Raw genomic sequence first — 72,089 nt, 5'->3', positions numbered from 1 at the left:
ACTTTGACGAGCAGGCCAGGCCTACGTGTGCAGGCTGCTGAAAGATGACATTTCTGAATGTGCCTCACACAAAACCTTCCGTTTCTTCTTCAAGGCAATTAAAATATTTGTAATACACGTGAAGAATCATTGACAGCAAAGAAAAGCAACAGTGACATTTGTCCCCTTATTTTTTTCTTAACATCTTTATTGGAGTATAATTGCCTTACAATGGTGTGTTAGTTTCTGCTTTATAACAAAGTGAATCAGCTATACGTATACATATATCCCCATATCTCCTCCCTCTTGCGTCTCCCTCCCACCCTTCCTATCCCACCCCTCTAGGTGGTCACAAAGCACTGAGCTGATCTCCCTGTGCTATGCGGCTGCTTCCCGCTAGCTGTCTATTTTACATTTGGTAGTGTATATATGACCATGCCACTCTCTCACTTCGTCCCAGCTTACCCTTCCCCCTCCCCGTGTCCTCAAGTCCATTCTCTACGTCTGTTTCCTTATTCCTGTCCTGCCTTAGGTTCATTTTTTTTTTTTTTTTAGATTCCATATATATGTGTCAGCATACGGTATTTGTTTTTCTCTTTTCTGACTTACTTCACTCTGTATGACAGACTCTAGGTCCATCCACTGCACTACAAATAACTCAATTTCGTTTCTTTTTATGGCTGAGTAATATTCCATTGTATATATGTGCCACATCTTCTTTATCCATTCATCTGTTGATGGACACTTAGGTTGCTTCCATGTCCTGGCTATCGTAAATAGAGCTGCAATGAACATTGTGGGTACATGACTCTTTTTGAATTATGGTTTTCTCAGGGTATATGTCCAGGAGTGGGATTGCTGGGTCGTATGGTAGTTCTATTTGTAGTTTTTTAAGGAACCTCCATACTGTTCTCCATAGTGGCTGTAGCAATTTACATTCCCATCAACAATGCAAGAGGGTTCCCTTTTCTCCACACCCTCTCCAGCATTTATTGTTTGTAGATTTTTTGATATCCCCTTATTTTAATTTTTCCTTGTATTTTGAGGCCTTTGTGGGTAAGAAAATGAAGCCAGGTTTAGGGATCACATAGCTGTAAGTGGAGTTTGTATGACTTTGGACAAGATGCCTATATTTCAGTGGACTTCAGTTTCACTATCTTGAAATATTTCACATTATAGGGTGCAGCAGGCTGAATAATGCCCCCGCGCCCACCGAGATATCCGCGGCCTAATCCCTGGAATCTGTGAATGTTACTTTATGTGGCAAAAAAGGGCTCTGCAGGTGTGACTGAATTAAGGATTTTTGAGATGGGGAGATTATTCTGAATTATCTTATGGGACCCTAAATGCCATCACATGTATCCTTAGAAGTAGAAGGGAGGGGGAGAGTACACCATGGAAGATGGCACTGCAGTGTGAAGACAGAGGCAGAGATAGGAGTGATGCAGCCGCAAGCCAAGGAATAGCAGCAGCTGCCAGACGCTGCAAGAGGCAAGGAGCAGATTATCCCTAGAGCCTCTGGAGGGACAGTGGCCTGGCTGACACCTTCAGATCAGTGATGCTGGCTTCAGACATTGAGCCTCCAGAACTGGAAGAGAATACATTTCTGTTTTAAGCCACCAGGTTTGCAGTAATTTGTTATAGCAGCCACAAGAAATTAATACATATATGTTATATACAAAGTATATGACATATACATATAAAGAGTGTACACAATGTACCTAGCAGGGTCTGGCACACAGGACTTTAATTGTTGGCATGCATGTAATCTCTTCATATTTATCTGAGCTGCAGCAGTTTGCCTGCCTGGTTGACATCTCCCTATGATATTAAAAAAAAAAAAACTTTTTAAACTTTAAAAAAAAATAAATTTATTTATTTTATTTTATTTATTTATTTTTGGCTGCGTTGGGTCTCCGTTGCTGCGCGCGGGCTTTCTCTGGTGGCGGCGAGCGGGGGCTACTCTTCGTTGCGGTGCACGGGCGTCTCATTGCGGTGGCTTCTCTTGTTGTGCAGCACAGGCTCTAGGTACGCGGGCTTCAGTAGTTGTGGCGCACGGGCTCAGTTGTTGTGGCTCACGGGCCTTAGAGCGCAGGCTCAGTAGTTGTGGCGCACGGGCTTAGTTGCTCTGCGGCATGTGGGATCTTCCCGGACCAGTGCTTGAACCTGTGTCCCCTGCATTGGCAAGCGGATTCTAAACCACTGTGCCACCAGGGAAGCCCTAAACTTTTTTTAAAATTAATTTTTATTGGAGTCTAGTTGATTTACAATGTTGTGTTAGTTTCTGCTGTACAGCAAAGTGAATCAGTTGTACATATATCCACTCTTTATTGGATTCTTTTCCCATATAGGTCATTACAGAGTATTGAGTAGAGTTCCCTATGAAAAATAGCCCTTTTCAAAAAACAGTGTTGATTCTTAGGGTTTTCTAAGAAGAAAACAAACCCTAGGCATAATACCATCCCTTTTCTTTATTTACAAAAAAAAGGAAATCACTATGTGACTGTTTTCTGTTTATTAAAGTAAAATTTCCCCCAAGTTCCTTAACCATCTTTAATATTCAGAATTAGTCAAACATGATCACGTTTCAAGAATTTATTTCCTGCTACATTGCAATATATACTATATTATACTTACATCAATAAAGCAATATCCTTTCTCCCTCAGATAGTCACATACACACACAAGGAGGCTGGTAGAGAGGAAGGTGTCTGGGGAGGACAGAGCTGATGTCCTGGGAGTGACGGAGCTAAACAGGCTCTAAGGGGAGGGGTCACCGTTGGTGAGCGAAGCCTGAATCCACGATGCCAGAGCTGTAGCGGGGGGCAACCACGTCCTTGGACGCCTCACTGGCCTGAGGATGACAGGGTCACAGAGGAGGTTGCGGGGTTTTGGGTCAGCCCTCCACGTGGACGTCAAAGTCACCTACAACTCCTGCAGAACTTAAAAAGCAGGTGGACTCTAAGCCAAAGCCTGCAGTGAGTCCAGGACAGGGAGTAGGAGGTCCCCAGGTCCTAAATTATTCTCAGGCGCTGAACCAGTTTCTACGTTCAGTTTTCAGGTTGTAGGTTTGTATTTTCTGCACAGGTTTTGTAAGTTTGGACTTTGCACCTGTATGTGGGGCAGGGCAGCCAGCTTCTTACAGGAGAATTTTTAGTTTTTCCATCCAAGGCATCCCACTGAAGGCCAGCCTTCTCCCCACCTCCCTGGGCCAGCGAGCCCCTCCTAGACCATAGGGTGCTCCCAGAGACACGGGTCTCTAGGGTCCTAGTTCTGCCTCTTTTGTCTCCTCTGTGTGAGAAGGTGTGCCCCCTTTTTCCACCTGGGCATTAAATTCCTGGTCTGCATGTGGACCTGGGGTTTCCGGTTACTCTTACCACTTGGATTTTAATTTTTTCCTTTTTCTTTTTTTTTTCCTTTCTTATCACTTCTTCTATGTATTAAAAATATCTTTTTCTATTTTATGAAGCATTCCTATTGCTTATATTAAAGGAAGGGGCTTCATATACGTTTGGACCACTAAGCCACCAGAAGTACCACTGTTCCCCAGACATGGTATCAACCCCCCATTTCTTTTTTTTTTTTTTAATTTATTTATTTTTGCTGTGTTGGGTCTTCGTTTCTGTGTGAGGGCTTTCTCTAGTTGTGGCAAGCGGGGGCCACTCTTCATCGCGGTGCGCAGGCCTCTCACTGTCGCGGCCTCTCTTGTTGCGGAGCACAGGCTCCAGATGCGCAGGCTCCGTAGTTGTGGCTCACGGGCTGAGTTGCTCCGCGGCATGTGAGATCTTCCCGGACCAGGGCCTGAACCCGTGTCCCTTGCATTAGCAGGCAGATTCTCAACCACTGCGCCACCAGGGAAGCCCCAACCCCCCATTTCTAATACTTCACTCCTCACAGGTGATTGTGAGTCGGTCTCCCTTCACAAGCTTCTCTAGGGTTGATTGATGGCTTAGCTTATTTCTCTTTGCATCCTGCTGCCCAGTACAACGCAAGGAAGATGCTTATGAAATCACGGAATGAGAGAGAGGGAGAGAGAAAGATAACTTAATAAGGTGTTAACCTCAAAGTAGGGAACTTTTTTTGGAGCCACACAAAAATGTGTTACTCTGTTCAGTATGCGGTCAAGTCAGAGCGGTTGAAGTCGGTTTCGAGGTACGTACAACTCCGATCCGACCCTATTACTTATTAAATGCAGCATCTTACTTAAAAGAACTGCAAAAAGCCAAACCATAAATCTTCTAAGGGCTCCGTCGTTTTAAATTTATGTTTGCAGCTGAAGTCAGCCACACCTCCTGGGGCTGGTCTTAAAATAATTCGTTTCTCAAAAAGTCACAGTATCCTGGCGCTGAACAATAACACGAAAGAGCCCCAGCCTGGAGGAGCTATTTGTTTTTGTAGGACCAGAATCAACCCTCTTTTAATGAACACAGAGCTCGCCATAGGTTCAGGGGTTTTATTCAGCTGTTTTCTCAATCCCTCAAAGCTCAGCTTTCTGAAATTCCAGCGAGACCCCATCCACCGCCCTCCTCAGCCTGGACACCCCTTAGCCTTGCTGCTCACCAACCCCGACCTCAGACAGACAGGCAGGGACAGACAGAGGGGCCCGTACTGGCCAGGAGTCTTGCTGCCTCTTGTACTGCAGCAACGGAGGTGTCCTGGACCAGCGCCCACGCCCTGGAAACAGCACACCAGTCTCAAAGGCACAGGCCCTGCCTGATAGGACTTGAATGCGGAGGCGATAACAGCAGCTGAGACAGAGCAGGGCCGGGAGCCCCCCACCCCCTGTCTGTGGAGGCGTAGCAGACACTGAAACACCCCCTCCAGTGCCGCCGGAAGGAGGGGGTGAGGCGGGGAGACTGACGGCCAGGCGGCCGCGCTTCGCCCCGGCTGAGCAGCCACTGCACCTGCACGCCACGTTGGCGCCAGACCACCGGCTCTACGCTCCTTCCTCTCGGGTGACCCCGAAATGCTACCTTCCCAGCCGAGAAGCCTGGCAGGCCAGCCAGGCAGCCGGGAAACGGATGCCAGGGCTGTCACTGGCGGAGGGCTTGAAAAGGCGCAGCCAAGACCTTCCGACTCCCACCTGTACCAGACACACCTGTGTGCATCTGTCTGCCTGCTGCACCAGAGATTATAGTGCACAACAGGGCGAGGAGGGCGGGCTCCTCTCTGGCAGGTTTCAGTACAGGAGATGGATGATGAAAATCGCCCCCGCCACCCCCGCGCCCTGTGTGTCTGTGCTCTAGGCCCAAAGCCAAAGCAGCTTAAGAGGCGAGGCTCTTCCTGCATAACCTCCAGACCTCTCTGAATATTGGGGTCGTCTGGTACCTACGGGATCTCATGCTTCCCGAGCGTTACAAAGGGAGGGGACAGTTTTCTGCCAACATGCTAGCTACTCTCCCTGGGACCAGCTAAATCTGAGGGTTCGCGATGACGTTTCCTCCGGCCGCGGGCTGCGTGGACCAGGCGGCCGTGTGGATTCCGCGGCTTGTATCCCTGCAGCCTGGCATGGGATGCGCCAGCCAGTGTGGGCTCAACAAGACGCCTGCAACGCCGTTCCTCAGAACTGAGTCACCCACTCAAGCGGGGGCTTCCTAGAAGGCGAGGGGGTGGGGGCCCTAAGCCCACCTCAGGCCCCTCCATCCTGAAGCAGTTCGTCCTAGAGCCCTGGGATAAGGGTCTCCCCGCTGCCGGAGGCCAACCGGGAATGCTGGAGGGCAAAGCCCTGTTGCAGGAACCAGGCCCCAGCTCAGCGGGAAGCATTTCTTTGTTCGCTCCGGAGGTGGGGGCTGTGGAGCGGGTGTGGCTTAGGGGCGCGCTGCCCGTGGCACCCTTGAGCATCTCGTCAGACCGCGTGCCTGCAGAGTTGGACGGAGACCAAATGCGTCTGCAGGTAAAAGCACGGCTGTCCGTGGGGTTCGCAACACGGCCGTCGGGGCGAAGGGCTCTTCCAGCAGAAGCAGGAAGGTGTGCTGCCCGTCTCCGGGGGCCCAGGGCAGCGCAGAGCTCCCTCTGACATGCATCCACATCTGAGTGCTCCGAGGGCCCCTGGGGTTACCCCACGAATTCACAGAGGGCCATTATCCAGAGGTGACGCCTGACACCACTCCAGAAGCAAAGCAAGAGTTCACCTGCTCCAAGCTCACTGAAATATTCAGACACACACAAACGCAAAAGCAAATTGAGCCCCCAAATGCAGCAGTTTCTTAGGGCAATCAGGCTAAAAGCAAGAGATTAGGTTCGCATTTAGACTCTGCTGATTAGATATGAGAATCCAGCAAGTTGCCAGATGAAATACAGGACGCCCGGTTAAACTTGAATTTCGCGTAAATTTGAATAACTGTCTAAGTGTGTCTCACGCAGTGTTTGTCCCCCGTGGTATTTTTAGTTGCTAAATTTGGCAACCTTGGTGCTGCAGAAGTTGAGGTTATCAGTTAAGAGGTAGATAACATGGGGTGATCTTTGTAAAACGGCGATGTGACATTGAATGAAACTTTGGCCAGGTCTTTCCTACGTGTTTGCTGCTCCTGGAAGCAGGGACTGTGTCTTACCAAATTGTTACCCACAGTCCCCAGTGCCCGGCGTGTGGGCAACGGCACGTGAACAGTATGTTGAATTGGGTATAATGATTAAATGACATTTAGGTGGCACTTTTAGTGGAGCAGCTGATGGAGATGGTGGCTGAAAACCACGTTGCAAAGAATATGCGGTAGGGCTTCCCTGGTGGCGCAGTGCTTGAGAGTCCGCCTGCCGATGCAGGGGACGCGGGTTCGTGCCCCGGTCCGGGAAGATCCCACGTGCCGCGGAGCGGCTGGGCCCGTGGGCCATGGCTGCTGGGCCTGCGCGTCCGGAGCCTGTGCTCCGCAACGGGAGAGGCCACAACGGTGAGAGGCCCGCGTACCACAAAAAAAAAAAAAAAAAAAAAAGAATATGCGGTAACTGCACCCTGAAGGAGCTGCCCCTGGCTGTTCTCAGAGAGGCCTCCCGGGTTGGAAAGGAATCAGTCATGGCGGCAAAATGGAATCTGCAAGTTGTCAGAGCAGAGGTGTGCGGGGAAGTTCCTGATAGAGAACTAGTGATTAAGTGACAGTGTGGCAATATTCCTGATGTGGCATTTTCCCCAGATTATAAAAATCATTTATGTACATTGGAAAATAGAAGAAAAAAAAATACAAATACAAAAAAATAAAAATACAGCAAAATATTGATTAAATTCGTTCATAACCTCACAACCCAGAGATAAACACAATTTAGCATTTAATTCTATACTCATAGTATTTCTGAACATATATGTATATATACTTAGAAATTAAAATTCATGTAATTTTTTATCTAGCTTTTTTAAAGTATTGCGAGCATTGCTTCATGTCCTTAAATATTCTTTTTTTTTTTTTTTAAGAAGATGTTGGGGGTAGGAGTTTATTAGTTAATTTATTTATTTTTGCCGTGTTTTGTCTTCGTTTCTGTGCGAGGGCTTTCTGTAGTTGTGGCGAGCGGGGGCCACTCCTCATCGCGGTGCGCGGGCCTCTCACTGTCGCGGCCTCTCTTGTTGCGGAGCACAGGCTCCAGACGCGCAGGCTCCAGACGCGCAGGCTCAGTAGTTGTGGCTCACGGGCTGAGTTGCTCCGCGGCATGTGGGATCTTCCCGGACCGGGGCTCGAACCCGTGTCCCCTGCATCGGCAGGCGGACTCTCAACCACTGCGCCACCAGGGAAGCCCCCTTAAATATTCTTTGAGTATATAATTCTGATGTCTGCCTCTTATCAGCTTTTGGATGGGTCGTTACACCAATCCCTAAACACTCAAAATCGAAGTCGTTTTTAGTTCCTTGGCATTATAAGTAAAGCTGTTATAATCATTCAGTCATGCAAACCAATATACACATCTCTGATTATTTTCTTAGGGCATTGGAGTGAAATTATGGGATCAATGATTATACACATAAAAAGGTATCTTTTAAAGTATTTATATTTATTCAGCACTGACTGTATACCCTGCACTGTTCTAAGTACTTAAGATGTGCTAAATCGTTTTATCCCTGTGGTGCTAAAGGTGGCGATGGCTGTTTTCCTCATGTTTCAGAAGCAGAAATTACACCACAGGAAAACTCATAACATGCCAAGTTTTCACACCTAGAAAGTGAAAGAGGAGGGGTTGTCACAATCCGTATGGTCTCCAGTCCAGCTGTCTGATGGCTCTGAGCTGCTGTTTTACCAGTTTTCCATTGGTAGCTTTTGAATTCTCATCTCACGCATTGGGAGACAGAGAGAAATATTATATCTTTATCTTTGGTACTGTGATAACCTATAGGTTGTTTCATTTGTACTTCTGATAACTATGTAGGTTGAATTTTTTCACATTTATTAACATTTTTCATAATAGAATTTTTAAATATTTATTAAAAAGTTGCTTTTTTCCTCCTTAGTGAACTGGCAATGTTTATGTTAGGGTGATTATCTTTTACTCTTTGACATATGTAAGTGTGTATAAATACATATATGTGTGTGTGTGTGTATATATATATATATATATTTCTCTCTCTCCCCCTCCCTCCATAGAGGTATATACATGTATATATACATACATATATATATACACACACATAATATATACATATATATGTATATGGAGAGAGAGGGAGAGGGGATGTACTTGTTGAGGATATTAACCCTTTGCTTATCATAAATATTCTGTTATTCCCTGTGGAGTGCCATGTAATTTTATAAAGGTTTGGATGTCTTTAATTTCTATATACCTAAACTATTTATTGTTCCTTTAAATATTTTTAGTTAAGAATTGCTTCTGTCTTAAACATTCATATTTTCTTTTAACTCTGTTATGATTTTATGTTTTATTCAAATATCTGATCTATTTGGAAAAATTTTTATTAGTGTTATTTTGCTATTAGGGATATAACTGATCTTTAAAACTAATAACCAAGTTTTCTAGTAACATTTACTAATTAATGCATCATTTCTCCAATTACTTGGACGTGTACTTCTATCATACTTTTTTGGGCTTTCTGTTCTGTTCCATGGCTCTCTTGATCCTATGATATTACCACATTGTTCTGATGATTGTAATTTTATAAACAGTTTAGCAATGTCCCTGCATTGCTCCTCTTTTAAATAAAATTGCCTATCCTTGTTCCTTTATGTTTTTGAATAACCTTCAGAATCACTTTTTCAACTTACAAAATAACATCATGGTGAAGTTTATTGGAAATACCTTAAACTTACCTATTATTTGGGGAAAGACTTACATTTATAAAATAATATCTTCTAGGAATCAAATTTATTTTACTTTTGTTTCTTTAATATATCTTGATAAAGTTTTGTAGCATTTTTTCACATAGACCCTGAATGTTTCTTTTTTAATTTATTCCTTGCTATTTTGTGTATTTTTTATTCATTTGAATAAGTCTCTTTTTAAAAAGAAAACATGCTACTTCGCTTTTTGAAATGTTTAAAAGAGTCATTGAGGCTTTGTGGTAGTGGTAGTTGGTGCTTCTTTATTTTGTTTTAGCCAGTGTTCTGTGTAATTTATTAGTTTCAGCAGATTTTTAGTAGATGCTCTTGATTTCCCAAGGAGAACAATCATTCGTCATCTGGAAATGACAAGTTGGTCTTGTTGCCACTGATGATGTCTCTTTTTTCAGTCGTTTGTTTTATTGTTTTGGATAGAACTTCCAAAAAATACTGTGTAGTTGTGGTGATGGTGGGGAGGGAGAGAGATGGACTGGGAGTTTGGGGTTGGTAGATACAAACTACTATATATAGCATGGATAAACAACAAGGTCCTACTGTGTAGCACAGGGAACTATATTCAATATCCTGTGATAAACGATAATGGAAAAGAATGTCTAGATGTGTATAACTGAGTCACTTTGCTGTACGGCAATTGGCATGACATTGTAAATCAGCTACACTTCAATTTAAAAAAAGAGATAATTGTGGTGATGGCAGATGTGTACCTGATTCCAATGAAAACTCCTGTGGTGTTTCATCATTGCATGTAATCTTCACTGGGTTAAAATATATCCTTTTTCCTTATGTCAAAAATTACGTTTTTTGATTTGCTAATATTGGTATTTGATTTTATCTAATACATTTTTTCTTATGATGCTTAGAAGATTTTCCCCTCCTCTGGCCTGTTTATGTAATATATTTTAATAGTAGCTTTCCTAAAATTAACACATCCTTTCATTCTTTAGGAAAAAAGTGCAACTTGGCTGCAGAACATTATTTTTTGAGGTCAGATTCACATTCCTAATATTTTCTCTCTGACTGTACAATGGGTGCATAGTTTGTAGTTTTCTTCTCTTGTGCTGTGGTTGTCAAGTTTTAGAACCAGGGTTAAGATAGCTTTATGAAACTAATTAGGAAGCTTTGGATCTTCTTCTGTCCTTTTGGTTTACAGAGTCCGAGAATTATCTGTTCTTAAAAGTTGGAAAAAATTGTTCATAAAAACATGTGAGTCAAGCGCCTTTTTTGGAGGTGAGCCTTTGACAACACTTCCAATTTCTTTCCTGGTTATTCTTTTTTTAAAAAAAGATTTATTTACTTATTATTATTATTATTATTGGCTGCGTTGGATCTTTGTTGCTGCATGCAGGCTTTCTCTAGTTGCGGTGCACAGGCTTCTCATTGGGTGACTTCTCTTGATGCGGAGCATGGGCTCTAGGCGTGCGGGCTTCAGTAGTTGTGGCATGCGGGCTCAGTAGTTGTGGCGCGTGGGCTTAGTTGCTCCGCGGCATGTGGGATCTTCCGGGACCAGGGCTTGAACCCATGTCTCCGGCATTGCAGGCGGTTTCTTAACCACTGCACCACCAGGGAAGTCCTTCCCTGGTTATTCTTTCCTATTCAGGTGTCTGCTTCAGTCCATTTCTGTCATCTCTATTTTCCTAGAAAATCGTCCATTTCATTGAGATTTTCAAACTGACGAGCATAAAGCAGTAAATAGTATTCTCTTACGACGCTTTTAAACTCTCTCCTGTCCACGGCATCATTGCCTTGTAACTAATTTTGTACATTTACATTGTCTCTCTCCTTTTTAAAATTAGATGTGTAGTTTGTCTACATGATTGGCTCAGTCACAATACTAACAAGGTCCAAATATCAGACCTTTAAGATAAATTTTAATTTTTTCCCTATTTCCTAATGAATTTTTGCTTCTTTCCTCATTACTTTCTCCTTTCCTAAAGCTTATTTTGCTATTCTTTTTGCATATCTTAGTTGAATGCTTAATTATTTTGTATTCATCTTTTCTTGAATAGCAATGAACGTATTTAAGACCGTGCAAATGCCCCTGCATGTCACTCTGGCGGCATTCCATGGTCCTTTATAGGCAGCCTTCCTATCAACATTTTCAAAGTAAAATTGACCCTTGAACAACACAGGTTTGAACTGCATGGGTCCACTTATACATGGATTTTTTCCGACAGATACTATAGTTCTACCTGATTCACGGTTGGTTGAATCCGAAGATGCAGAACCATAGATATGGATACAGAGGGCTGACTAGGAGACTTCAGCATCCATGGATTTTGGTATCCACAGAGGGTCCTGGATCCAATCCCCCATGGATACTGAGGGATGATTGTAGTTCAGAGTTATAGTTTTTCCCCTCAAAAGTACAAAAGCTATTTACATAGTATTTTATCTTAATTTAATGAGATTGGATTTGTTTTATTTAAACTGGCATTAGTCATTTATAGAGTAGGTTTCTTCTGTTTTTTTTGATTTTACCATAGTATGTTTAGGTGATGCTATCGTAAGATTTCTGCCCTGAGGGATAAGACGTACTAAGGTTTTGTAAGGGTTTTGATTTTGTAAATAAATATGTGAATCAGTTTGTATTAATATGTCATGAGCATTTTAAAATAAAGTGGATTCCATTATTTAGGGCTCAAATTTGGTATTATCTATTATATTATTAGTTTTCATATTAAAGTCATTATAATATGAATTATTTGTGACTTCCTGCAGCTATGAATGACCAAGAATGATACATTAAGGCATGTTATTGTGTTTCTATTTCTTTCTCATTGTAGTTTTAATTGATATTCTTTGTATGCTTTGATGTGATGTTTTCAGTTGTGTGTATGAACTGTATTTTCATGGTGGAGTATACTTTTTGAAATATAATAGGACATAATACGATTCCTATTTTTCTGTGTAAAGTATTGCATCTTTCATTTTTCTTCAGTTATAAATATTTGCACTCATCTTTGTCAGTTTGGGTAAATCTTTATCGGTTTTACTCTTAGCTGTTCTGAGTAATTTTAGTTAAGATGTGTTGCCTTTAAAGAAACAGGCTGGGCTTCCCTGGTGGCGCAGTGGTTGAGAGTCCGCCTGCCGATGCAGGGGACGCGGGTTCGTGCCCCGGTCCGGGAAGATCCCACGTGCCGCGGAGCGGCTGGGCCCGTGAGCCACAGCTGCTGAGCCTGCGCATCCGAAGCCTGTGCTCCGCAACGGGAGAGGCCACAGCAGTGAGAGGCCCGCGTACCACAAAAAAAAAAAAAAAAGCAGGCTAGTAATACCTACTTCTTATAGCTGTTTTAAGGATTCAATTAAAATGATGAGTGTAGTGTTTGGCACATAGAAAATGCTCATGGGACTTACCTGGTGGCTCAGTGATCAAGAATCCACCTGCCAATGCAGGGGTCACAGGTTCGAGCTGTGGCCCGGGAAGATCCCACATGCCATGGAGCACCTGAGCCCGTGCGCCACAATTACTGAGCCTGCACTCTAGACCCCTCAAGCCACAACGACTGAAGCTCACGTGCCACAACTCCTGAAGCCCGTGCATCTAGACCCCATTCTCTGCAGCAAGAGAAGCCACTGAATGAGAAGCCCGCACACAGCAGCGAAGACCCAACGCAGCCAAAAATAAATAAATTTATTTTTAAAAAATGCTCATGAAATACCAACTAATAATAGCATTAAACAGCATGCACTGAATTTTTAAAACAAAATGATGATTTAAGAGTTGCAATTAAAGAGGATGGCCTATTTGCTTTTATGGTCACATGTTTTATTCAGGCATTATTCTTGACACCTTGTTTCATACTTTCTATTTTTTTCTATGCCCTCTGCTCTTTCCTTGTTTGTTCACCTTACTTTCTCTCGAACAATTGTATCAGGCACTGTGATAAGCTCTATGGATGTTATTGTGAGCAAAATGTACTTGCCCTGACCTCAAGCAGCTTATATCCCAGCAGGCAGACACAGATCAAATCATCCTTCAAACAATATGTGAAATTCCAACCACAGTCAGTGCTTTGATGTCTGTTATGAAAGTAAAATCACAAGTGCCACCTTGGACTCACATAAACATTAGTGAAGCACTTTTCATACATTATGTCACATGAGGAGAACGATGGTGGTATAAGAGGCGTATCTAGGGTGTGATTGAAACGGCAGATGGTTAGTTCCTTCATAATAAACATCTCTTGGGTAAAATGTCACAGTCAGCTCAATGGAATCTCTCATAGTGGGAATATGGAGAAATGTTGCCTTCTGGTGGAATTCAACATCTTCAGGGAGAAAAATCACCAGAACATCTCATTTCTTAGGTAAAATATCCAAGACCCCAGGCTGCAGTTCTACCACATTAGAGGGGTGGGGGGGGGAAACCTTACAAAGTCATTAGCTATTCAATGACATGTGTTGTGTGTCTTCTATGTGCTAAGTGGTATTGGTTACAAGAAAAGTGAGACATGGTCCCTGCCTCAAGGAACTACCAGGCATTTGAGAAGCGTCATGAGGATGAACATGAAAAGCAGAGGCCTCAGGTGGGCAATATCAGGTTGGGGGCAATTACAGCCCTCTTCAAATATTGAAATGCCGAGAAACCACAGTATCTTTCTTCTAGTCTGAACTGTTGAAAGATGGAGAGAGTTTCCTCATGAAAAAAAGTACGTTTTCCTCTCACCAGTCGGTCCTTCAACTTTTTTTCAGCTCACCTGTTACATCAAAGTCAAGATACCCTGTATGCATGACTTACAGAATTGTTAACTATAGTAATTTTCAAAGATTCAGAAAGGTACTGAAAAGAATTTAACAATTCACCATGTACCCAATCCCTAATTTATTCAGTGTGAACATTTTTGCAAATCTGCTTTAGATTTCATTAATGAAGAGGTACATTTTTATTTATTTTTTAATGGCATAGAGTTGACTTACAGTGTGTTAATTGCTGCTGTATAGCAAAGTGATTCAGTTATGCATATATATAATACATTCTTTTTCATACTCTTTCCCATTATGGTTTATTGAGTATAGCTCCCTGTGCTCTACAGTAGGACCTTATTGTTTATCCGTCCTGTATATAAGAGTTTGCATCTGCTGACTCCAAACTCCCAATCCCTCCCTCCCCTCCCCCTCCTCCCCCCCTGGCAACCACAAGTCTGTTCTTTACATCTGTGTGTCCTGTTCTGTTTCATAGATAAGTTCATTTGTGTCATATTTTTATATTCCACATATAAGCAATATCATATGGTATTTGCCTTTCTGTTTCTGACCTCATTTATTATGATAATCTCTAGGTGCATCCATCTTGCTGCAAATGGGATTATTTTATTCTTTTTTATGGCTGAGTAGTATTCCATTGTATATACACCACATCTTTATCCATTCATCTGTCGATGGACATTTAGGTTGTTTCCGTGTCTTGGGTATTGTGAATAGTGCTGCTATGAACATAGGGGTACATGTATCTTTTTGAATTAGAGTTTTCTCTGGATATATATATGACCAGGAGTGGGATTGCAGGATCATATGGCAAGTCTACTTTTAGTTTTTTGAGGCACCTCCATGCTCTTTTCCATCGTGGCTGTATGAAGAGGTAAAATTTTAAAGATACAGTTGAAGCTACCTTTGTCCCCGCCACCAATCCTATTCCCTTTTTTCCAGCTTCAGAGCTGGTACTGCAAACATCGACTGAAGTCGATGTCAGTCTTTCCCATCCATGTTTTTCTATATTTACTGAAAAGACACATCTGGGTTTTTCCTAAAACTTTTACCCTAAGTCACTTCCTTGCTCAGAACCCTTCATTGCTTCCCACCACCTTTCCCAGTGGTTCTCAAATCACAAGTTTCTGAATGCCCTTGGGAGTTTCAAAATTATATGAAGAGATTCCAGGGTTGTCCTTGAGGACTTTGCAATTTTCCAAGGTGTCTTGACCTTGGAACTGTTAACACTTGGGGCTGCACAGCTCCTAGTAGTGAGGACTGTCCTGTGCATCGTGGAGCGTTTAGCGGCACTGCTGGCCTCCCCTCGGTAGGTGCCAGTAGCAGCCACCCTCTCCCCAGGTGTAAAAAGCAAAACTGTTTCCAGACATTGCTGTATTAACCATATCTTTTACTTTCTGTCGTTCTGATGCTTTGTCATCTGGGGTCTTGCTTAACTCTAGCAGGATTGCTCCTTGCAGGGGTAGCCAATTCTTAGAGACGATAAACAACGCACCCACAAGTGTGCTTTTCAATGACAGCTCCACCAAACCAGAGCCCGTGCTCCGACTACCTCTTTTATGGAATTCCCACACTTCAGGCCACTATCCACCTGCTCTAAGCATTCCAGAACCAGGTACTAGACAACTAGGGACACCCCTTGCCCCAGAGCCCGCTGAAATGATTCACGCTAGCCAATTCTAAACCGGCCTCACCTGTTCCTTCCCATGGAAACCCCAATAAAGTCTCGTGTCCATGCTTCCCCCTTCCCCTTTTGGCTCATGGTTGACCCTGGTGCTTCCCTGAGTGGCCCTCCCAGCATGGCATGCCCCCTCCTCTGTGAGCAATAAACTATCGTTTCTTTTTTTAAAAAAATAATTTATTTTATTTATTTATCTTTGGCTGCGTTGGGTCTTCATTGCTGCTCACGGGCTTTCTCTAGTTGTGGCGAGCGGGGGCTACTCTTCATTGTGGTACGTGGGCTTCTCATCGCGGTGGCTTCTCTTGTTGCGGAGCATGGGCTCTAGGTGTGCGGGCTCAGTAGTTGTAGCACACTAGCTCAGTAGTTGTGGTGCGCAGGCTCAGTTGTTGTGGTGCACGGGCTTAGGTGCTCCGCGGCATGCGGGATCTTCCCAGACCAGGGCTCGAACCCGTGTCCCCTGCCTTAGCAGGTGGATTCTTAATCACTGCGCCACCAGGGAAGCCCCTAAACTATCTTTTCTATGGACGTTGTTTCCTGATCTGTCGGCCCTCTTGTACCTCAAATTTGCTATGAATATACTCAATTTTAAGCAATTCCCAAGTGTCTTCTGGTGCAAAATCACCCCAGTGTGAGAATGACTGGGTTAACTTGAAACCTGGGCATCTGTATTTTTAAAAAATTTTCCGGGTGATGTGAGAGTGACAGGTTTGGGGAACCCCCAACCTTTAGAGTGTGTGCACAAAGCTTTGAGTCTGGCACTCAAGGCTCCACACAGTCGGACCCCATCGAGCGTGAGTTCTTTCTCCTCTCCTGCATAACACTTCACAGCTCTAGTCCTCTTGTTCTGCGACCTGATCCTTTGCTGTGTGCTGACCCCTCTCACTTCCAGACCTTTGTTCCAAATGCAGAGACCCCAGCTTTTCAAATGAGCCATCAGACTTCTAATCTCATGTGTATTATTTTTAATAATAAATGGGTTTTTTTTAATCAAAGGACTTAACTCACCGTATCTTAATCTGGACACATCTGAAACTGCTAAAACACTACCCTCAGGCCATAATGCTTTACAAACCCTCATACAAATATGACGCAGTCATTGCAAATTTGTACTCTCGTAACACATGGCAAGGCACTTCTCACAGTTTAATTTCATATCCGTGTCTGTGGTATTTGATTCCTGTCTCTGGCGTTAGACTGAAGCCTTCACGAGGTCAAAGATCAAGTCTATTTTTGCATTACTTACCACCGTGTCTGGCAGTCAACATTCAGTAAATATAAACAAAAGAATTGATTAATTAACCAATTAATTAATCACTGCTTTGTTTTCTCAACGTGATTTCAGGCTCCTGCCGATTATTTCTTTGTTTCCATATTTCCTTCCAACCTTACGAATATAGTTATGTTTAAACAGCACATGTTGAAACAATAAATGTTAACTATTATCTAAACTACATTAGTGTTATCAGCCGTGCTTTACAGAGACTGAACTACAGATGCCAGCACTCATTTGTTTTATTTTGTAAATGGGCAGACTCCCATCGAACAACAGTGACAAAAACTCCCAACAGTTGCATTTGAAAAGAAATACGATGTTATTTATGGCAATTGTGTCGTTGCTTATCTAGAAAGGACAGGTTTAATTAAAATTGAGCATTGGTTCCTAAACCCAAAAACTATCCTCGCGTTTGACAAATGTCTGTGTTGCCAAGGCACTTCCAGAAATTGAAAGGAATTAGTAGAAAGTGTTCTCTGCTGTATTTATTTCTGTTTCCTACACGGAGATGCCCTGCAGCCTGAGGGGGAAAACGCAACATGTCTCCCCAGCTCCCTGTTTTTCCACCTCAGCACCTGCATTTCTTATTTAGAGGGGGGGGAAAAAAAACCCTCTGAAATGCTAGGCTTTCTTTCGTTCTGAGTGATGAATCTGCGCATGCTTAGAAAATACCGACTTGCCAGTTCACTGTGAGAATTCTCCCCCGCAGCTCCCACCCCGCCTGTGGGAACAGGTGGCACCGCTGTGCTCCTTGTAGACCTGGCACTGCTCAGAGGGGCTTCTGAGGACCCCGGGCAGGTGCCGTCAACAGGTTGATTCCCCAAAAGCCTTCCTACTGTTCCGTCCACCTCCATTGCTGTAACGCAGTTAAGACGTACTTGTTTCCCAAATTCTGAATATAATTTCTATCTAAAGGGCCTAAACACCTAAAATGAAATGCTGACTTATGAAGGTAGCCTACAGGCATTATAGGATGAGTCAGACCTCCTCTGGCGGAGAGTAAACGTGAGGTACCCTCACAGCCCTTGAGACTCAAGGGAATTTTTTGACCATAGTTTGTATAATAACTGCCAGCACCAAGGCCCCCCCCCAAAAAAAACCAAAACAAAACAAAATAAAACCTCTTTGATCTTTCTTAGATGGGCAAACCTTCGAACTTCCTTGAGAAAATAAATCTGCACTTGAAAACTGATATCCCAAGGTTGGAAAACAAAACCACTCTCGCTGGTTTCTCAAAACAGAAAAGCCTTGTGGGAAATGGCTCCAGGGGTGATGGCTATTACTAGAGCCATGATGAAAGCTGACGGCTTCTTCACCAGATGATCAGGGTCAGCTCAGGCCCGCCCAGGGGTCCCTGCTCTTTGTTTCTCTCCTGCTTTCTCTCCACAGACCCTTCCATCTCCACCTCTACCCCCAGCATCTCTTCCTCTTCTCACCCCCTGACACCATCCCATTTCAATCTCTTTGCCTTGTTTCTCGCTCCCTCTGCCTCCCCTCTGCCTCCCCCCTCCTCTTTTCTGAGCCCGGTGATGATCTTTTCCCCTCTTTTCCTCCTTCTTACCTCAGAGCTGTTTGCATCCCCGTTTAAGGTTTCAGTCTGCCTTAGATCCCTACAAAATGAGATGCACTAAAAACAGAGGCACAGGGGCACCTCAGAGCCAACGTAGAGGAATCCAGGGATTCATTCTCGGTCGTGATTTCAAGCCTTCTTCACCGCTAATCACGGCGTCTTAGACACCCGGGCATGAACGCACCACACACCACGTCGTGGGACCTGACCTGATATCTGAGCGTGGGACTTCCCAGGCTCCAGGAACCAAGGTGCGAGCACCCCGTCAGCCCACTAGTCTCCGAGGAGCCCCTCAGGCGCTGCAGTGGGAGTGGGCTTCTCCCATAGGGGGCACAGGGCTCACCCACGAAGAGACGAGTGACTAGCCAGGCAGAAATGGTAGCCCAGGCCCCCAGGTTTGGTTGAAGAACCAATGAGTTAAATGGGAAAAGAGCAGAAAGGGCAAGAAGGAAGGGTTCAAGCCCAGGCCAGTCCAACCCAGAGGAAGCGGGTCACGCATGCAGACCCTGCACCGATGAATGGAGTCCCTGCTCATCCAAGGCTCTCGCATCCCCACGGCAGCCCCTGCACGGCCCCCAGGACCCTGCATCGGTGACCTGGCCTGGTCTCCTCTGCTGCACGATGGTGAGCTGGGCGGGCAGGTGGCTGTGGTACCGCATTTTGTCTTCATCTCCTTGGGACATGGACCAGGTCCTTGAAGCCCATGGATGTTTTGAAGAGGATGAGGTCTCAGCATCTTCAGCAGCCTTTATCAGTATCTCCCCCGTCTGGCCACCCACTGGAGAGATGGGGCCTCTCTGTCTGGTTAAAGCAGTTGATGCCTCTGACACAGGGACATGTTGAGAATTTTAAGAAGCCTTCCAGATGGTGAGTTCTGTAGATTTCAGATGTCACGGCTCCAGGTCATATGTAGAATTTATAGAGGATGGGCTCCATCTTCCCTTTGCCTGCCCCTGTCTTCCTTTGTGTGTTTCCGTTCCCAAATGTATGGGTCAGGGGCAAGACATATGTGCTGGAATGTCTGCATGTGGGAGAATGTTTGGACACTGGGAGCATCCCCAAGTCCCATTCCATGATAGGGAGTTGGCGGGGGGGGGGGTGCTGGGGCGAAAACGTATGCTACATAGACACGTCATCTCTATGGAAAGCCAGTGGTCGGTATGGCAGGTACAGAGGTACCGATCACTGTCTACCGAAATGAAATGCACACCAATCTCCACCCAAAGTAAAAACACACACACGAAATTTGTAGTCCTTCTCGGTGAGAGGGAGAAAATGAGCTCTTAACAGAGACCCACTCCAGAGGTGAAGGGAAATTGCCTCATGTCCTGTTTAATGTCCTCCTCATTCACTTTTTAAGCAAATGCTTGACCCAGAAAGAAAAAAAAAAAAAAAAAAACCTGCTCCCATGTAGAGATAAGTCATAATCAGAAAAGAGCCAAGGCATGGATAATTAACTAGAGAGAAGGAAGAAAGAAACGTGCCAAGCAAAAGCCAGACGGAGAGAATATACATCAGAAGAATTACTTAGCAAACAACAGTACAAACAAACATTTATCCACAGGGTCAAAGAATTTTTAATGGCATCTGTGAAACTCAGAGCTCAAAGAAGAGATGTAAGGATCAAGGAAGACATGATAAAGCAACAGGAAGAAATAATGTGAGTTGAAAGAGCGCCAGGGAAAATGTGGAAGAGAAGAAAAATCATTTCAAAACCTTTTTGAAAAATCGGTTCAAAAACCCAGAATCTTCAGAAATCAAAATAAATATTGCTGAGAGAGATGTGAAGGACAATCTTAGAAAAAAAAAGAAACGAACAAAATATGTGAAAAGAAGTGAAGAGTGACAGAGAAAATGAGGCACAGTGGATAAAGACGCATGTGATTGGTGAACCGTCAAAAGGAAATTAAACAAATGAAGTAGATCTAAAATATTCAAATATACAAGAGAGGGACATTCTATAAAACAAAGGTAATTATGTGTCTTATGATTGAAAGTGTACACTGTGTCCCAAGAAGAACTAGTGCGGAATGAACAGCTGAGACGTATCTGTTAAATTTTGTTGTGCGTTGTTAATTACAGCGAGTTTCCCACAACATCCAGCTCCGCCTCTGTATGGCTCTCCAGCCCTCCCCAAAACTAAATAAGCAAAGAAAACGCACATATTTAAAAAAGCTACCTCTAGGGGTGAAAGAAATCCACCTGGGTTCAAAATTCTCTACAGCAACATATGTCTACAATTCCTCAGATATAAGAAATGAGACCAATTGTTTTCTTCCAAGACAGACATGTTCAAATACTCAAGAATGAAATAAACAGACTCCATAAATCCTTCCAGAAAAAAAGTGTTAACTGAATTGAGATTTCTAAGAGATTTCATTAAATCAACTTAAAAACTTTGAAAATTACTGCCACAGGAAAAAATACATATAAATTTTTATTAATGCTGAAAAAACAAAGCATAATAAGATGGTCTACTTGGAGAGCAATCTTTTTCTGAAAATCTTATTGTAAGGTGAGTTCACCTGTTGCTGTTATTGTTATTATTATTATTATCTGCCTCTTCTAACTAGAAGATAGTTCCATGAAGGCAGGAACTCTGTTTTGTTCACTGCTATATCCCTAGCACCTGAAATTATACTTGGTACATAGTAAGTGCTCAATAAATAGTCAGCCCTCCTATCCATGGGTTCTGCATCTGTCTGTTCAACCAAATGTAAATCAAAAATATTCAGAAGGGCTTCCCTGGTGGCACAGCGGTTAAGAATCCGCCTGCCAATGCAGGGGACACAGGTTTGATCCCTGGTCCGGGAAGATCCCACATGCTGCAGAGCAACTAAGCCCATGCGCCGCAACTACTGAAGCCTGCGTGCCTAGAGCCCGTGATCCACAACAAGAGAAGCCACCGCAATGAGAAGCCCACGCACCGCAACAAAGAGTAGCCCCTGCTCGCCGCAACTAGAGAAAGCCCACGTGCAGCGACGAAGACCCAATGCAGCCAAAAATAAATTAAATGAATTAATTTTTTTAAAAAATTTCACAGATGTAGGGAATGGACTTGCGGACACGGGGAGGAGGAAGGGGAAGCTGGGACGAAGTGAGAGAGTGGCACGGACATATATACACTACCAAACGTAAAACAGACAGCTAGTGGGAAGCAGCCGCATAGCACAGGGAGATCAGCTCGGTGCTCTGTGACCACCTAGAGGGGTGGGATAGGGAGGGTGGGAGGGAGGGAGACACAAGAGGGAAGAGATATGGGGATATATGTATATGTATAGCTGATTCACTTTGTTGTACAGTAGAAACTAACACACCATTGTAAAGCAATTATACTCCAATAAAGATGTTAAAAAAAATTTTTTTTTCAAAAAAAATTCTTCTGAAAGTTCCAGAGAGCGAACTTGAATTTGCTGTGCCAGACAACTACTTACATAGCATTTACATTGTATTTACAACTATTTACGTACCATTTACATTAGGTATTAGAACTCATCTAGAGATGATTGAAAATACGTGGGAGGATGTGCATAGGTTATATACAAATCCTACACCATTTTATATAAGGGACTTGAGCATCCACGGATTTTGGTATCCATGGGCATCAATCCCCTGCAGATACCAAGAGACGATTGTATTTTTTTAAAGAAACATACAAGTGAAAACAGAATACAAAGTGAAATTACAGAAATGAAGCCAAACACTGATAACATATCAACAAAAGTGGGTGAAATAAATTCATTTATTAAAGGGAAAAAATCTCAGATTGAGCCAAATGCACAAACCAAGAAAATCTAGCGGTTAAAAAAATACAGGCTCTGAAGTAAAAATGCAACTTTGATTTCCAAAACAAGATCTATCCATTGTTCACCATTCATAAATGATCCTCATCTTACAAGATGCATTTTCCCCTCTTCTCCTAGGACTGTTTTGAGTCTGTAAGCATATAATCCATGTAAACCATGACTCTGAAGAGTGCCTAGTGTACGGTGCCCAGTCTGTAACTGTCAGCCCCCAGAAGTAAAAATGGAAGTGGCCTTGGCTGTGACAGGGTGAGAGTAGTAATAACCCAAGACCAATGACTCAGAAGGACCATGACAAGAAGGACTTGTGTCATGACAGCATGAAAGACGGGGCATGATGTGGTCTGCAGAGTGAGAAAATAATTTGTTTTTGTTTTTTGGCGGTACGCGGGCCTCACACCGCTGTGGCCTCTCCCGTTGCGGAGCACAGGCTCCGGACGCGCAGGCGCAGCGGCCACGGCTCACGGGCCCAGCCGCTCCGCGGCACGTGGGATCCTCCCGGACCGGGGCACGAACCCACGTCCCCTGCATCGGCAGGCAGACTCTCAACCACTGCGCCACCAGGGCAGCCCGAGAAAAATATTCTTGAAGGAAGTGACACTTAAGATGAGACCTGAAGGGTAAATAGGAACTAGTCAGGTAAAGAGCAAGGCAGTGAGTGGAGAAGATAGAAGAAAAGTTTTGTGTCTGGTGGGGCACGTGGCAGGGGCACTAGCACACGTGAGCAGAACTTAAAATAGAGAAATGCCAAATAACGCAACCTTGGAAAAAAGTATCATTGGCCTAACACACTTTAGTTAACAGACGCTGTAACAAAGGGAATTTTTGTGATTCATGCATTCAATTTACTTAGCAAATACTTACTTAAGTTCTCATGTGCAAGTTCTATGTCAGAGGCAATAAATAGTGCCAAGAGATGCAGAGCCCTTGGCCTCTGGAAGCTGACAGTAGTGGGGGAAGTTTTGAAAAATTAAGTACCCTAGGTTTTACCATGAAAAATGGCAGAGTGCTATAGGAGCCGTCATTTAACTAGGGTCCAAAAAATCTTCGTAGAGGGAGTATCTTTCAGGAGACAACTTAAAAGAAAATTAATAACTCTTAGGTGTGTGAAGTGGGATGGTCAGGGCAGTTGTGAAGATATTGAAGCAAAGCACGTTGCATGCAAGGCTCCAAAATAAGTCTAGTACGTGTGAAACAGAAGCAGAAAGAAAGCAACAGAGAGCAAGAGTGAGAGAGAGTAAGAAAGTAAGAAGAGAAAAAAGCTGAGAGGCCGACAGGGCGTGGTCATCCTTCGTAAGGATGCTGTGATTTCCTGAGTCTGTAGAAAACCATTGAAAGGGCAGTGATGAATACATTTTGTGTATTTTAAAAGATCCCTATGCTTACTGTGTGGGAAATTGTTGGGAGCAACCAGAAACGAAAGTTGAGATCAAGTGTATTTGTCAGGATAGGCTTAGTTGCCTAACAGTAACAAACAGCCCCGGATCTCAGTGGCTTAAAAAATAAAAATGCTTTTCTCACTCAGGCCACACATCTTTCAAGGATTGCCTGGGGATTCTGTTGCACATCATCCCCACTCAGGGATGCAGACCGAGAGAGTTTCCACCAGGGAGGGTGGTTACTTGCCATGGTGGGGAGAAGGAAGCAGGGCAGATCACTCACCAGCTCTTCACACGGCAGAGGGTACCACGTCATTTCTGCTGACATTTAACAGCCCAAAGGACATGCCTGAGTCCAAGGGTCTGAGAGGTACAATCCCACCATTTTCCAGGGTGAAGTAGAACCAGACAGTCGTAAACATCTTACAGACCACCACACCAATTCAGATGCAACAGTATTCTAGGTAACAGGTGACGGAGGAGCAGTGAAGTTTTTTTTCTTTTAATTGTTATTGGAGTACAGTTGATTTACAGTATTGTGTTCGTTTCAGGTGTACAGCAAAGTGATTCAGTTATACCTATACATATATTCATTCTTTTTCAGATTCTTATATAGGTTATCACAGAATATGGAGTAGAGTTCCCTGTGCTATACAGTAGGTCCTTGTTGGTTATCTATTTTATATATAGTAGTGTGTGTATGTTCATCCCAAGCTCCTGATTTATCCCAACCCTCCACGTTTCCCCTTTGGTAACCATAAGTTTGTTTTTGATATCTGTAAGTCTGTTCTGCTTTGTAAATAAGTTCATTTGTATCATTTTAAAATTAGGTTCCACATATCAGTGATATCATGTGATATTTGTCTTTCTCTGTCTGACTTACTTCACTTAGTATTGTAATCTCTAAGTCCATCCATGTTGCTACAAATGGCATCATTTTGTTCTTTTTTATGGCTGAGTAATATTCCATTGTATATATACCACATCTTCTTTATCCATTCATCTGCCAATGAACATTTATAATTAGAATTATTAAAATTTATCAGTTAGTTGGAAGTGGGTGTTGAGAGAGGTGGAAATGTCAGGGGTCAGTCCAATCCCCTGTGATGGAAAGGGCAACTGGGTAGATGGTGGTGACAGATCCCATGTTTGGGACATAGAAGATCTAGATGGGAGTGGGGCGACACATCCAGAGGTGCCTTTGACATCTAGATGGTACCCAAAGCCAATGGAACAGACGAGATCCACAGAGTAGAGGAGCAGTTCATCCTACTTTAAGGCAATTCATCCTACTTTGGGATTTTATGTTTTAGCACTAGAAGCCCCATGTCATGGAAACCTCCTCAGGCCTGGACAAACTGTGACAGTTGTTCACCCTATGAGAGAGAGTGTGTGAATAAAAGGAACACTAAGATTCTTGAGGAGGACAGTGTGAGCTGGACAGATGGAGGAAGAAGGGCTGTCAAACGATCCTGAGAAAATTAGCCATGAAGACAGAAGCCAAGTCAGGGGAGTGTGAGTCCAGAAACCAAGGGAAGGGAGTGTTTCAGGAAGGAGCAAGTGAGCGGTCAGCGGTGGGAGATGTGCCAGGACGTCTAGTGGGACACAGTTGGAAAGCACCCACTGCTGCAAGATTGGAAAAGAGCTGATGTTGGGGTCTGCGGTGTTCATGCCTCCAAGCAGAGAAGCCTACAGGAGGGGAGGTCTGACACATCAGCAAGTGGCCTGGGCTTGTCCCTGCCATGCTGACCAGATGGGCCGGATAACAGCTTCTCACACAGCCGACAAGAAATGGGGCTGATCAAGTTTCTTGACCTACGGTTCCCTCCACACCTCCTCTGGCTCCTGAACTGCAGAATTCAAAAAGAATCCGTTGAACCCACAAGAAGAATTAAAAAAAAATAAATCCTCCCTAATGATACAGCTTTAAGATACAGATGAAACTCATTCAAAGACAGAAAGAAAATAGCCAATTTGGAGTCTCTGAAGGATTCCTTAACATAAAGATAAACTATAAAAATCATAAAGAAAAATTTTAAAAATTTTAATAAACATCTGATATTTTCTCAGTAACTTTCAAGAAAATTCTGATAATGTAAAAAAAGGTGAAGAATAAAGATGCTAGAATTTCAACAAGTTTAAAATTTTATTATAAGCTCTATTAATTGGTGTAGGCTAGCTACTGAAACATGCAAGAAAAAAAAAAAGCCTCCAAAATTTAAGTGATTTAACCTGATAGAATTTTGTTGTTTGATCCTGAAACTGTATAATGCAGATATTTGTTAGATGGTCTTCCACGCAGTGACTCAAGGACCCAGGCCTTTTCAATCTAGTGGCTATCAGAATAGGAATTTTTCACTCTCCCCCCCCAAATAATTGAAATATAATACCAGTGAAATCTGACATCATTCTGGGAACTTGACAAGGCAATTCTGATGTTCATTTCAAAGAAATACAGTTTTGAAAATATTTGAAAAATAACGTTAATGATTGAGGACTTTACCTCCAGAAATCAAAATCAAACTGCAATGATTTTTTTTTTCACTTTTATTTTTTTCACTTTTTATTTACATTAATTTGCAAAGATAGTACAGCGAGGTGCTGTGGACCTTATACCCAATTTTTCCCAATGCTAAAACCAGGAATTGGACATTGTACAATGTGAGTGTATGTAGTTCTGTGTCATCTTATCACATGTGTAGATTTGTGTAACCACCACAAAACAATCAAGACCCAGAACTTTTTCATCATCACAAAGATCTTTCCTGTGCTCCCCTCACCTTCCCTCTCCCCCATATCTAATTCCTGGCAACCACTAATCTGTTTCTGAGAATGTTATAGAAGTTGAATCATACATTATGTGACCTTTTGAGATTGGCTTTTTTCACTCTGAATAGTGCCCTTGAAATCCATCCAAGTTGTTGCCTGTTACAAGAGTTCATAGTTTTTTTATTGCTGAGTAGTATTCCAGGATATGGATGTGTCAGAGTTTGTTTAACCATTTACCTATGGAAGGAAATTTGGTTGTTTCCAGTTTTGTTTCCATTGGATTCTCCTTTATATCAGATATTTCTTCGCTGAAGTATTCTGTTGTTTGTTGGAAATTTCTGTGTTCTTAGTATGATGAGTGATGTTTTAATTGAAACCAGGACATTTTGGGTATCATGCTGGAATACTGGATCTTATTTAAATTCTTCTCTGATACCACTCTGGTGAGTGATGGGGGCGGCACCTCACTTTTGCCAGGTGGGTGAGCTTGGAAGATCTGGCTTCTGTACTCAGCCTCCATTGACACCTGGGGGCCATGGGAGGGACTCCTGGTTACTGCTGGGTGGGGATGGGAGGTAAGGTTCTTATTAGGCCTTCCCTGACACTATCCCAGCAAAAAGAGGTAGAGCACCTCATTACTGCTCCCCATATGTGCTCCACTGACATCTCATCATGGTTTTGATTTGCATTTCTGTTTGGGTTTTTGTTTTTTTGTTTGTTTGCACTTTTTGGTGTTTCTTGGTTATTGGTTTTTTTTTTTCACTTCCAAGTCTGGGGTATATAAGAAAAAAAGAAAAACCCAGAGGACTCAACACCATGTCTTTCCTTGGATCTTGAGGTCCCGAGCCAGTCTACCTTCTCTCCACCTTTGAGAGTCTTCTTATGATTCTCTTGTATAAAATTTCCAGGACTTATAGTTGTACTTAGGAGGAATGGGAAAATATATGTCTATTCCATCTTCCTGGAAGTGGATGTCCAGGCTTTAATAGTTTACAAATGAAAAATGTGAAAGTGTTAAATGTTGCAGCAGAAATAGACAGAACAGTCAAATAGAGAAAAACCGCTTTCAGAAATCAGTAAGAATTTGAAGAATTACCTAGCTAACTGAAAAAAGCAGAATTAGATCTCTGCACATATAATACTCCAAAATGAATTCCAGATAGATTAATTGTACAATTAATTAATTAATTGTAAAAGCAAAACCATATATAGGAGAGAATATAAGCACATTATATAATCAGGATAGGAAAAAGTTTGTAACATTTACACACAAATGATGGCTATCTTTAAAATATAAATAATTCTTATAATCATTAAGAGAAATACGAGTACTATAAGTAAATAATTGGAGAAAGGCCCAAAGAGATTATTTGCATAAAGGATATAAGTAGCTAACCAATATGAAAAAATGCTTCCCTTCTCAAGCAATGGGGAAATAAAAATTAAACAAATTAATTATTCTGGGTTTTGGCTTGAATTGGTTCCTTTTTGGCCTGTTAAGTAGACTTTTTTTTAAAAAAATTATTTTTTTAATTGATTTTCTTATTGGTAACTTTCCCTGAATCAAAGAAGGACTTGGAATTAAAGAAAACTCTTCAAACCCCTAAATACATTTCAAAAATATTTTTTAAATTGAAGTGTAGTTGACCCCCAATGTTGTGTTAGTTTCGGGTGTACAGCCTAGTGATTCAGCATTTTTGCAGATTATACTCCATTATAGGCTGTTATAAGATAATGGGTATAATTCCCTGTGTGATACAGTATTTCCTTGTTGCTTATCTATTTTATAATATAGTAGTTTGTATCTGTTAATCCCATGACCCTAATTTGTCCCTCCCCCTAATTCCCTCTCCCCTTTGGTAACCAAAAGTTTATTTTCTATATGTGTGAGTCTGCTTCTGTTTTGCATATACATTCACTTGTATTATTTTTTAGAGTCCATATGTAAGTGATATCATACAGTATTAGTCTTTCTCTAACTTATTTTACTAAGTCTAATATTCTCTAGGTCCATCCATATTGCTGCAAATGGCAGTATTTCATTACTTTTTACTGCCGAGTAATATAATATTCCATAGCATATATGTATATATAGGACATCTTTTTAATCCAATTGTCTGTCGTTAGGCAGATGGTTTGCTTTCATGTCTTGGCTATTGTAAATAGTGCTGCTGTGAACATTGGGGTACATGTATCCTTTCGAATTCATGTTTTCATTTTTTCTGGCTATATACACAGGAGTGGAATTGCTAGAACGTACAGTAGTTCTGTTTTTAGTTTTTTAAGTAACCACCATCCTTTTCCGTAGTTTTTCCATAGTTTTCCTTAGTGTCTGTCTCAATTTGTATTCCCACCAGATATCCCATGCTCTTGGGTTGGAATAATATTAAAATGACTATACTACCCAAAGCAATCTACAAATGTAATGCAATCCCTATCAAAATACCAATGACATTTTCACAGAACTAGAACAAATAATCTTAAAATTTATATGGAACTACAAAAGACCCCAAATTGCCAAAAGAATCCTGAGACAAGAGAACAAAACTGGAAGTATACCCTCCCAGACTTCAGACTGTACTACAAAGCTACAATAATCAAAACAGCATGGTGTGAGCACAAAAAGAGACACATAGATCAATGAAACAGAATAGAGAGCCCAGAAATAAACCCACACACCTATGGTCAGTTGATCTATGACAAAAGAGGCAAGAATATACAATGGAGAAAAGACAATCTCTTCAATGAGTGGTGCTGGGAAAACTGGACAGCTACATGGAAAACAATGAGATTAGAACATTCCATCACACCATATACAAAAATAAAGTGCATTAGAGACCTAAATGTAAGATCTGAAATCATAAAACTCCTAAAAGATAACACAGGCAGAACACTCTTTGACATAAATCATAGCAATATTTTCTTGGATCAGTTGCCTAAGCCAAAAGAAATAAAAGCAGAAATAAACAAATGGGACCTAATTGAACTTAAAAGGTTTTGCACAGCAAAAAGAAACCATCAACAAAGTGAAAAGACAACCTACTGAATGGGAGAAAATGTTTGCCAGTGATATGACCAACAAGAGGTTAATAGCCAAAATATACAAACAGCTCATACAACTCAATAGCAAAAAACAACCCAATCAAAAAATGGGCAGAAGACCTGAATAGACACTTTTCCAAAGAAGACATACGGATGGCCAAGAGGCATATGAAAAGACGCTCCACATCACTAATTATTAGAGAAATGCAAATCAAAACAACCATGAGGTATCACCTCACACTGGTCAGAATGGCCATCGTCAAAAAGTCTACAAATAACAGATGTTAGAGAGGATGTGGAGAAAAGGGAGACCTCGTAATTAGCCCTTTAAATAAAATGAAAGTGACAAAACTTTAGAGGAGTGCTCTGAGCTGTGTACCAACTTATAAACACAGTCATGGCAGGAACCACCTTAATATACTTTTTGGCAGAAATATTGCCAATAAGTATCAAAAGTAATAAAGATTATCATTCCTTTTTACCAAATGATTCCACTTTGGGGAACTGACCCTAAGGAAAAGGAGATTAACATAAAGATTAATGGACAAGGTTGCTTATAATGTAAGTATTAATAATGGTAAAAAGTAGCAAATAACTAAATATTCCAACGATGAAGAATTGGTTAAAGAAATATTGGCATATTCATAGAATAGAATACAACAGGGCTATTATAAACCATGTTATATAAGAGTATTTAATGCCATGGGAAAGTGCTCATAATTCATCATGAAATAAAAAACAAAAAGCCAATCACAAAGCAGTTTAGACACTAATGCTATTTTAATAGGTTAAAAATGTTCAGAGAAATGGCATATTGAGAAAACATTTATTAAAATATCAGCACTTGAAAATTAGGTACTGCAACTATGATTAAGTTTTATTCACCAGCTCTCTCAATATTTTCCTATTTTCAAAATATATTTTTTAAAAGCATATTTTCATATTTAAAATAAAACAATCAATATATGTTAAGGATCTCTAGTTCTTAGAGATGCTTAGTGATGTCATCTGAGACACAGGCCCTTCTTAGCTTTTCATTCTGCCTTCCTTAGCTTTTTGGTTTTTATTTTTATGTTTGTTGCTTCATTGCTACAAGATGGCTGTTGCACCTCTGGGCATCACATCAACACTCCCAGTAGGAAGAAAGAGGAAGAGAGCCCACCTTCTGCGTCTATACCTCCTTCTCATCAGGACCGTTTCCCAGAAAACCCCTCAACAGGCTTGGTTAATCTCACATGGCCAACAAAGGATGCTGAGGAAAAAGTATTCAATTTTTCAGACTGCAGAGTAAATCATGGCAAGAAAAGAAGGGGCTGGGAAGGGATGCCAAGTGAGCCAACTGCAGTTTTCACATAGTATTTTTGTGTAGAAAATTAAAAGCACATTTTGCAGAGTGCACTGATCAAACGCAGTGACAACCAGAAATGCAAGAACTGTGTTTTGCAGGCACTGGGAGAAGCATTTGTGACATCGGACCATTAAAAGGAGTAAGGGGATGTACTTACAAATTATCCAGGCTCTGATCCCTCCGTGGCGGGAGTGCGACACCGTATATTGCATGTCCTTTTACTAAGAAAAGAAGAGAAGGTTGCAGTCAAGCACATACGTCTCCACCATAAACTCTTCCACGGACACTTTGTTGTAAGCGACAGGGAAGAGCGCTTTCAAGCTGTGTTTGGTTACATGAAACCTGAGTCAGCCATCCAGCGACTGCAAAAAAAAAAAAAAAAGAAAGAAATCACCAAAAAGCAGGATTGGTCGTACCGCTGAAGGCAGCAGCAAGCTGTTGGACAAAGAGGAAAGTCGGGGTCGGGGGGTCTGAGGGATCTGTCACACTCTGCTGCTAAACAGCTGTGGACCCTCGGACCCATCATTTACTCTGACCAACTTCAGCCTCCTAATCTGTAAGATCAGGGGGTGAATGGAGGAGACCCTTTAAGTACTTTGAGCGTGAGATGACTAGATACTATTCTAATACCTATCTTCTGAAAATGAATAACTGCAAAGGTAATGAATCTCTCAAAACTTCTTACGGTGAGCAGACAGGAGGGAACACAGAGAGGTCTGGAGAAACAGAAATGTGAGGAGTCATTGGCTCTGGGTCACCTGCCGTCACTCACGGTACATGGTATAATCCACAGGGCAAACAGAGCAGATATAAAGCCTCAGAACCCAGTAAAACTCTATGGACATTATTTTGTACCATCGGAGAAATGGCTTAGCAATGCAATGTATGGAGCCCGCACTCCAACTCAAGACTTGGAGTCCTTGCGGATTTCATTTCACAACCTAGAAAAAAAGCACACCTCAAGAGTGAAGCAAATCACGGTGATCAGGAAGTGGTCACTGGTAGTTAGTAAAATCTTTCAGTCCACAAGTCAGAAACTGTACAAGAAACCCTATACTGTTACCATGGGAACGTATCAACCTCCAGTTTTGGATGAAGGTGATGGCCGTCAGCATAGGCTGTGATGGAGTTGGAATTCTTCCTCCACCACTTAGAGCTGTGTGACATTCAGAAGATTACTTAACCTCTCTGTGCCTCCATTTCTCACCTGTAAAATGGGGGCCAATAATGGCATCCACTCCTTAGAAATGGGTGAAATTTAAAAATTTTAGTCTAACGCCTGGTCTCTAGGTAGTGATTGTCAGGTAAATTTTAACTCTTCAAATAAATCAATGAATTTGCAGCTAAGCTTAGAAGCTGTTATGTACTTAGTGACTTGTGGTGGGTTTTTCGATTGGGGGGATAGAGTTTTTTCTCTATGCAGAAATGTACAGAAATGGCAGAAGTAGGAAGTTTACCATAAAGCTTGGGGAAGCTTCTAATAAAATGCATCCTAGAGCACGTGTGCAGTTCTGCAAACAGTCGTCGCCTAAGGTCCTGAGCTGCTCCCCCCAAGGCAGTGACCTCTGCTTCTGGGAGGAAGGAACAGAATAAGAGAGATATAAAGTTTGGACAAAGCAGGAATAGAAATGTATCTTTGGATTTGGCTCGGACCGTATCTTTTGGCAAACACTGACAATTTAACTGGAAACAAAATTAGAAAGGTTTCCAACTATTGTTTGTTCCTGTTTCCCTTGTTGGAAAACCTCTCCTGGGTCCTTAACAGGTGGTCTACTTCCAGGCCCCAAATATGAGGTGTTAAAATAGGCTTTCAGATCAGTGAGGAAAAGCTGGGTTGTTCATTAAATGGTATTGAGACAGCTGGCTAACCATTTGGTAAAACAAAGTTAGAACCCAATCTCAAACCAAAATAAACCCCAACTGGGTTAAATATTTAAAGAAATAGAGACATGAAAATACAGGTGAATAACAATGGCATGATATTATGGGAAAAGGCCTTATGACTATAATACTCAGCAGAAATTATCATGGGAAACATGATTGTTGACTGAATAAAAAAAATGGACATGTCCCTTTCTCAAATTTATCGGCAAAATAAGGAGAACAGTAACTGAAGAAAAAGAATTTCAAGGTATCAGGTTAAGAGGTTATGAGCCTCAATACGGAGTAAACGTTTATAAATGAATTTTAAAAGAGATGACCTGTCCCCTTCTCCTCCCCCTACCGTAATGTGATCATGGCCATAAAAAGAGGAACGACATATGGCTAATAGACGTGAAGAAAATTCAGCCACACGTGTCATCAGCCACTTTTCTTCTATCAGGTTGTCAGAGCTGAAGGGGACAGCAGCTCTCCATGTCAGGGAAAGCATTGCCGGGTGATATGCAGCACATGTATGCATGGACTCTGGCAGTGCAAATAATACACAAAACCTTTCTGGAGACCTAACGGGCCGCTTAGATCATTTTTTTAGAGAAAAGTCTTTGGCAAATTTTCATATTTATCCTTAGAAAATGATCAGGGGGCTTCCCTGGTGGCGCAGTGGTTGAGAATCCGCCTGCCGATGCGGGGGACGCGGGTTCGAGCCCCGGTCCGGGAGGATCCCACGTGCCGCGGAGCGGCTGGGCCCGTGAGCCGTGGCCGCTGAGCCTGCGCGTCCGGAGCCTGTGCTCCGCAACGGGAGAGGCCACAGCAGCGAGAGGCCCGCGTACCGCAAAAAAAAAAAAAAGAAAAAAGAAAATGATCAAGGACATGTCTGGAAATAAGGATCAAGGATGGTCATTGCAGCAGAGTTGGGAATCTCAATATAGAAAGTTAAGGAGACATCTGTCATCTGAGGCTGGTTAAGAACAAAGATTTAGTTTCCACAGTGGAACGCTATGAAACTGTTTTGTTTTGTTTTTTTAAGCGATGATACCGGATGACATCACAATTTTAAAAATTGTAAAACAGGAGTATAGTATAAGTCATATTTGTATCAAAATTCTGTGTCTTGCTCTGTGTAGCGCATTAACACACATGCGTGGAAGAATATTGAGGAATATGGCTTAAAATGGCTGTCCCTCCAGGCCTGTGCTCCTCAGTTCTGTCACGATCGCGAAAAACAAGGAGTGACAGAGAAACTGTCACAGACCAGGGGGTGCCTGGGAGACATGACAGCTACGTACAGTGCGGTGCCCTGGACTGGATCCTGGAACAGAAAGAGGACATCGGTGGAAAACTGATGAAATTCAAATGAAGTTTGGAATTTATCTAAGCGTAATATACCAACATCAGTTTCTTGATTTTGACAAAAGTACCACAGTCGTATATGGTGTGAACAATACGAAAACTGGGTGAGGGGCGTGTGGGAACTCTCTGTACTATCTTGGCAGTTTTTACGAAAATCCAAAATTTTTCCAAAGTAAAAAGTTTATTGGAAACATCAATACATTTTCAAAAAGGGAATATATATACCTAAGGAGTTGGACTGGGGTGAGAGACCTAAAGAATTTCAGATTCTGTGTGTATGCATTTTACAGTGACTATGCATATTATATAATGAAGGATAAACAGATTTAACAATAAAATGATATTACAGAAGTATATTTGTGAACATGGAATAATAAGAAAAAAACAAATTATAATACAGCATAATCCTATTGAAATGGTTTTTAAGTTGGTGGTTTGTTTTTGCCTACTTTTATTTTCTAATTTTGAAAATATGTATTACTTATAGGATACAGAATAACTAAAGTTTCAAACACCCCTGAAGGCGATCATGGGGCAGGTGCAGTTCTCAAATCTCTGGTCTCATGAGTCGGAATCAGGGGTGTCCTTGGAACTTTGGGACCACAGAAAATTTGTCTCTTCCTTCTGGTGCTAGATTTAAATAAATATTCCTTTAATTATGATCCAGCATATCTTGTCTTTGCTTAACACAGTCCATTCAAGACAGAAGGGTAAAGATGAGAGTCTCGATACAAGTAGAAAGAAAGAGAGAGCAGAAAACATTGTTTCCTCCTGGGTTGGTTATTTACATGATCTTCAGAGAAGATGACAGCCGGCTGAGTGAGAAAAAAAGAAAACAACAAGATCACTCAACTTAAACACTGTTATTAGAAAACTGAAGACAAAATGTAAATAACCATTTCGCCTGTTTCACGTTTATCACATAATCACAGCACTGCCATATTTGGAATAAATAGCCTAACATTTGAATGCAAATGTGACTGATACTTATTATAATACTTTGGACATGGAATCACGTACTGCAATCTTTTCATATGCTTGCCTTACCCAGAAATGAATTTGCTGGATGGTTTCCAAGCTGTAATTTGGGCTTATAAGACTAAATGCCACATGACAATTGAGTCCCCAGTAGCTTTTAAGCTCATGGAAATTAAGCAACAGCAGATGAAAGTGTGTTCAGAAGCCCAGAGACCCATCTGCCTGGACCCCTACCCCCATGGGCCTCCCACTTACATGGGCCGCATTTCAAAAGTCATTTCTGTGTGTCTCAGAGACTTTGTGGTTTCCAAGGACCTTCTCATGAACTTGACAATGGCTCATGCCTGCTCGAGGTTACAGACAAGCCAACTGGTAACTATAGGAGAGTGCAAAACAAAAAAAAAATTATACAAGAGCGCCAACAAAAAATTTCACTGTAATTGGTGAAAATATAAGATTTCACAGGAAATCAAAAGAGAGACACCTTGGAATCTAGACACCTGGACACACAAAGGGCTTGCCAACGTAAGGGGTGCATCTAACACGAGGCTTGAAGGATGGGTAGCCATTTCTCAGGTGAACGGGGAGGTTGGTATTCCAGGAAGAGGTGACAGCGTCTGCAGAGGTCGCTCCGAAGATGGGAGAGGGCCCAGGGGTTGGGGGAGCCTGACGGGGTGGAGTAGAGAGTGCTAGAGGGAGGGGTAAGAGCTGGGGCCAGAGGGAAGGCAGTGGTCCCATCCTGAGAGGCCTTGAAAGCCATATTAAGCAGGTTGAATTTTATCCCAAGGGTGTTTGGGGCTGAACTGTGTCCCTGCACCACTTCCCCAAATTCATATGTTGAATCCCTAATCTCCAGGACCTCAAAATGTGACTGTATTTGGAGGAAGGGTACTTAAAGAGGTAATTAAATTAAAGTGGAGTTGTTAGGGTGAGTCCTAACCCATGTGACCGGTATCCTCGTTAGAGGAGATTTGGACACAGGGAAGACCGTGTGAAGACACAGGGTGAAGACAGCCATCTAGTAGCCAAGGAGCAAGAAAGGCCTCAGAAGAAAGCAACTCTGCTGATGCCTTGATCTTGGACTTTCAGCCTCAAGAACCGTGAGAAAATCTGTTGTTGAAGCCCGCCAGGCTGTGGCATTTTGTTATGGCCGCCCGAGCAAACTCATATCAATACTAAGGGCAATAAAGTGTTCTAAGCCAAGAGGAGGAGGACGGTTAGATTTATCTTTTGAAAAGTCGCTCTGGCCGATGGACAGAAGGGGTAAATACCTGCAGTGATCTGTGCAGGCTGAGCTTAGCACACCACAAAGGGCACCTTCTAAACAGATAACAGCACAAATCGCGTGTCCACCACTTGTATAACACACACACCCATATGTGGCCGTGACACCAGGAGATAGGTAAAGGAATGGAAAGAAGTGAACAGACTTGAGACAGATTCAGAGACTAGGCTCAGTGGTTTTTGAAGATTGGTTGGATGCCACCAGTGAGAGAGAGGAAGAGAAAAAGGATAAAGGTGTTTTCAGTCTTGGGCAGCTGGGGGTATGGGTGCACCTGCCAACCACATAAGAAATCGGGAAGGAAGAGCTGCATTGGAGAGGATGATTGGGTTAGTTTGGGCTGCAAGTTTGATGAACCAAAGGAAGGCAGTCCAAGTGGAGCTCTTCCGCAGGGAATTGGATGCATGAAGGTATGAACTTGCACATGCGTCACGACTGGAAGCCCCGCTCTTTTAAACCACGGAGGTTGGTAAGAACGGAAGGAATCATATGTAAAATAAGAAAACAGTATAAGAGGAAGAAAAATAAGCATGAGTTTCATATCCAGACTCCTAAGTCAGAGGCTCATTATGGGCATGAGGCGGCAAAACGAGAAAAGTGGTGTCCCCTGTTTCCTTCTCTTCTACCCTCTCCCTGGTTCCAGGCATGGTCAGTCAGCTACTCACATCTGTCTTCTTGAGGCTTTGGGTTGCCCTGGATCCAGAGAGCGTGCTTAAGTGGATTTCCTTACTCACTTGGCAAATACTAGGCGCCTACGTTGCGTCATATACATGCTAAGCTTCTGTTGGTCAATAAAAAACATCATGTGGCTCCCCATTCTCAGAACAATCCAGATCCTTGGTCTCTTGCAGGCACCCCTAGAATTGTAATTCTACTGGCAGCATGGAAGAACAAGGCTGTCTTTGTTGAATGCATGGCCGAATTCACTTCAAGAATACATGTAGCACAGGGAGATCAGCTCGGTGCTTTGTGACCACCTAGAGGGGTGGGAGGGAGGGAGATGCAAGAGGGAAGACATATGGGAACATGTGTATATGTATAACTGATTCACTTTGTTATAAAGCAGAAACTAACACACCATTGTAAAGCAATTATACTCCAATAGAGATGTTAAAAAAAAAAAAAAGAGCTTCCAAATTTCCATGGTTGAGTATGATATTAGCTGTGGCTTAGTCATATATGACCTTTGCTATGTTGAGTTTTTCATCATGAAAGGATGTTATACTTCGTCAAATGTTCTTATGCATGTATGGAAATGACCATGTGATTTTTATCTTTCATTCTATTAATGTAGCAGATCACGTTTACTGATTTGTCTACGTTAAACCATCCTTGAATCCCAGAGATAAAATGCCACTTCTTCAAAAAAAGAAATACATGTAGATCTGGAAAAGATGAAAACAAGGCCACTCACTGCCCCTCCCACTTTATCGTCACACATAATCAAGGACGGACCATAATATCGTTGAGCGTGGTACTTTGCATTTGGCATTATCTGAGCTGAAGCTCAAATAGTGCTAGTTATCACACACTGCCCAATATCTTTTCTAAAAATTCATTAATAAGCCTGAATGCTTTTGTCTAGTTATTAGGGAAGCTGGGGTTAGTAATTAAGCTTTGCAGCAGGACAAGCTAGGACGGAAGAGGCTGCTTGGCAACCACAGCTGACTGCCTGGTTTGGACATACCGGGAGGAACTTCTTGGGGACCACCTGAAAGTAACTGATGGACAAAGGAGAGGAGGCTTTGTTCTTGCTTGAGCTCAAAAGATTACAATTTGGGCACAGATAGAAATGCAGTCCTGTTACCAGCCCTGGGCTGGTGAGGTCCAGAAACGTTTGGGCAACATGAGATAAGTATACAAATATTCAACTCCTTCTGGGAACCTGGGATAAGATTGTCTTGCTTCTGAGAAAAGAATACTTGTAACATGAAATAATCCTTGATGTTGATGTTTGACTCAGGATGACAATTTGATCAGCTTAGTAACTCCATCAAGAGCAAAAAATTCATATGCTGAGAGATTATAGGGAAGCAGGAAGCTTTAGTCTTTTGGCAAAAGGGACGGGAACCAGTCAGCCATGACCAAGAAGTCAACAATCCTTAAACAAGTTGTAAAATCCAGTCTGGAAGCCTGGGGAAATCCATAATTAGTCACCCAGTCATGTCCCTGTGAAGAGATGGTGACACCAAAGGAGGAAATGGACTTGATGGGAGAAGAGGTTTGAAGTGATTTCTCCCAACTCTGGTTAAACTTGATTCTAGAGCTTTCCAAGGGACCATTTCAAGTCCTTTTATTGTTTCATTCTTGTTCAATAGAATTTCAATGCAAATGAGAAATTAGCTAGGGCTAGGAAGTCTTTGGTTATAGAGGTGTGAGAGGTATAACAAAATTCTACCCAGTCAGTAGGGAGAAGAAAAATTCACAAGTTAAAATTAATTCTAGGAAACATATCTACATAGATGGATGTGCCAATAGCCAGTGTTCACCTGCCTTGTTTTCTCACCATGCTTTACTGGAGATGAGCTGCCTAAAAAACAGCCAGGTGCCTTTACTGAGTGCACTGAGATTCTGCATCCAGTCCCTACAAATCAGTTATGGGCAGGACAAAGCTGACCATCAAAGGCCCATTCATAGCTGATAAATTCTTCTTCTGCAACTCATCAAGCCTGCAAGTTTGTGCTTCTCAACGGTAATGTGCTTACAGATCTTCCGGGGGGTATTGTTAAAATACAGATTCTGATTCAGAAGGTCTGAAGTGGGACCTGAACTTTCGTGTTTCCAGATGATGCTATTGGCCCATGTCACACACTAGCAAGTTGACTTTTCCTGTAACATCCCACAGGTGGAGCAAAATCGCATTACCCCTCCCACCTAGAACTGCAAGGAGAAAACCAACAGCTACAGGGCAACGATTTCCCTTGTGTTAAGCATGGATTTAATTCTACGCTGCCTTCACATGATGGATGAACCTTACATATCATTACCAATTGAAAGTAAAAAGACATCGATGTCGACTTTTGTCATCCCTGTTACCTGTCACGATTGTAAAACACCATGTTGTGAAAGACTGAATTCACTCAGAGGGTCCACGATTAGTGGCAAACTGTCCATGTTCAACATCGAATTTCAAACCTGAAATTTAAAAGCTGAAAATGCCTGAGAGTCATGTGACATCCCTTCATGGAAGAGAGAGTGCCTCACTAGGATTCCAGAGGCTTGAAATAAAGTCTGGGCTCTGTCATTCACTTGCTGGTGACTTTGAATAATGCTGTCCACCCTTCCGAGGCTCAGATGTGACATGAATAGTTGTTGGGTGACCATGCCATATGAAGCAAGCCCAAATGGCTGCCTTTCTGCTAAGTAAGCATCAGGACCACGTAGCTTCTCAGGGATGAGACCCTCACAAGCCTGGTTTGAGAATTCTGATGCGGCTGCAGGCAGACAACAGTGCTATGGGGTCAGCACCGACTGGGAATGGGGGCAGCTGTCCTCTCTAACCCCGCTGTCACGTGCTGAGGTGATGCTAACATTCCTCTCCTCCACCACAATACTCCAGAGCTCGTCCTTGTCGGGGTGTACTCAGATATGTCTCCGAGGAGTATCAGAGTACCTCCCGTCTCCTGTCATTGTTGCAGGAGCTTAGGACTCACCCTGCTAGAAAGTCTGGTGTAGACAGTTCTGCAGAGACAGTTGAAGAAAACTCAGTAACCAGATTCCCTGCTTGCAGCCGCTTCTACTCTCTCACCTGCTTTCGGAGGTTTTCTCCTCTTTTCCTCCTTCCTGCTCTTTGCCCATACGGGCTACCCAGTCCTGTGCACTGTAGGTTCTAATGTACCGGCCTCCGTGTTCATTTTTCTGGTTGCAAGTTGCCAATCACACCAGTTCCTCAAACTTCCTGGTTTTTTCTCTTGGTGTTTGTACTTCTCCATCATTTCTCCCGTGGTTTCCACGTTTGGGATGAACAGATACACACTCCTATAAGTAAAAGAGATAAACAGCAAGGAACTTCTGTGTGACACAGGGAACTATATTCAATATCTTGTAATAACCTATAATGGAAAAGAATCTGAAAAAGAACAGATGGATATGTGTAACTGAATCACTTTGCTGTACACCTGAAAATAACACAACATTGCAAATTAACTATTTTTTAAAATTTTTTAAATGTTAAAAAAAAAAAAAAAAAGCATATTGCTCTACCCAACTGAAACTTCTCCAAATTCATCCAGGCTGTGGGATGTCCTGGTTTACACCTGTTGTCCCAGGTTAGTGATTAGTTGAATCCCCTTTTACTCTCAACAATGTCCCAGTTTAGAAGATAAACTATCTAATCACGCTATGTGGAAGCAACTCCAGCAAGACGAAAAAAATCAACCGTGCCACAGAGGATGAAACACTCATACACGTGGTCGACACTAGCTACGGTGTGAGCAGAAAATTCACCAAAAGAAATACAGGGAGAAGTCTACATCACACTGGTGAATGTGTGCTCCTGGACCAGACTTCATCGCTTTAGGTACAAGATGCAAAAACACCCCCAAAAAACAACTTGTACTTCACGAGCAAAACTGTGAGTTGTACTTCTTAAGAAAGAGAAAAAAAATAATATAACAAGGCTTATTACCAAGCAAATAGGTCATCAGAATGAACGTCCACAGTTCTACCTCGGTAGAAACCACCGGGGATAAGCCTCCAGCAGTGGAACGTGGGCACAGCATGCAGGACCCTGTGGAAGGACCTGAGGCTTTGGGATAAATCAGACCAGAATTAGGGTACCGGCTCCTCTTCGAATGGTGTGGCCTCGGGCAGACGGCTTCATGTGTCTGAACCTTTGTTTTAATCACTTATGAAAGGAGAGCGTTCAGTTAGCCTTTGGTTTTCAAACTAGGCTCTGCAGGACCCAAGGGTTTTGCCTTTCAGACCCGTGGGGGGGGTGGTGGAGGAAAACAAGTTTTCCCACCACTTTTACGTGTTTCATATCAAGCAGTGAGCTCTCTTAAGATGTTTTAAGTTTGATCTTGAGATATTAATTTGTTTGAAGAAAAGAGTTTGTTGCAAAAATAAAATGTGAACACATACGGGTTAGATGGTCTCTCAGATCTCTTCCCAACTCTAGTGGACATGGTTCTGAGGCCTCGGGTAATGTCAGCAGTTAGTGAACTGCCAGATGGAAGTGGGCACAAGATTCCTCTGATGCCTGCAGAGACTTGCTTTTAAGGGCAGACCAGACGGGCCTTAATGTGTGCACTGCTTTATTAGGGAAGCTGATGAAGGCCAGGGCGTGTCTGAGGAACGTGTGTTTACAGACACATGGAGGTGTGGCTGGGAGATGTCTTGGCTGGAGAGGAACATTCCTAGGCCCCTGCAAAGTGTTCCTAGAAGTATCCTCCATTACTCATAAAGATGCAGAGATTCTAAGTTGGTCCTAGACTGATTCTAGGTTATTAGGAGAAAGTCTGGTGTCTGAAACTTATTGCCAATATCTTCAAAATTCTTAATAATTGTAAGAAGGAAGGGAAGGAGGAAGGGAGGAAAGAAAGGAAGGAAGGAAGAAAAGGAGAAAGAAAGGGAGAAAGAAAAGTCTGGTATATTCTAGCACTTCAGGGCATTGGGCAGCATATATAAATGTAAAGAGTAAAACGTCTTTTTTTCTGGAGCAAAACTCAGAAGTCTAAACATTTAAATAAATGCATTAATGAGGACACAGGTGGATCAGGGAACCATGGTCTTTTTCCCACATGCTGCGTATACCAGGAATCAAGAGAAAAAAAGGAGATAATGGTGAGTGTGTGACAGACGTGCTTTCTTTCACTGACCTGGAAGAAAATGCAATCTGGAACCAGAAGAAAAATACTAGCATCACTAAGGGGCTTTGTGTCCTGGCTACAAAGTGAGATATAGCTTAGGAATCAAAATTTAAACCTGGGAGACTGGTTTCCTTTTCTCTGTAAAAGCACCAGATAAGAAGTTAGGCTTCAGACTGAACTTGAATGAAAATCATTTGTGTACTCTTCCTTCTGTCTTAATCCAAAAAAAATGGGATTCCTTATATCTTATATGCTATTAGTCTCATATCTGAAATACTTTTAAATTCTGGTTAGATTTGGAGTTTGTTAGGATCTAATCTTGATCATTTCAGAATGATTCAGTTGGTTGCTGTTTCTTATTTCATTAGACTTCTAATCATGCCACGATGTTGTTTTTAAGAATATCCAGGGATTTTTACTGCCTAAGAGATAAAGCCCAAAGTCTTTACGTTAAGGACTTTCATTGTCACACACCAGCTTACTTTTTCAGTCTCGCGTCTTTATGATCTAGAAGCACCAGGTTACCCACTAATGGCCAAGCACACGGTTTGCCTTCTTCCTACTGTCCATGCATTTACCCTCAGTACTACCTCGTTCATGACGCTTTCCAGATACCGGAGCCCCAGGCTGAACGAATCACCTTCCTCTGCTCCTAGAATCCTCTGCTCCCATTGTCGGCCCGGCAGGGATCTCACTGGTCCTCAAAAGCCATGGGTGTGACTCTCTTGTTGTATAGGCAGAGACAAGCATTAGCACAGGGGCTATACCTGTTCCTCTTTCTAACTCTGGCATCTAACACAGAGCCAGGCACACGGCAGTTGCTCAAGACATCTTTGTAGAAAAAAACATGTTTCTAACGAGTGAATTCTCAGTGTCATCTGGAAATTAGGGGACCGAGCAGTTCTCTACATGGTGGCTCCTGCTTTTGTCTGTTTTAAATGTATAAGCTTATTTACTCGTTGTAAAACGAAGAGCGCTGTGGGTCTTTTGAAACGAAATCTTTCCAGTTTAGGATGACATGTTTTGGGGTTTGTTTTTTTTTTTCTAGGTGGCTTTTAAAATATTTTATCTTTATTTTGTTTTTTTTTTTTTTTTTTTTTTTTTTTTTTTTTTTGCGGTATGCGGGCCTCTCACTGTTGTGGCCTCTCCCGTTGCGGAGCACAGGCTCCGGACGCGCAGGCCCAGCGGCCATGGCTCACGGGCCCAGCCGCTCGGCGGCATGTGGGATCCTCCCGGACCAGGGCACGAACCCGTGTCTCCCGCATCGGCAGGCGGACCCCCAACCACTGCGCCACCAGGGAAGCCCGAAAATATTTTATCTTTAAAAAAAATTTTATTGAAGTGTAGTGGATTTACAATGTTGCGTTAGTTTCAGGTGTGTGGCAAAGTGATTCAGTTATATATAGAGATCTATCTATCTATCTATCTATATCTACAACTATAGATGGAAAAGAGCCCAAGGAACCGCTCCCACCCTTGAGTGAAGGCTTCCTCCTTAATGCCTTGTCCAAGGACTTCACCGTTTCCCCCAGACACTTCATCTCTGCCGTATGAAGATGCTAAACTTGCGGCTGTCATCTCTGAAGTAGTTTCCCAAACCCCAGCTCCAACCAACCCACTATGCAGGTCCACCCCCTGGCACTCCGCAGGGTGGTGACAAAGAACTTGACGACGCCCTGGCTCAACCTTCCGACAGTCTCGGGCAAAGACAGCCTGACCCAGATGGGGACAAACCCCTAGAGGATAAAGTCAAGGAAAAAGCGAAAGCTGAACACAGAGACAAACGGGGAGAAAGGGATGACACCATCGCACCTGAATATCGACATCTCTTGGATGATAACGATGAGGGCACATCAGCGACACCACGTGCAAAGAAACCTGAGGCATCAAAGAAACCTGCAGATGCCCAAGACCTCACTGATGCCCTCTCAGGGGACTTTGACAGCTGTCCCTCAACTACAGAAACCTCAGAGAACACAGCAAAGGACAAAGACTAGAAAACTGCTTCCAGCTCCAAAGCAGCCAAGAACGGGGATAAAGCAGAGGATTCTGCAAAGGCAAAGGAGGAAACTTCCAAGCGAAAAGCTGACGGGAAAAGTACAAATTAAAGTTCACACTATTGGGTGTCTGCATATAAAATCTTCAGCTGGTAGATGGTGACTGTTGAAGAACAAAAGGCTTTGACAGCAGAAATATTTTCTGCGTGGCTTCTAGACAGTGGTACTTGTTCAGTCTTTTGACATCCTCAACATTGTTTGTTACTCTTTTCCTGAAAAGAAACTGAATTTGTCTGGTTCACCTGTGTTATTCTACTGAGTATTGATAAACTTTGAATATCTATATATCTATTTACATTTACATTCTCTTCCTTTATCGGTTATTACGAGATACTGAGTATAGTTCCCTGTGCTGTACAGTAGGTCCTTGTTGTTTACCTGTTTTATATATATAGTCGTGTGTATATGTTCATCCCAAACTCCTAGTTTATCCCTCCCCTCCTTCCCCTTTGGTAACCATAAGTTTGTTTTCTATGTCTGTGAGTCTATTTCTGTTTTGTAAATAAGTTCACTCGTATCATTTTTTTAGATTCCACATATAAGCAGTGTCATATATTTGTCTCTGTGTGACTTACTTCACTAGGTGTGATGCTCTCTAGGTCCGTGCATGTTGCCGCAGATGGCAAGGTTTCATTCTTCCTCATGGCTGAGTAATATTCCATTGTATATATATATATCCCCCCCTTCAAAATGTCCACAGAACCGCCATTCTCCCATAAAGAAAAATTAGCAAAAAGTCTGCATCAGCTTTGCAAAACGAGGAAAGGGCGTTTTCTGCGTGAAAAAAACTCTGAGGGCTTTCGGTTAAATGTAGTGCCCAACTGAACCCACCCACGGTTTCAGACACGCAGTGCAGCACGCACCTTGAGCAGTGAAGGAAAAAGCACCCAGAGGTGAGCTTGGAAGCTCACCTTGAGAGTTTGGTGGAACGACGTGTGAGTAGCGTTAAAGTATTGCTGGAATGAGTGGGAAAGTTGAGGCCAGTTGACAAGGCTGCCAACATCGTTGAGAGATGATTCAAAGAAACTCTACATGAAAAAAAAAAAATTATGAGACGGGGGAAATGTGAACAGAGGCTGGATATTTAATGATTTCAAGTAATTACTGTTAGAAACAGACTCACAGACGTAGAGAACAGACTTGTGGTTGCCGAGGGGAGGGGGGAAGGAGAGGGGTGGACGGGGAGTTTGGGGTCGGTAGATGCAAACTATTACATTTAGAACGGATCAACAACAAGCTCCTACTGTAGAGCACAGGGAACTCTATCCAATGTCCTGGAATGAACCATAATAGAAAAGAATATTTTAAAAGGAATGGATATATATGTATAACGGAGTCACTGCCGTACAGCAGAAATTAGCACAACCTTGTAAATCAACTATACATCAGTTTTTAAACATACGTTTATTTATTTATTTATTTATTTATTTATTTTTGGCTACGTTGCGTCTTCGTTGCTGCGCGCGGGCTTTCTGTAGTTGCGGCGAGCGGGGGCTACTCTTCGTTGCGGGGCGCAGGCTTCTCGTTGCGGAGCACGGGCTCTAGGCGCGCGGGCTTCAGTAGTTGTGGCTCTTGGGCTCTAGAGCTCAGGCTCAGTAGTTGTGGCTCTTGGGCTGTAGAGCTCAGGCTCAGTAGTTGTGGCTCTTGGGCTGTAGAGCGCAGGCTCAGTAGTTGTGGCTCTTGGGCTGTAGAGCGCAGGCTCAGTAGTTGTGGCGCACGGGCAGGGATCTTCCCGGACCAGGGCTCGAACCCGTGTCCCCTGCATTGGCAGGCGGATTCTTAACCACTGCGCCGCCAGGGAAGTCCCGTATATACATCCGTTTTTTAAAATAAAATTAAATAAATAAATGATTGAACGTCATTACTGTTAGAATTTTTAGATATAGTAACGGGACATGGAACTTCGGTTGTGCTTTTTAGAAAGAGTTTATATTTTTCAGAGATATACACTGAAATAGAGTTGATCCTCATTTTTTGTGATTCCGTCTTTGCGAATTTGCCTCCTGCTGAAATTTATTTGTATCCCCCAAATCGATGCTCACGGTGTTTTCCCAGTCATTGGGGGACATGAGCGGAGGGGTGAAAACGGAGTCATCCGACACCCCACCTGAGGTCAGCAAGGCAACAGCCGCCCTGTGTCCCTTTTGCCATCCATTTAGTGCCACATGTTTTGCATTTGTGTGCCTTTTGCTGGTGACTTTATTGTTTAAAAGGGTCCCCAAGCATATGCTGAAGTGCTGTCTGGTGTCCCTAAGCGTGGGAAGGCTGTGATGTGCGTTTCGGAAGAAAGATAAGCGTGTGAGATAAGTTTCCTTTGGGCGTGAGTTACGGCTCTGTTGGCCATGAGTTCTGTGTTAATGAATCCATGATATATAGTCACTAAGGTGTCTTTAAACAGACATACACATAAAACAAGAGTATGTATTAATCAGTTGACAAAAAGTTTGTGACCAGAGGCTCTCAGGAACCTAACCCTGTATGTTTCCAAGAGCCAGGGTTGAGTATTTGCTATTTCGGTATTCACGAGACTTTAAAAAACATCACTACCACGAATAACAGGAATCAGCTGTCAACACGGATGAACTGATGTGTGTCTGAAATCTGCTTCAGAATCATCCAGAGGACCAGAAGCAGGAATATAAATGAAACAGGTTAGCCCTGAGTAACTCGCTGAAGGAAAGCTCATTACGCTCTTCTCTCAACTTTTGTATATATTTGAAACTGCCCATAACCGAGAGGTTTTATTTTTAAAAGAGAGAGTGAGAGAGAAGAGCAGAAACCCAAGTGTGGCCTTTTCTTCAGGCATTAGAAGAATCATTTCATGTATTCTCTAAAGAAATATAATTATTTAGAAAGAGGATGAATTAAATTTCACGTTCAGTATAAATGATCCAGGGCCACGTAAAGTTAACATATACAAATCCGCAAAAGCAAAAGACAGTGAACGAGTGTGGGGCTTTTATAAATTGTAAGGTAATATAGAAACTTCCATGTTGTTTTAGAAAGGGAAAAGCGAAAGGCAAGAGACATCTAAATAAAAGACCACGTTCTGCCATTTCATTATAATAAAGCTCAGTTTCTAACCTTCACTCTTGTTTATCCCATTAATAAAACTGCTTCAGGCTCCTGGGAGGGCTTTGGCCCCTCTGCCCCAGCTTAGCCTCTGAGAGCTCAGAGCAGGTCAAGGGCAGGGGCAAACGCCCTCCTTTATCTCCATAGGTTTCCATCCCGATGTCTCCACTTGCACTCAAGCCCTCGGACGCTAATTCAAGTCACGTGTCCCAAGTTAAAGCCTTTCTATCGTTCCATCTTCCCTCACCTCTAACAGTGTCCTCCAAATGCATCCTGGGTGGTCCTAGAGCTCCAGGGAGATTTCCCAGGAGTGGGAAAAGCAGGGAAAACTAAAGGAGCCCGCAGCATGGAACCACAGCACTTTTCTTTTTGAATTGAAATATAGTTGATGTACAATGTTGTGTTAATTTCTGCTGTACAGCAAAATGATTCAGTTATACATATATATATATATATATACATTCTTTTTTTATATATTCTCTTCCATTATGGTTTATCCCAGGATATTGAATATAGTTCCCTGTGCTCTACAGTAGGACCTTGTTGCTTATCCATCCCGTATATAATAGCTCACATCTGCTGACCCCAAACTCCCCGTCCACCCCTCCCCCAACCCCCTCCCCCTTGGCAGCCACCAGTCTGTTCTCTGTGTCCCTAATTCTGCTTCTGTTTCATAGATAGGCTCATTTGTATCATTTTTTAAAAGATTCCGCATATAAGCGATATCATACGCTATTTCTCTTTCTCTGTCTGACCTACTTTACTCAGTATGATAATCTCTAGTTCCATTCACGTTGCTGCAAATGGCATTATTTCACTCTTTTTTATGGCTGCGTAATATTCCTCTGTATGTATGTACCACATCTTCTTTATCCACTCATCTGTCGATGGCCACTTAGGTTGCTTCCGTGTCCTGGCTATTGTAAATAGTGCTGCTATGAACATAGGGGTGCATGCGTCTTTTTGAATTACAGGTTTGTCCAGCTATATGCCCAGGAGTGGGGTTTCTGGATCATACGGTAGCTCTATTTTTAGTTTTCTGAGGAACCTTCATACCGTTTTCCATAGTGGCTGCACAAACTTACATTCACAGCAACAGTGTAGGAGAGAACCACACCGCTTTTATCTGCTTTATAATTTGGGTTTTGCACAAGATTTTTGCAAGGGGAAAAAAAAATAGTCTGCTTCTTAGGAAGAAAAAAAAATTGCACACGCCAAACTTCTGAGATACACGGTACACTGAGGGGACGTGAGGGCCTGATGGAGACACATCACAGCTGTTCCCCGTGAACCTGGCTCACTTCAGGTGAAAGACACACTTCCTCAGAACATTTCACTCTGTTTCCGTAGAGAAACCAAGCCCCTCTGCAGCCCAGATCAACACCGGTACCTCTGAGATGCTTAGCGCCGGCCGCCTCAGGCTGAGAAAGATTTGGAGAACCCGAGAGATTTCTGAGTCACCGTCCTCATCACCATTTCTTGAGAGCCTTTTGTTTGCCAGTGGTTGCGCTAGTTACTTTGCATTTATTATTTTATTTAATCCTCTCAACAAACTCGCCGGCTAGGTGGCGGCTTTCTCATGTATTAGTCAGCACCCTTTTACAGGCAAGTGACAGGTACCCAGACCCCAAGCCACAGAAACTCACAGGAACCAAGTGCCAGAAACACCAGACAGAGCCTGTCTCTGGAAGGCCCAAAACCCAGGGCTCCAACACTGAAAGGCTGGCCACTGCCTTTACTCTCCTTGGTGTCTCTCTTCACCTTGACTTGAACCCACAGAGGGGTCACTGGACGCGCTTGCTTTGTCACTGCAGTATTCTCAGCAGATGGACCAATGCCTAGCATGTGGAAGGCACTCAGAATATAACTGTTGAATGAATGGATGGAGTGAAAGCAGGATATGGGTTTTTGTTGGTCCCGTTACCCTGTGCTCATGCCAAAGACACAGGCACTTCCCGGTGTACAGTGTATCAGGGTGAGCACTGAGCGAGTGCATCCTCCAGCCTCTCCAGCCGGCCTCCATTAATAGATGATTCCATCTCTTCCCTCATATTTAGCTAAGTTGGCATTCTGCATGTTTTTTTAAATGTGATATGTGTGAATCTAGAGGTAAAACAAGACCAGAACACTCTGAAATAGACAGGCAGGTGTGCACACACAGCTGCCGTTGACTTTGGGTTATTGCGGAGACTACCACGATTTTTCAAGGAATAAACCCTCTTTGTTACAGTCTACCAAGTAATTGCACTATGCTCTTATAATTTTAATTTGGAAAAGAAGCGTCTTCCCATGGGTTTGGTCCTGAAGAAAGTCGAGTACTTGACCTCAGCTCTCCCTACATAAAATGAAAGTTTTAGACAAAAGGTTCAAGGAATCTTCTGGTTCCTTCTGAATTTCCTTCTACTTGTCACTCACCCACACTTATGCCTAGTTGTCATCAGTATTTGTTCACTACAGTAAGTCCCCTACATACGAACAAGTTCCGTTCAGAGAGCGGGTTTGGAAGTCCAGTTTGTTCGTAAGTCCAACTACGTTAGCCTAGGTACCCAACGGACACAATTGGCTATATTGTACTGTACAGGTTTATAATACTTTTCACACAAATAATACATTAAAACATTTAAAAAATAAAACATTTTTAACCTTCCAGGACAGTACCTTGAAAAAGGACAGTAGTGCAGGACAACAGCCGACACACGGGCTGGCAGCGAGTGACCAGGCAGGAAGGGTTACTGACAGGAGGGGGAGGAGGAGGTGGGAGGTGGTAGAGCTGAAGGATCGTCAGCGATAGGAGACGGCGGGCTGGCTGCAATGTCACTCACGCCTGACGTTGGTGGCACAGGTGCTGATTCCTTGCTGGGACCAGATGCACGTTCACATATTTGAAAGTTCGAAACTTGAAGGTTCGTATATAGGGGACTTATGTACTTGGGTCCAAATCCAGTGTATTTTCCTCCATTTGGGCTTTTAAGAAGTTGCTGTATTTCCCCTACATCAGCCTCAGGAAGGCACTCTAGTACTTGCGAAAATATAAGCTGCTAGTAAGGCTTCTAGAAAGGGAAACAGACAGTAAACAAGTAATACCATACGATGTTATTTAAGAGAGAAATCATGATTTATTAATTTTATTAAATTAGTTAAGATATATAATGTCAGGTAGTAAAAAGGTAAAGACATAAAGCAATGCTGTCCAGTAGAAGTGTTTACTTTCTACTAGCCGCATTTAAAAAGTAAAAAAAAAAAAAAAGTGGTCAAATTACTTTTCATGATATATTTTAGAAAACCAAATATATCCGAACTCTGGTCAACGTGTAATGAATATAAACGTGGAGCTATTTTCCATGATTGTTTTCTCATACTAAATCTCCAAAATTCACTTAAAAAAATCTGTGAGACCGAAGTATATTTGACACTTTCAGCCTGTTTCAGTGTGGGCGCTCAGCGTTCAGTGGTTAAAGGGGAGTCGGTAGGCGCATCAAACAATCAAGTTGTTTAACAGGAACATCACTGACACCCCATGAGCTTTCAAATTTAAGTGAAAGACAATTAAAAATTCAGTGACACTAGTCACATATCGCGTGCCGTGTAGCCGTGTGTCTCCTGGCCACCACGTGGAAGAGCAAAGCCGAGGGGGTTACAGGGTGGGAGACGGGGGAGAAGGCAGCTGCAAGTAAAGAAGTCAGGAAGGTCTCGTGTGGAGATGACCCTCGAGCAGAGAGACATGACTGCAATGAGGGAGGGAGTCTGCCAAGACGGGAGGGAACAGCGTTCCAGGAAAAGAGAAATAAAAATGGCAAGGGTCCTGAAAATGGGACCAAAAAAATCCCAACGCATGTACGACCTCCAAAGACACGGCCTCGGGAGTCTGTCTACATGTCCTGAGGATGCCATCGTGGTGCAAGATCTCCTTGGCGTTTGGGGCACAAGGTTCCTAACAGATGCGTCGTTTCCCCTTTCTGCGGGGCATTAGAACAAAACGTGAGATTCGCGTGCGTGATGAGAAGGATGTGAATGGAGTTTGAGGCTCTGTGTCTGGTCTTAGGGCTGAGCCAGCCGTCTCCCTCTGGCTTAATGGTGTGCGCCGCTAAAGAGAAATCCAAAGGACAGACTTTGTGGATCACACCTGGCAGCGAGGTGCTTCTTGCTCTCGGCCACCTCTGTCCTTGGGAAGGGTTCCTGGTGTCCCTCTGCATTTAGCTAATCTCGGTGTTATTTTCTCTCGGCGGTTTTCTGGACAGCTGACACCTCTCTGACAGAGTTAATCAGAGGCAGGTTTCCAAACAGTGCTATTCACGGCCCACTCAGAGCATCTGAGCGAATGGATGAAAGCCCTCCTTATCTCTGCTTTTTCTCAGGCAAGTCAGACCAGAGGTGTGTAGCTGCCGGATAATCTCAACCAGGGATAAAAAGTCTAGAGGGACCAAAAGACCAAGAGCTGAAGGGCCTCTCAAGTGGGGGCCCTGGGCCCCGGGGCAGGGAGTGCACACAAGGTTGAGTAAAGCCGGGGAGCTAGTTCTCTCTCCACACTTGGATATCCCTGTGCAAAGAGCAAAATACCCGAGTGCGTGCACGGTGTTGCTGAAATGAATTGGAAAGATAGAAGGGTTTCAGGTGAGTCCGAAATAGATTTCGTGAGGGTGATCGGTTGAGGACCTTTTTTCCTTTTATCAGAATCGTCTTTAGTCATTAGTATTGATTAAAAGTTGAAAGAGTGAAACGGTGCTCTCACTCGCGCTGATCATTAGAGAAAGGAAAATCAAAGCCAAATGAGATGTCCCAGCCCACCCGTTAGAATGGCTGTCGTCAAAAAGACGAGAGATGGCAAGCGTTTGCATGCATGGGGAGAAGAGGGGGCCCTGGGAACACTTGTGGGAGTGGAAATTGGCGTAGCCGCCACGGAAAACAGTATGGACGTTCCTCAGAGAATGAAAAATAGAAGTACCGTGGTGATCCAGCAATCCCACCTCTGGGCATACAGCCAAAGGAGATAGAGGCATTATCTCGAAGAGACATCTTCACCCGCATGTTCACCGCAGCATTATTCGCAATAACTAAGACGTGGAAACAACCCGAATGTCCACTGATGGATGAATGGATGAAGAAAAAGTAGTATAGTGTTTACAGCGCAATATTATTCAGCCATGACAAGGAGGAAATCCTGCCGTCTGCAACAGCATGAATGGACCTGGAGGGCGCCATGCTAAGTGAAATAAGTCAGACTGAGAAAGACAAATACTGTATGAGCTCACGCATATGTAGAATTGAAAAAAAGCCAGACTCACGGAAACAGAGAGTAAAGTGGTGGTTGCCTGGGATCGGGGGTTTGGGGGAAATGAGAAGATGATGGACAAAAGGTACAGCTTTCCTGTTAGAAGACGAATACGTTCTGGGCAGCTCGTATACAGCATGGTGATGATAGTTAATGATTCTGTGTTGTGTACTTGAAAGTTGCTAAGAGGGTAGATCTTAAATGTTCTCACCACGAACAAGAAATGGAACATGACCCCGTGGGACTAATGCTGTGTAGGTGAGATCGTTTTGCAACCTATAAGTGTTTCACATCACTACGTTGTACACCTTAAACTTAGACAATGTTATCTGTCAGCTATTGGGGAGGGGAAAGTGGGAAAACAAAAATTCTTGCAACTTTTCATTTAAGGTTAGTCCTGTCCCACCTCTCAACACTCTCAGCCCTGATGGGGCCGCTTCCAGAGCGAGTTTGCCCAGGCGTGACTTGAGCCCATTCCCCGAGTTAAAGCCCCGTGAGGGTGAGAATGTGCCTGTGCTGTTCGCCAGGTATAGCCTCAAAAGCTCACGCCGAAGGGACACTTAGAAAATATTTGCTGAAGATTGAAGGGCCAATGTCATGTAAGGAGTCATCGCCCAAACTACAGGACAGGAGAAGAAAGCAGAAAACAGGAACCGTGTGCCTGGTTGCGGGGCGGGGGGGGGTCATGAGGTTTTAAAAAATGAGACCTTGAAGGCATATCTGGGGTGAGATGAGGAAAGAGGTTCCAGGCTGTGTAGAGAGCTGCTTTGAAGTCCATCAGAAAGCTCTGGATTTTTAAGTCCAGGGATGCCAGGCACTGGGGCTGCGATAGCACCTGCCCTTGGAGGCTCAAGATGTTTGAACCCGAATATGTGTCTGCCCTGAGCCTTGGGAGGTAAGATAAATCAGGCACTGGAGTCGGCCCCGTGACCCTTTGACACTCATGGTGAGCTCCGGGCGCCCAGACCAGCGGCTGCCAGTTAGGAGGGGGGCTCAGAGCTCCCTCAGGGGAGAACCAGGAAACAACGGGGAACCAAGGACTCCTCTCGCCCCCCCCAGTCTGATAGCATCTTTCCATCCTCGGACCTTCCGTAGTCATATCTGAAGCATTCTCCATTAGGAGGGAGAGCAGACTTTCTGTGCTCTTGGAGAAGGACGATTGCAGCTCAGTCTGAGAAAGAACATTCTAGAATCCACCGAACCACACAGAGAGTAGGCTGCCTCCCGCCTCAAGCTCACGACCCCAGCCCGAGGGGCCACATCGGCGGCATCATGGGGAGGAGTCTCCATTCGGAGGGAGTTGAACTTGGTCATCCCCCTGTCGAACGACAGCACCCCTCTGTGAGTGGAACCGGCGGCTGTGGCCCACGCCAGGAGCCCTGAGCACAGCCCTGCTGCCCTCCAACCTCTGAGCAGGGTCAGGACCGCAAAGCCCGGTGGCCCCCTTGTCCCCTGCAAGTAGGGTGACCATCTCATCAATCATGCAAATTTGGACGCTTTTACAAGTGAAAGGGGACAGTCACACTATTACAACATAGCACAGCAGGGCAGATAGGGAGCCATGGCCCCTGACTGGGGTGCACCAGCGGCAAAAATGCCCAGCCTCACGGTGGCGCCTGTGGTTTTAAACCACAACATTGATTAATGGGCTAAAAATCTGCCTGGTGCCCTTAGAGCCTGAGGATCTCAATGAGTCTAGCCATAAGTATAACCTGTGGTGTGATGTCAAGCCTCTCGGCTGGGAAGTCTGTTGGATTCAGAAACACATCCTGTGGGTTACGGTTGAAGGAGAGCCCTCAGGTTTGAAGAGCAGAGGTGATTGAGATGAAGCAAGGCCGGGGTGAGACGTGCATTTCCTGCAGAGGGACCTTTAAACACTCTTAAAATAAGAGTAAGAAACTCTCAACTGTCTGTATCCAGTTATACTGTTTTCTTTTCTCTGGACGGCTTTGGGGGGGATATCTAGAATAGAATTGGGGGAGATAAAGCCCTCTGCTATCCTGTCTCCTCACAGCACCGTCACCCAGCCACGCCCCCAAGCTGGCACTGCCTGGGTTTGCTAAGGAACAGACATAGGACCAGGCATCTGAATATCAGGTCCGCCTCTGTGAAGCCCAGCACAGAGCCTTTGCCCGCGGGATTCCATTGTAGCCCAGGCCTCTGTGACTTCACTCTCTATTGACCTTCACAGCAAAGCAGCTGACGTCATACCAAGCCCTGCAGACCTACCAGGGTGACTCATTTACCGATATCTGTAATCTTTGAAAGGTGCAGTTGCTCCATAAAAGACAGTTAAGAAAGAACCAAGTCAGGAGTCCCTCTGGTGCAAACGATTGTATTGTGGCCTGTGCTCTTACTTTTTTCCGCTGGCTTCCCTATCACCCCACTCCCCCCTCCCCGGGCTCAAACTGGAATTGTTTGCAAAACTCCAGTCTTCTCTGATTGGGCCCATCTGAATGGAGCCGCACCACTGTCTTCACAAATGGCATTTCCATTAACATTTCTATTTCTGTCCATTCGGGGCACCTAAAGATTTCCCACCAAGATTTACATCATCTATTTTAAGAAAGTGCTTTTAAAAAGCCAGCGCTTTGGCTAAGTTTAAGTCTGACTTTCTCAAGGGATGCTTAAAAGAAATACACAAAGCTTTTTTTAAAAGAACCTTTGCAAGTTCAAAATAACATTCCAAAAGGAGTCACTAGAAAAACATTCAGGGGAAGAGAAAGATTTTCTTTTTTTTCTCGCGTTTGGGGCAGTCCTGGCTTCATCCTCATGTTCTATGTTTGCTTCTTGACGCACAAAAGCCAAATAGCCCTACGCGTCAGGTAATAATTGAGAGAAAAATGGGTTGTGCCTCCCATATCTAGGATATTTACAACAGAGGGACGAGTGGAGCCTGTCTGGATCCATCATTCAATAGGCCGGGTAGAAAGAGAAGATTCTGCCACATGGTGGATCAAAGGCAGAGCTTTGGAGATTCTCTTAGATCTTAGAGGAGCAGCGTCCGAACCATTGCCCAACTGTGCCAACTGTAACTTTCCAGCAGGCTGATGACCCATGATCTTCTGATGCCCTATAGCCCGACGGAGTGCCAGATACGCTTGGACAGCTGCCAATCAGGAAGGCCCGCTGCGGATGATCGCTTCAACAAAACTGAGATTTGAGACGCTTGTTCTCCTAGGCATGGAGACAGACCTCTGCTGCCAAAGCAAGACGAATGCGTTAGCGTACGGTATTTGTTTTTCTCTTTCTGACTTACTTCACTCTGTATATGCTAACACATATATATGGAATCTAAGGAAAAAAAAAAAGGTCATGAAGAACCTAGGGGTAAGATGGGAATAAAGACGTAGACCTACTAGAGCATGGACTTGAGGACACGGGGAGGGGGAAGGGTAAGCTGGGACGAAGTGAGAGAGTGGCAGGGACATATATACACTACCAGACGTAAAACAGATAGCTAGTGGGAAGCAGCCGCATGGCACAGGGAGATCAGCTCGGTGCTCTGTGACCACCTAGAGGGGTGGGATAGGGAGGGAGGGAGGGAGGAGATGTGGGGATATATGTATATGTATAACTGATTGACTTTGTTGTAAAGCAGAAATTAACACACCACTGTAAAGCAATTATACTCCAATAAAGATGTTTTTAAAAAAAAAGATGAATGGCATCTCAGTGAAAAATGGGTTTTGCTGCTAAAACTGAAAAACCATAATAGTGGTCTAATCATAAAAAGAGTCAAAGAGGAGGTTTAGGACTAATATAGTGGGACCACAGTGTCATCCGGGTCCCAGGCTCCTAACTGTTTCCTCTGCCACCTTGAACATGTGGCTTCCATTCTCCAGTTTACCTCATGGTCCCAGATAGCTGCCAGGTCACTATCCATCATGACTGCATTCCAAGTAAAAGCAGAGAGGAAAGCGGGGGAAGGTGTGGTCCCTTCTCTTTTTGGAGTCCCATGCAACACCTCCATTGCATCTCATTGGCCAGTTTGGTCACATGGCTATTAGGAGCCACAAAGCAGGCAGAGAGTTTCTACTTTGGAAAGGTATCCCTGCCCTGCCAGGCTCTTCCATACATAGAGACTGCAGTGAGTCTTTTCGTACCTTCCAGAGGCACCAACTTGCCTAAACTCAGCATTGTAGACTACAGAAGTCTTTACGAATGTTGACTCACCCTTGGACATAAAAAATCATTCAGAAATTTGAAAAGAATGCCATTTTCCATGACCTATAATAAATGGTAAGTGTCTAATCCTTAAAACAGTTAGAAGTATCTCCTGGGCTCTCTCCAGAAATGGATATGAAAAGATAACCTGTGTGTTACTCTAATAAAGATGTAGTATCCTAAATTCACTTTTGAGGGAAAATGAGAAAACCATTAGCTTCTAGAGAACCCACCCGCTGTGCTTGCAAGGTTCACACCCAGGTTCCCAGGTCTGCGTAATTCTACTCAGGATGGCTTAAGGGGTGCCAGTCTGGGTGGAAGTTAGAGGGGAAATGGAGGTGGTGAAAACCTGTCTTGAAGGTTACTTCCGTAGCAAGCACAATGCCCATAATTTGTTCAAAGTCTGTTGATTTCAAGTTTCGTTTTCCCCACTCCTATGACAAGGCAGCTTTGGAGGCAGTCCTGCGTTGGAGGCTTTTTCAATGTTCCTACACAACAAATGTCTGCAGGGCAGGTGCTACCACCAGAATCGGGCTGTATTCAGACACCTTTCCACGGCAACTGCTTCCCTGGATGCCTGCTCTAGGTTCTGAGCTCTTGACTGAAAATGCTCAGTGGGTCTTTCGGCTTTAAATATTTCTTTCCATTTTAACACATGATACTTTGCTTCTTTCACACCAAAATATATAATGATGAACATCGAAGACTTATTTGAGGCTAACTGTGTCCATTATCTACACACTATGGAAGGAAAAAAACAAAAAACAACCGGTTGGTCGTGAAACCAATGACTGAAACCGTTATCTACAACAAACTCCAGTAACATGGCACTGATGGGGTCTTTTTAGAGTATTTTCCCAGCCTGAGATATGATTGACAAGATTGTAAGACATTCAAAGTGTGCACTGTGACAATTTGATATATGCGTACATTGTGAAAGGATCCCGTCTACTGAGTTAATTAACCCATCCATCACCTTACATATTTATCTTTTTTTGGTGGTAGTGGTGGGGGGATACATTTAAGTTCTCCTCTCTTAGCAAATTTCACTTACACAATAGAGTGTTATCAACTATAGTCACCATGTTATGTATTAGATCCTCAGACCTTAATCATCTTTTAACTGAAAGCGTGTACCCTTTTACCAACCTCTCCCTTTTCCCCACCCAGCAGCCCCTGGCAAGCACTTTTCTGCTCTCCGTTTCTGTGTTCAGGTGTTTGGCTTTATGTTTGTTTGGGGGTCCACCGTGTCACACCGTCTTCAGTCGGCAGATCTTGATGTCGTCGGCAGGAAAACGCCTCCATCTTATTCTTTCCTTCCTCCTCTTCTCCCCTCTGCCCAGAGGCACAGGCCTTATGCACACAGATAAGCTCAGGGACCTCCTGAAACTGCGTGTCCTCTTGTGTGTATATGTGTGTTTGCGTTGGGAGCAGGGCACGTATCAGATTCTCAGAGAGGTCTCTAGCCTTGTTTTAGACCTCGGCAATGCAAACCCCTCCCACCAAGGCTAGACACTCAAGGTGGTCTCCTGCCTCCGAGTCTGCCAGGGGGCAGAGAGGAGGCGTCCAGGTAGAGAGAGCCCTGCTGTCTACCTGGTAAACTCCGGCTCAGCCTTCATATTCCAGAACAAAGCCTGTCTTCTCTGTAAAACTTTCGGAGACCTCTAAGCAGATAACAGGCTTTCTTTGCCTGGGTGCTGCTGCCTGCACCTTATTTCATCATATCCTGTTGTTTGTTTGCATGTTTTTCTTTCCATTTGTCTGTGGATTCTCTGAAGCTGGGATTGACTTTGCATGTAGGTGTCCGCTAGTACTACAACTAGTACATCCCCGTGAGTTCCCACCGGATGGGTAGGTGGCTGGGTGGTTGGATGGACGGACGGATGGATGGGTGGGTTGATGGATGAATGTGGGAAGATGGGTGGGTTGGTGGATGGGTGGATGGATAGATGGGTGGATGGGTGGGTGGGCGGATGGGTAACTGGATGGATGGATGGTTGGGTCGGGGGCGGATGCGTGGATGGATGGACGGACAGCTGGATGGAGCCTTTCCTTTCATTGCCGGTTTCGCATTATCCACAGATCCACTTCTGTTCCCTACTATGTTGGCGACTCCCTTAACTCAGGGCTAATATTAATTGCAGTGCCTAATATTGCTGAATGTGTAGGCTTTAAAGTAAGCAATCCTGGTTAACTGAACTTTGATCCATCCATTTCTGTTTTCTCTGGACAAATTCTAGAGCTGCAACTCTGCTCTGTAAATGGGTCCTCTTTGGTTCCTGCATAACAAATAGTGTCTTCCCTTTGACGGGGGCTGTTTCATGCTTCTTCCTGTTTCGAGAAAGAAAACACTGTCCAGCCTCAGGCTTATCTGAACCCAGCACCATTTTCCACAAGCTGTTGTTGCCTCCGCTACTTCGCACGGCTCTCTATCAGTTGCTGGTCCCCGGTCTCCACAGTAACTAGGTTTAAAAAACTGTCAGTTTGGCTCCTTCCTGAGGTTTTGCTAATTTTTAAACTTTGCGGTGCCGGCTTGCATGTTTTAAATTTGCTTATCTCTGAACTTGCTCCCAAGAGCTGATGAGCTTTCCCTTCCATGTCGATAAGCCGTGAAAGAGTGAAAAATTAGGAGAGGAAAGAGTTCCTGTCTCACGAGCTGCGAGTTTGCCTGTCTAGCGTGGCGTTTGGATGAGGCTCATTAATGGTGGCAATGGTGTGTTCCACAGGCAAAAATAACTTTTTTTAAAAAAAAAGAACATCTCTGTACCCTCCTGAAATCATCTCAAAAGGAATTCAGGATTTCTCATGAAACGGAGAAACCTTTATCATGGCCCGAGTGGGTCCTTGTATACTTGGCCACGCCACGTTAAGTCTAACCTCAGTAACATTAGGGTCCAGAAAAAGCTAATAGAGACTTCATGATGAGGTAATGAGAACAGAGGTCAAGGGTGGGAAACAGGTTTTCTATTTGGAGCCACACGACCATGGGAAAATCTCACTTGAGGACCATAAACTAAAAAGACCCAAAACTAAAAAACCAAAAAGAAACAGTGGAAAGGACCATTCTGATATGGGACCGTTCCCTTACCTGATTTCAAATTAAGCACAAAGGAGGTCATGTTTTGAGTAATAAATCAAAGCATATTAGATCAGCTTCACATGAGAATCAGCTAAGGAAAAGAGAAGGAGAAGGAAGGAAAGACAGAAAGGGAGAGTGGTAAACAGAGGAGAGGAGAGGATAAAGGAGAGAGAACATGGCTGGAAAAAAAAACCCGGCACTTCCTTTGTGCCAGGTACTCTTCTAGGTGCTTCATTCATATTGGTTGTTTTAACCATTGTAAATCTACAAGACCCATATTATTATTCTCTCTGAAGAAGTGATGCATAGAGAGGTTAAGTAACTCACCCAGTCAACACACCTAACAGGTAGAGGAAGTGGGATTTGAGCCCAAGAAGTCAGACTCCAGGGTCTTTGCCTTGACGACAGTGTGAATGCAGGTGCAACTGAGGGACTGGGAAAGCTGAGCTCTCCTGACCCCAGGCTGACTGTTTATATCCCCCTCGAAATTCACCGAAACCTCACCTTCAGTGTGATGGTATTTGGAGGTGGGGCCTTTGGGAGGTGATTAGGTCATAAGGGTGGAGCCCTTATGAATGGGATTAGTGCCCTCATAAAAGAGACTCCAGGGAGTTCCTTCACCCCACCTCCCATGTAAAGACACTTGTTTATGAACCAGAAAGTGGGCCCTCACCAAACATCAAATCTGTCGACACCTTCATCTTGGACATCCCAGCCTCCAGAACTGGGAGAAATAAATTTCTGTTGTTTATAAGCCACCCAGTCTGTGGTATCCTTTTATAACAGCAGGAGTGGACTAAGACACCATGGAACTCCCGCCCCAAATCCCATTCAGGGTCCAGCTGCCCACATCCCTGCTTTGTACGTTCCACCCCTCTGCTCCCACCTTGGGCTCTTGATAAAGCATTTCCAAGTGCCCGGCTCAGCTGCTCACCCCTCACCCAGCTATGAGCCCTGCCTAAGTCTCCTGACCTACGTGACCTTGTGTCCTGTCCCCACGGGGCCTGACATCCCTGGTGAGGCCATCTCTGGTGGTCCAGCCAAGGAGTTCTCCATCCCACTGACCTTGCCTCCTGCTCACAGCACCCCTGGCCTGCGTCTGACCAGTTTGTCTCCACATTTTTCTTCTAAGCTGATGGAGTCCCAGAAAGAATGTAGCAAGATGAACATGTCTGATCTTTGAGCTGAGCACCCAGGGGTCCCACAGAAACCCACCTTCGAGAGAACGCAGAGAAAATCTAATGCAATTGAGTTAGTTATCAGTGGGGATGTGCGTGGTGTGGTTGGAGGTGGATGCTGAATTGAGTTGGACACTGCTGATCTCATCACTGTTGAAAACTAGAAGCGTCGGCTAAGCCAGTAAACTCTGTGGGGCGTCATGTTCTAGCCCTAGCGGTGGTGATATTTGCATTTGGAAATGGCAGCAAACAATAACTTCTTGAATAGCTGTACGATTATTTCCAACCCTGAACGCCTTCCTTGACAAGACCGTACTACATTGGAAATGGTTTTTTTTTGTAGATAATCCACGCTAAATAACTTTCCTTCCCTAAGAGTTCTAGTCTAATGATAAGCGTTGCCTCTAGTTCAGAGGACACGGTAGGGAAAGCCCTGGATTCGAGGTAAGTTGCTTTGAGGGGTGTCGTGGATACAGTCACGTGACACCCAGAGCCCCCAGGTGCTTGGAGTGTTGGGGGCTGATGCCTCTCAGCTGAATCCCGCTTAGAGATCTGCTCTTAGCCAAAGCGAATTACCCCAAGTTAGATTCCCTCCCCAGGAGCACACACACTCCATGACTGGTCCGTGAGGATGGAGATAAGGAGCCCCAGCCTCATCGCCTGAAGGCAGGACGACTCTGAAGGACCATCCCAGCTCCAGATTCAGAGCCTGGGGTTCAGAGCCACGCCTAGGGTGAGGAGATTGAGGGGCTCACCTCAGCTACAAAACCTAAGGGGGCACCAGAAGTCTCAGTAAACAAGACAGATACAATTTTAATGCAATATTTTTTTTAATACTGCCAAAAAAGAATCCAGGAGAACTATCAAGTTTTTCAATAAAGACTGACCTTGACCGGGGTGAGGAGAGGGAGGGCAGTCACACAAGTGCAGGGTTGGATTTTGACTGTATTTAAAACTTTGATAGTGTGTTCATGATGGATTTTTTTTTTTTTTTTTTTTTTTTTTTTTGTGGTACGCGGGCCTCTCACTGTTGTGGCCTCTCCCGTTGCGGAGCACAGGTTCCGGATGCACAGGCTCAGCGGCCACGGCTCATGGGCCCAGCTGCTCCGCAGTATGTGGGATCTTCCCGGACCGGGTCACGAACCCGCATCCCCTGCATCGGCAGGCGGATTCTCAACCACTGCGCCACCAGGGAAGCCCCATGATGGATTTTTTTAAACATTAGCTTAAATTTTTTTCCACGTTGCATTAAAATATTAGGTACCGTGATGACTGCATTTTCTGCATTTACATTTTGCCCCAAGGCAAGACTTGCTTCACCCTGGTCCCGGTTCTACTGGGATCTGCTGGGGTTTCCATGGCAATCACATCACAGCTTAACTTCTTTCCTTGCTTAACTCTGCTTTCCTCACTCTTGTAAGAATTATTGCCAACAAGCCTTCTACGTCCACACCTAACACTGTCAGAGTCTGTTTCCTGAGGCTCCTGACTCGGGTCACAGAGACAGCGGGAGCAGGAAGCTTATACGATGGGCAAACTTGGGGCTGAAGCTCAGCCCTGCAGCCTTCTCAAAAGCGTGATCCCAGGCAGGGCATGCAGTCCCCGTATCTCGGTTTTCCTCCAAAGTAAAATAAGAACAACAATGCCTATCATTGATTTGATTGTGGGTCTCTGTGAGGAGTAAATGAGCTAATGTAGGTAAAGAATTTAGTCTAGCAAATAACAGGTGTTTGGGAAACGTTCTTATCTTTCCCTGTTTCATCTCCATCTTTCCTGAAACAGACAAGAGTGGGAGCCTCGGTTAAGAGGGATGAGACCCAGTGTCATTGGTTTTGCCAAATCAGCCTGGGTCCGACCCCCCTACAGCTAAATCAACACTCTTTATCCTTTGGCTGCTGATAACCTGATCCACTGCTTCCTGGTAAAATGCCTAACGCGGGAGGTCTTCCCTCTGGGTTGTCTCTAAACATCCGTGATTAGGGACAATTAGGGACCAGTGTGCCTGCCTTTCCTCTCCTTTCAGCTGAGGAGGAAGTCCTGATGGGCCATTATCAGGGGCGAGACATCACCTGTCAGCCACAGTCTCGGGAATCCACGGCTCGTTCAGGCCCAGCACCAATCTCACTGCCTTTATCTGTGTTCCCCAAGTGCCTCCGACTGTTTGCTTCCCACCGATAGAGCAATCCAGCATCTCCTTCTCTCAACAACCAGAGAAGCGTGCTTCAGTGACAAGAAACGAAGATAGGTGTTCTGGAATGTCAAGGAAATCGGGAAAACCACATAGGGCATGCGGTCCCCTCCTTCAAGGAGCTTCCAAATTTCCAACAGGAAAAAGAAGGCATAAACACACACGCGAGAGACAAAACCCGTAACCACAGACCTATAATGGGATGTACCCACCTCCCTGCGTGCCACCTGTCAAAATCCATTAGGGCTCCTGTGACACCTCCACAATTAAGTGCCCCTCTCTCCTGTGCCCGCCCCCTCTCCCACGCCAGACAGAAGCCATTTCTGCACTATCTATTTCCCTAGCAAACTGCAATGCTCTTACAATACATATATGTAACAGCTCACTGAAATGCTCTTCTCGTTTCTAGATGCTTCGCTTTAAATTCAGATGACTGTATCCACTCTCGCGTGCTTTTTCATGTGTCTCTTCCACAATGATTTGTGCAAAATAGGTGCTCAGTAACTGCTTGCAAATGAGTGGCTGGGCTAGAAAAGGCCAGGGACCACGAGGAAAGGAAGGAAGAACAGATTTCCAGGGGAGGTGGATTTTGTGAGATGCCTTCTGAAGGAATGGAACGATATGTCCCTCTGGAGTAGGAGTTGCAGACCGGAGCTCCAAGGGCGCCGTTCCGCCCACCCAAGTGTTTGCTGAGCTGGCGTGGTGTTGTGAAATTTTCAAATCCAAAGGCCTGAGGTTAGAAAGTGCACCCCTGCTGAACGGCATGTTCCAACACTTCCTGTCTGCTCTGTACCTCTGTTACCTGCCTGGCCCCGGAGGCCATTGGCGTTTGTCTCCTGCTCTAAAGCAGCCTGTCCATAGCTGCTTCCCTCTCTGGAGCTAAGTCTGCCTGGCCAAAACACATGGGGGATGAAGGCAAATGTGTGTGTTTTCCCTGATTTCTCCGCCATCTCCTTCAGCGTAGATTAAGATCTCTCCTTTCAGGGTCAAATACAGATCTGGCAAGAGAAGGGACAAAGCAGTTATTGAATACGCCCCCTCCATGTCACAAGGCTTGATTGCATTTAATCCCCACGGCCACCTTGACATTAGGTGTTCCCCAGCCCCATTTTACAGACGAGCAAACTGAGGCTCAGAGAGGTTTAAACACTTGCCCGAAGCTGCAGAGCTGGGAAGTAACCAAGCCAGAGCTCAGACCTAGATCTGTACGTCCTACACCCTTTACCTAATCACAGCTTGGAGCTGCCAGGGAGGACCAAGCAGCACAGAACCTCCGTTTTCACAGGCAGAATCCTGGGGGGTAGGATTGTCTGAGGACACGTGCTCAGACACATGTTCTGAGCAACACAGGGGTTTGCATGCAAGTGATTCCTGTTTATCTGCAGTAAGGCGGGCGACTCATGGGCAGATGATCCAAAAATAGTTTCTCATTTTTCTTGGGATAAATATAAAGTTTTGGCAACAGACACCCCTTTCAAAGTGTGTTTTGATTAGAGTTACACGGAACGGCGTTTTTATTCTATGAGGATCTGCCAGCTAACAAGCAAAAGGGAACTGAGAAGTATGCCAGCCCGACCTTTCTCCTGCCACCAGCAGGAGGACCGTGCCCAGGACACAGAGCTGTCACTGGAAGGACGCTGGGTGGATGTGCGCCACCTGGGCTCGGGCTGAGCGTCGCCCACACTAGAACTTGAAACCCATCTCAACCCTCCTCATTTCACAGACACATTTCTTCCTTCAGTCTGGTTAGGCAGTGTCTCAGCCACGGTCCCAAGGCAAGTCGGTAGAGAATAGGAATTAGTCATCTCTAGAGCCCTTAACATCGTCTCTTTTCAGTATTAACTCTCCTCCTGATCCGAATTGCAGAGTCAGGAATAGCCAGGAATTGAGGTGAAGAGATATTTGCATGTGACTCAAAGTATGCACCCAAAGCATGAAGGACAGAAAGTGGTTGGGTGGGCATTGTTCTATTTTAGCCCAGAAACTGGGCTTCCGGCAATACCCTACTTCTGCAAATTAACGAGGATCTCGGAGACGGTAGTGAGGCAATCTGAGTCAAGGGGACGGAGCTGAAGCTTGGAATCAGGCAGACCCGTGTGATCTGGGGCACCTTGTTTAACCTCTCTTGGCTTTCCCTCGGATGCAAAATTCAGTTACAGTGGGGATGCACAGAGGCAGCCGCCATGTAGAGAAGACTTGATCAGTGCAAACTGATGGTCTTGTTGAGGGTGGAGGGACCCTCGTGCTGTCGTCCTTGTGGATGAATCGGGCTTCATGATTTATTGTTAAAGTTATTGATTTAGTGATTTACTGGTGGGTCTGTTTTCTTTCTCCCGAGCATCTGCAATAGATGAAAGGGAAATGAATAAACTGCCGTAGAAAGAAAAGCAAGATCTATCCTCCCAGCCCTTTGGACTCAAAACCCGTGCTCTTCTGTACCACAATTAGATGTTGAGGGCGTAAGTTGCGACACAGCTGGGCAGAGAACATGGGGAGGGGAAGAGGCCAGAAGTGAGAAAACCCTAGAGCGTCTGCTTCTGAGTGCACAGGCTCCAGTAGCCCAAGGTTAACTGAAATTGTCCAGTGTGCACAGGAAGGCCATTCTGCCTGGAATAGCCAGACCAATGCGCACCACGTTTCTGTCTTTAACATGAGGTCTGAGAAGGCCTGGAGTTTACCATTAACCTAGTCTTTCATTCTCACTTACTGGATCCTAGCTGATACTCAGGAGAAACTCAGGAAGGGTCCGACAGGACTCAGAGATCCCATTTTGTAGATAAGAGAAATTGAGACTCAAGAAAATCAAATGACTTTTCCAAGCATACACAGTGTGTCATGATAGTGATAGTGCCTCCGTTAGAACCTACTTTACTGAAAGGGTGTATTCATGTGCCTGTACCTGCTTGAGGACAGGGTCTGTATCTCGTTCAGCTTTGTGTCCTCAGTGACTAGCAGACGATCGGGCTTCCTCAGTAAGGATTTGTTGAAGGGTTGACTTTCCTACATATTATCCTACTGTGGAGTGTTATGAATCACCATGACTCCTTCTCCCAAACAGTATGTGACTTCGGATGATCCCGGTGATCACAAACTGAACCAAGTATAAGTTAGTGAGACGAGTATTTATTTAGCCATATTAAAGAGTCTTTTAGTACAAATGTTTTTACATAATCGTAATTCATCAATCATTTCAAAATCAATTGTTTTCCAACTTTCTAAAGATAATCAAGATACTAAGAGCCAAAATGGCTGCCCCAAGGAAGCCCACTCTGCACAGCTAGTGAGGGCTGGGTAACAAGCTTCTGTGAGAAAGGGGGAGGGAGGCTATAGGAAGAGCTGGCACCGGGACCATTGCCCCCCGAGCCACACAGTTTCTGCTCAGCACGGAGTCTGTCTTTCTATAAAAGAGCTTCGGGAGAGACCTTCAAGATGGCAGAGGAGTAAGACGTGGAGATCACCTTCCTCCCCACAAATACATCAGACATACATCTACATGTGGAACAACTGCTACAGAGCACCTACCGAACGCTGGCAGAAGACCTCAGACTTCCCAAAAGGCAAGAAACTCCCCATGTACCTGGCCATGTGGCTGACAGGGTCTTGGTGCTCTGGCCGGGCATCAGGCCTGTGCATCTGAGGTGGGAGAGCTGAGTTCAGGACATTGGTCCACCAGAGACCTCTCGGCTCCATGTAATATCAAATGGCTCAAGCTCTCCCAGAGATCTCTATCTCAGCGCTAAGACCCAGCTCCACTCAATGACCAGCAAGCTACAGGACTGGACATTCTATGCCAAACAACTAGCAAGACAGCAACACAACCCCACCCATTAGCAAAGAGGCTGCCTAAAATCATAATAAGGTCACAGACACCCCAAAACAAACCACCGGACATGGTCCCGCCCACCAGAAAAACAAGACCCAGCCTCATCCACCAGAACACAGGCACCAGACCCCTCCACCAGGAAGTCTACACAACCCACTGAACCAACCTTAGCCACTGGGGGCAGACACCAAAAACAAAGGGAACTACGAACCTGCAGCCTGCGAAAAGGAGACCCCAAACACAGTAAGTTAAGCAAAATGAGAAGACAGAGAAACACACAGCAGATGAAGGAGCAAGGTAAAAAAACCCCACCAGACCAAACAAATGAAGAGAAAATAGGCAGTCTACCTGAAAAAGAATTCAGAGTACTGATAGTAAAGATGATCCAAAATCTTGGAAATAGAATGGAGAAAATACAAGAAACGTTTAACAAGGACCTAGAAGAACTAAAGAGCAAACAAACAATGATGAACAACAAAATAAATGAAATTAAAAATTCTCTAGGAGGAATCAATAGCAGAATAACTGAGGCAGAAGAACGGATAAGTGACCTGGAAGATAAAATAATGGAAATAACTACTGCAGAGCAGAGTAAAGAAAAAACAATGAAAAGAATTGAGGACAGTCTCAGAGACCTCTGGGACAACATTAAATGCACCAACATTCGAATTATAGGGGTCTCAGAAGAAGGAGAGAAAAAGAAATGGACTGAAATAGTTGAAGAGATTATAGTTGAAAACTTCCCTAATATGGTAAAGGAAATAGTCAATCAAGTCCAGGAAGCACGGAGAGTCCCATACAGGATAAATCCGAGGAGAAACACGCCAAGACACATATTAATCAAAGTATCAAAAATGAAATACAAAGAAAGAATATTAAAAGCAGCAAGGGAAAACCAATAAATAACAGACAAGGGAATCCCCATAAGGTTAACAGCTGATCCTTCAGCGGAAACTCTGCAAGCCAAAAGGGAGTGGCAGGACATATTCAAAGTGGTGAAAGGGAAGAACCTACAACCAAGATTACTCTACCCAGCAAGGATCTCATTCAGATTCAACAGAGAAATTGAAACCATTACAGACAAGCATAAGCTAAGAGAATTCAGCACCACCAAACCAGCTTGACACGAATGCTAAAGGAAATTCTCTAGGCAGGAAACACAAGCGAAGGGAAAGACCTACAATAACAAAGCCAAAACAATTAAGAAAATGGTGATAGGAACATACATATCAATAACTACCTTAAATGTAAATGGATTAAATGCTGCAACCAAAGACATAGACTGGCTGAATGGATACAGAAGCAAGACCCGTATATATGCAGTCTACAAGAGATCCACTTCATACCTAGGGACACATACAGACTGAAAGTGAGGGGATGGAAAAAGATATTCCATGCAAATGGAAATCAAAAGAAAGGTGGAGTAGCAATTCTCATATCAGACAAAATAGACTTCAAAATAAAGGCTATTACAAGAGACAAAGAAGGACACTACATAATGAGCAAGGGATCAATCAAAGAATAAGATATAACAATTGTAAATATTTATGCACCCAACATAGGAGCACCTCAATACATAAGGCAGATGCTAACATCCATAAAAGGGAAAATCGACAGTAACACAATCGTAGTAGGGGACTTTAACACCCCACTTTCACAAATGGACAGATCATCCAAAATGAAAATAAATAAGGAAACACAAGCTTTAAATGATACATTAAACAAGATGGATTTACTTGATATTTATAGGCTATTCCATCCAAAAACAACAGAGTACAGTTTCTTCTCAAGTGCTCATGGAACATTCTCCAGGATAGATCATATCTTGGGTCACAAATCAAACCTTGGTAAATTTAAGAAAATTGAAATCATATCAAGCATCTTTTCCAACCACAACGCTATAAGACTAGATATCAAATACAGGAAAAATCTGTAAAAAATACAAACATATGGAGGCTAAACATTACACTACTAAATAACCAAGAGTTCACTGAAGAAATCAAAGAGGAAATCAAAAAATACTTAGAAACAAATGACAATGAAAACACGACATCCCAAAACCTGTGGGTTTTAGATACAAGAATCCTCAAGAAAATGCTAGCAAACAGAATCCAACAGCACATTAAAAGGATCATACACCATGATCAAGTGGGGTTTATCCCAGGAATACGAGGATTCTTCAATATACACAAATCAATCTGTGTGATACACCATATTAGCAAATTGAAGGGTAGAAACCATAATATCATCTCAATAGATGCAGAAAAAGCCTTTAACAAAATTCCACACCCATTTATGATAAAAAACCCTCCAGAGAGTAGGCATAGGGGGAACTTACCTCAACATAATAAAGGCCATATATGACAAACCCACAGCCAACATCATTCTCAATGGTGAAAAGCTGAAACCATTTCCTCTAAGATCAGGAACAAGACAAGGTTGTCCATGCTCACCACTGTTATTCAACATAGTTTTGGAAGTTTTAGCCACAGCAGTTAGAGAAGAAAAGAAATAAAAGGAATCCAAATCGGAAAAGAAGTAAAGCTGTCACTGTTTGCAGGTGACATGATACTATACATAGAGAATCCTAAAGATGCTACTAGAAAACTACTAGAGCTAATCAATGAATTTGGTAAAGTAGCAGGATACAAAATTAATGCACAGAAATCACTGGCATTCCTATACACTAATGATGAAAAATCTGAAAGAGAAATTAAGGAAACACTCCCATTTACCGTTGCAACAAAAAGAATAAAATACCTAGGAATAGACCTACCTAGGGAGACAAAAGACCTGTATGCAGAAAACTATAAGACACTGATGAAAGAAATTAAACATGATACAACAGATGGAGAGATAGACCATGTTCTTGGATTGGAAGAATCAACATTGTGAAAATGAGTGTACTACCCAAAGCTATCTACAGATTCAATGCAATCCCTATCAAACTACCAATGGCATTTTTCACAGAACTAGAACAAAAATTTCACAATTTGTATGGAAACACAAAAGACCCTGAATAGCCAAAGCAATCTTGAGAAAGAAAAGTGGAGCTGCAGGAATCAGACTCCCAGACTTCAGACTATACTACAAAGTTACAATAATCAGGACAGTATGGTACTGGCACAAAAACAGAAATATAGATCAGCGGAACAGGATAGAAAGCCCAGAGATAAACCCACACACATACGGTCACCTTATTTTTAATAAAGGAGGCAAGGATATACAATGGAGAAAAGACAGCCTCTTCAATAAGTGGTGCTGGGAAAACTGGACAGCTCCATGTAAAAGAATGAAATTAGAACACTCCCTGACACCATACACAAAAATAAACTCAAAACGGATTAAAGACCTAAATATAAGGCCAGACACTATAAAACTCTTAGAGGAAAACATAGGCAGAACACTCTATGACCTAAATCACAGCAAGATCCTTTCTGACCCACCTCCTAGAGAAATGGAAATAAAAACAAAAATAAACAAATGGGACCTAATGAAACATAAAAGCTTTTGCACAGCAAGGGAAACCATAAACAAGACCAAAAGACAACCCTCAGAATGGGAGAAAAGATTTGCAAATGAAGCAACTGACAAAGGATTAGTCTCCAAAATTTACAAGCAGCTCATGCAGCTCAATATCAAAACAACAAACAACCCAGTCCAAAAATGGGCAGAAGACCTAAATAGACGTTTCTCCAAGAGGATATACAGATTGCCAACAAACACATGAAAGGATGCTCAACATCACTAATCATTAGAGAGATGCAAATCAAAACTACAATGAGGTGTCACCTCACACCAGTCAGAATGGCCATCATCAAAAAATCTAGAAACAATAAATGCTGGAGAGGGTGTGGAGAAAAGGGAACCCTCTTGTACTGTTGGTGGAAATGTAAATTTATACAGCCATTATGGAGAACAGTATGGAGGTTCCTTAAAAAACTAAAAATAGAACTCCCATATGACCCAGCAATCCCACTACTGGGCATATACCCTGAGAAAACCGTAATTCAACAAGAGTCATGTAGCACAATGTTCATTGCAGCTGTATTTACAATAGCCAGGACATGGAAGCAACCTAAGTGGCCATCGACAGATGAATGGATAAAGATGTGGCAGGGCTTCCCTGGTGGCGCAGTGGTTGAGAGTCCGCCTGCTGATGCAGGGGACACGGGTTCGTGCCCCGGTCTGGGGGGATCCCACATGCCGCGGAGCGGCTGGGCCCGGGAGCCATGGCCGCTGAGCCTGTGCATCCGGAGCCTGTGCTCCACGATGGGAGAGGCCACAGAAGTGAGAGGCCCGCGTACCACCAAAAAAAAAAAAAAAAAGATGTGGCACATATATATATAGTGGAATATAACTCAGCCATAAAAAGAAACAAAATTGAGTTATTTGTAGTGAGGTGATTGGATCTAGAGTCTGTCATACAGAGTGAAGTAAGTCAGAAAGAGAAAAACAAATACTGTCTGTTAACATATATATATGGAATCTAAAAAAAGAAAAAAATATATAGTGGTTCTGAGGAACCTAGGGGCAGGGCAGGAATAAAGACGCAGACGTCGGGAATGGACTTGAGGACACGGGGAGGGGGAAGGGTAAGCTGGGACGAAGTGAGAGAGTGGCATGGACATATATACACTACCGAATGTAAAATAGACAGCTAGTGGGAAGCAGCCGCATAACACAGGGAGATCAGCTTGGTGCTTTGTGACCTCCTAGAGCGGTGGGATAGGGAGGGTAGGAGGGAGACGCAAGAGGGAGGAGATATGGGGACGTATGTATATGTATAGCTGATTCACTTTGTTATAAAGCAGAAACGAACACACCACTGTAAAGCAATTATACTCCGATAAAGATGTTTAAAAAAATTTGAAGAAATATATAATCAAGAAGCCTAAATTATAATTCTTTTTTATTTTAATTAATTTTTATTGGAGTCTAGTTGATTTACAATGTTGTGTTAGTTTCCGCTGGACAGCATAGTGAGTCAGTTATACATATACATATAGCCACTCTGTTTTAGATTTTATTCCCATCTAGGCCATTACAGAGTATTGAGTACAGTTCCCTGTGCTATACCATAGGTTCTTATTATCTATTTTATATGTAGTAGTGTATATATGTCAATCCCAGTCTCC

The 72,089-nt window shown here is 43.6% G+C and overlaps 1 pseudogene; it reads left to right on the top strand.

The window, feature by feature from the left end:
• Positions 1–18,994: 18,994 nt before the first annotated feature.
• LOC131746322 (calpastatin pseudogene) lies at positions 18,995–44,286 on the top strand (annotated as a pseudogene).
• Positions 44,287–72,089: the final 27,803 nt, after the last annotated feature.

Source organism: Kogia breviceps, chromosome 19 (assembly GCF_026419965.1).
Source record: "Kogia breviceps isolate mKogBre1 chromosome 19, mKogBre1 haplotype 1, whole genome shotgun sequence".
Classification (NCBI taxonomy): domain Eukaryota; kingdom Metazoa; phylum Chordata; class Mammalia; order Artiodactyla; family Physeteridae; genus Kogia; species Kogia breviceps.
This window is presented reverse-complemented; position numbering and strand designations above follow the sequence as displayed.